The sequence below is a fragment of the Amphiura filiformis genome, chromosome 19 (assembly GCF_039555335.1).
Source record: "Amphiura filiformis chromosome 19, Afil_fr2py, whole genome shotgun sequence".
Taxonomy (NCBI): Eukaryota; Metazoa; Echinodermata; class Ophiuroidea; order Amphilepidida; family Amphiuridae; genus Amphiura; species Amphiura filiformis.
In genome coordinates, this window is record NC_092646.1 from 38,701,814 (window position 1) to 38,773,902 (window position 72,089).

Sequence of the window (72,089 nt, forward strand, 5' to 3'; positions counted from 1 at the left end):
ATAATCGCACTTGCCATGGAGTTATTGCATTTAGCTCGAGAGCCGATATCTTGACGAATGCATTGCACTCGGTTTATTATCCTCATCATATCTTCATACCCATGACGGACCAAATGAACAAATATTGCACTTTCATTTTGGTTTTCAACCCCACTTCCTTTATTTTTTTTAATCCTTAAAAGCATCATTGTTGGAAACATTTTATATAATCACTACACTATACGTCATTCATCACAAAACATCTATACGGTTTTACTAAGACAAAAGAGAACAACTTGCATTTTTTGCCTAAATTAGTTCACACGTTACGTAACATAGTTGTAGAACTATAAAGTCCAGTTGATATTGATATATAAGTTATGGTTGCACATTCATGTACTTCTTTTGAAAGTTCTAAACAAGGTATAGCCAGCAGCAAGTTGTAGATGGTATAGGCCTAAATATAAGAAAACGTTTAGGGTTGAAATCAGGTGAAAAATACATCGAATGAGCACGAAACTTCACATTTATGTTCAGAAAGGTGTCTTCTTAGCATGATTCGAAAGGAGTATGGAAATTCCAAAGGGAAGCTGGTGATTTAATTTGTAACTCGAGATCTAATTGTTCATTTTTTTTCCTTTTTACAGAGGGTATGATAGAGGTATTACTGGCAACTCTGCCAAATTACAGCTCATTAGGCCACGTTTTTCACCTGAAATTATTGACATGAATATTTTGTGCCATTCTTGAGCAGTGCTGAACTCAGCCACTGGCGATTAAACGCACTGTGGCGATGGACCAATTTTGACTCGCACTTACAGGAAAATGAAATAAGTTGTGTTGCTGTAATTTGCAAGATAGTTACAAAATATAATTGGCATTCACTTTCTCAATTTTTACAGAAAAATATTGAAAAATAAAAGAATGAGATCAATTTAGAAATGTCTGTGCAAGCAGTGCACAGTTGAGCTCCCTGCATGTCTATGGGAGCGTTCTAATCAAGTTGATGGTTCATTGGTCATCCCTACTAATATAATGAATGCAGCAATTAATATTGCCTATTGTTTTAATACACTCAAAGTATATGACGGATAATGTTCTCGTGCAAATGCATTCGTCAAGATAATCGCACTTGCCATGGAGTTATTGCATTTAGCTCTCGAGCCTATCGGCTCTCGAGCTAAATGCAATAACTCCATTATCTTGACGAATGCATTGCACTCAGTTCATTATCCTTATCATATCTTCATACCCATGACGGACCAAATGAACAAATATTGCACTTTCATTTTGGTTTTCAACTCCACTTCCTTTATTTTTTTTAATCCTTAAAAGCATCATTGTTGGAAACATTTTATATAATCACTACACTATACGTCATTCATCACAAAACATCTATACGGTTTTACTAAGACAAAAGAGAGCAACTTGCATTTTTTGCCTAAATTAGTTCACACGTTACGTAACATAGTTTCAAACATTTTTGTATATATACGTTCATAACATATAAACTATAGTCCAGCTGCAAACACCATATTTTAGGGGTTAGATGGTTTTGGCAGTTTTTGCTGATTATGGATCTTTGAGTGGTGTAGAAAAAGATTCTTTGGGATGTAAAATCGTCACCCTTGGGCAATCCGAGATATTCAAGATGGCTGCCACGTAACTCTGAAATAGCATTCAAATGGTGTTTTAGTGACAAAAGGTATCGTATCAAATAGTGTTTTGGACAGTTAAAGTTCGTTTTTTGGCTGATAAATGATCTTTGAGTGGTGTAGAATAAGATTCAAGGGGATGTATAATTGTCACCCTTGGGCAATCCGAGATATTCAAAATGGCCGACACGAAACTATGAAATAGCATTCAAATGGTATTTTAGTGACAAAAGGTATCATACCAAATATATAGTGTTTTGGGTAGTTAAAGTTTGTTTTTTTGATGATAAATGATCTTTGAGTGGTGTAAAATAAGATTCTAAGGGGTGTAAATTTGTCACCCTTGGGCAATTCGAGATATTCAAAATGGCCGACACGTAACTCTGAAATAACATTCAAATGATTTTTTTAGTGACAAAACAAATAACTATAGTGTTTTTTGTGCGCATTATCATGATTATTGGTAGTTTTGGCTCAATATGTAATACTATGCATTTGGATTATGAACTGACATGCTTCATTGATCCCAAATTGCCATGATGGCGTCCCGTGAGTCGTGAAATGTATACTCACTGTAATGGTTTGCATAACCAATCATACTCACGTTTCTTGTTATTTAACAACACAACTTCATTCTTAACCATTTGCATAACGTTTTACCTGTATTTCAGAACATTTTAGCAATAGAATACACCAATTGGATCGATTTAAAGATTATCACATGTGTATATATTGTCAGCTTGGTATGTCCTTCATTCAACACAAATACCTGAGAATTGTAGGTATAATTGTATGATACTCTTTGAAAATACACATTCAAGGAGTATGAAGATTCAATGATTATTATGACAAGGGAGTAATTTGAGTAGTAGCCTACTTTGATTAAATGGGACATTTCAACCATTTGGGCGATTTATGGAGTGACTTCTTTAAATCACATTCACCAGTGTTGAAATGAATCTGACAAAGTTATCGGTATAAGAAGAAGCTAGAAAAACCATCTGACGTGACATAAACAGGCTATTGCTAACAAGTTTTCCTGTTGAGACCATCATTTCCTCGTAGTCTCTATGCATACTGCGCACAAAACCTATCTTTACAATTTGAAAAGAGCCCATGCCTTTTAAAACAATAATTTTATTAAAGTAGTTATTTTAGATACAATATTTGTTTTTGCACATTTTGATACCTCTTTGGATCTGCTACGACTACGTTCCTCACACTTTGACTTCCAAGAACACTGTCTTTACTGTGGGGAAGTGTGTGAACTTCAAAAGATTCAAAGCATCCAGATAGATGGAAGCCTGCATATTTTATAAAGAGTATCTGATAGCAAAATGTGCGGATCGTGGTGATACCTGGGCAAATGAAATCAGAGGACGTTTAGAAACCTCTGTGAGTTATCTTCACGCGATGGGAGCTAGGCATCACAGAGACCCTGTGCCTCAAGGCTAGGAAGAACAGGTGATTAATTTTTGTTATCAATTGATTGAGTGTCCCAGGTTAAAGAAGAAACCAACCAAACAAACAAACAAACTGTATGACTAGGTTTCTTAGTGACAAAAACAATACACGCTGTGATGTTGCAGCATCTGAAGAAGATGCAACGGATGAAGTCCTAAAACATGCTGTAGATGTCCTATCTGGTAAAGAGTCGCATTTGGAATCCTGCTGAATTGTATCAGGAATGCTGCACACATTTGGAAATCACATTTACTCGTGCTGATTATAGGCGACTCAAAGAAACTTTGCCGGAGAGCTTCTATTTTTTATTACAAGGTTATTCTAGGTAGTAGCATCCGAAGAGTAACCAAACAGGTAGTACGAGAGTGCGCAGCCATTCGCATTGATAAATCACACTTCAATATCCTTATCGACAAGTTGCATAATCAGTGTCTGACACGCTACAAAATTTCCTCGTCAAAGTTGAAGTTCTTGTCAGCTTTACTGATTGGCAACATCGTTACGAGTCTTGTGCAAAAGCGAGCAACGGATCTTCAAGTGGCATTGGGTGTCTTTCAGAGATTCAAAGATGATTATAAACCAACTTACATGTTGCTTTAATGATCGGTCCTACACTTCAAGAATTTTGGCTGCAGTTGCAGGCGCTGTTGTATAGTCGTCAAGGAATAACGCTCAGGAAGGATTGTTGATACAAGTTGGGCTGATAATTTGATACAGATGTCAGTTCAGATATCACCAAATGAGAAACTGTTAACCCTAGGCTGTCACTCAACACACTCCCTTGCAAAAAGTCTTTACTACCTTTCGTTTCGGTGGTGGCCATCTTGAAATTTTTAATGCGATTGTGAAGAAGTAAAATGTCAAACTGGATCTGCTTAATTCTAGAGTCTACATTAATTATTGTAAGAAACAAAATATGGCAAAAAAGCTTTACCTTGAAACTAATGGTTTTTACTTATGATGTTACACAGCGCCCATTTTAAATTTCTTGAATTGTGAGAGTGTCAAATTTAAAACGGTACATAATTTATATTTAAAGCATCCAAAAGGCAAATAATTTACACAAACTTCTTTAAGTTATTATTTATTTTGGTACCACTAGTGAATAACAGAGCTTTTTTTATTATCCACAGCGGCCATCTTGCATATTTCTAATTGCCCAAGGGTCACTATTTTACATCCCCCAAAATCTTATTTTGTACCACTCAAAGAGTAATAATCAGCAAAGAAAAGTATTTTAACTGGCAAAACCATCTAACCTTGCTCTGCCACCAGACTACTACTCCGATGTGACTCCCCTTCCCTAACCACATATCCATTCGGTTTCAAATGTGATGTGATCAAGCAAAATCAGTCGGAAGTCGATGTAGTCAAACAAAGGAAATAGTTTCTTCTCTTTCCTATTGTTTTGGAAACCCTTCAACTGCTCAAATCATTGGAAACATTTGCCCAATTTCAATGGCAAAATGTAGCTTTGCAAATGCTTTATACATCAATGTAGAAATTTTTTTAAATTGAATAAGCCCGATACCCCAGTGTAATTCCCTGTACGCCCATTCCCTATTACTTGGTGATTCCAATCACGCAACAAGCCAATCTGATTCCAGAGTTTCCAGTCGTTTTACTTAATTCATGGCCACCATGGCCCAGGTCATCAGGATCAGCATGAACCTGTTGAAAACAAAACAAGCATTAGGGTAGAGGTAGGGAATTGGAGACCGTTAAACTCATTTGCATAATTTACATAAACATGCACAATGACGCACACCACAGGTTTTAGTATAACAAAATGGTGAACATAAATTGATTGATTAATGAGATAATGAGGATTAATGACGTCATCATCAAAGGTCTCTCATTACCTACACGTGTTTGTTAAAAGAGACCTTTGACCTTGATCTCATTAATAAATTAATGTTTGGTCATCATTGTGTTACCAGATATAGAGTAGAATGTCCTGAAGAGGATATACAAAACCTTTTAAAGGCATACATTGGAATAACAGATGTGGAAATAGGAGTATAAACTGACCAGTAGATACAAGTTGTAGTCCTACTGTATATGGCATATTGGATGGCCTAGGGGAAAGTTAACCCATACGGTATTTGCAAGACTAACCTTGCCTTCAAGGTGAAACAAACCTACTCATTTTACCCTCTGGCCATGGGCTGGCCTGGTATCAGATCTTACCCAGGGAAAGATGACATTCCAATGTATGCCTTTAAGTGTGTGCTGTTTAAATTCTCACATGCGCACTAAAGCGGCCAGCAGCAGGTCATTTGACTATCCTGAGCACAATTATAGATGACGCTACAGCCATCATATTTGTGTCCCAATTACCTACACACATTATTCATCTGACATTGTTTATTGTGGCATTTTATCACCCATACCACTACACACAATGACCATTTAGTGTTTTGTGTGGCCAGCACACTTCCATAACCTCTTATTAAAACTGCCTTTACAGACCACCCCTTCACAGGACCGCGACACTCCGGCACTTGTTGGAAGACATCTAGTACAGCAGACAGTACATGTACAATTTGATTTTCTCATTTATAATTAGGATTACGTCATTGCCAGAATGCCAGAGCTTGTTTCATTTGTTCATTAGAATGATTGACGGACGGTGGGCGGACTTATACTCTTTGTTTTGTGAGCGGTACAAAATGTGATTCTCCTATAAATTATAGGTCAAGGTAGGTCAATTCGGACCGTCTCTTCCCTAGACCTCTATGTAGGACTCTATGGTATCTTCTCATTACACGATCGTAGTAAGACTTGGCCGGCGACGACGCTTGCGAACTGCTGTATAGCATGGTATAGGCAGTTTGTGTCTTATCTCATTATAAATATTATAAAATCTCTGCCCTTCATTACTTGAACACACCCCCAACATTCCTTGTGTTTTTACATCAGAGCAAGATTCTAGGATGACAATTTCGTCCCTTGGTACATTATCAGAAAGTTCTCTCCAATAAATGACGACCTCTAGCTCTGATGCACTGCAAATGTTACAAGAGTATTGTTACAAACTATAGATGGCGCTACAGCAACATTGCAGCCCAGTGCAGCCAGTGAGGTCTGATTTTAGCTTAATGGTCTACTATTCCCTACGGTCTCCAATTACCTACACTTACCGTAACTGATGTCAAAAACAAATTTATGAAAAGGACAAAATGATTTATAGTGTGCTACCCCGTAAATACTCTCAAATACATGTAACAGACCTCTGCACTGATCTCTATGGTCCAAGACATTAAAACATTGAAGTGAATGTTTATCATGGACATAGTCAGTCATGTGTAGGCGAGATTAGTCATTGCTAACTAAAAATTATTTTATTAGGCGACGAAAAAAACAAAACCTGTTTAACAAGCATCCCACCGACCCAGATTTTGCATTTTGTGAGAATTATTTTTTTTGTAAATTTTGCCAAAATCATATAAAATCAGCCATTCTTTAGCCAAAATTGGTTCATTTTGACAGGAAATTTTTTGAATTTTTTTTTTCAAAAGATCTAACTCACATGTCATGTTTAGGGATTAAAAAACCCTTATTTTTTTGAGGAAAAAAAATAGTACTTAGGTAAAATGTTTAAAAAGGGGGTGTTCATGCATGTGCACAGTTTCATATTTGAATGTACCCCCCCACTTACGACAACAGAGCGTCCAATAATGGAGTATGGCCCAGTGAGGCCAATCACTTTATCTAGGATGTTAACTTCAGCTGTACCACTAGCTTCTGCAATCACATTACCAAGGTCACCAACATGCCTGATACAAAACAAAATAATGCAGTTTCATGATGGTTATCATATTTTACGGAAGATCATGGGTGTACAATATGAAAACACGTAGTTGTTAGAGTTTAAGATTTAGCTTGGGTTATCAGGTTTTATATAAACTTACGACTTTGTGTTATCAGTACTTTCTCCAAACAAGTTTTCATTGCACATATTATAAAGCACAATGGTAATCTTAAATTGATTCCGACAACTTCCCATTGGACGGGGGGGGGGGAGCATTTCCCCGCTCCCAATATTTTGTTTGCCCCCCACACACTTTTGAGGCAAACCCCCAAATTTTGCGCAAAATTTGCCGACCCCCCCCCCCCCACCCAAGTGTCGCCCGCTTTCACGTTCTCTATGATCAAAGTAGAGTCAACATTTGTTCTTATGTAATGCCGATTGACGGCGAGTAAAGTATCACGCCATGGCATTTATTGTGATATGTTTTGGCCGCAATGCGATTATAGGCAAAGACTGGAGATGCCCATGCCTAACACACAGAGGCTTAAATACATTCCATTTCCATAGACTTGGGGGGCAGTGACTTGGACAAGCACTGCTTACCCCTTTAGCCTCTCTGGTCAGGGTTACGACGAAGACTAAAGGCGGATCTAGCGAGCCAACATGAGTAGTTAGCATCGGTAGTGAAGGCGGATGAGTTACAACCTCCAAATTCAACGGTAGTCCACTGGCGGATGAACAGAGGAGAACGGAAATGGTGGTCATCCTTAGTGTACCCTGTAAAAGGCTACAGTGTAAGTCTAGAGGTTGAGGGTGATCATGTAGTTTGGTGTGCTAGGCTATCGGTCAGAAGGTTGTAAGATCATGAGCTTTCTCATTTATCCTCAATCCCACTCATTGTGGCCCTAAACGTGCAGACACCACAGTGGGTGCATAGTGGTGTGCCGTGGTTCGGAGAGTCACGTAAAATGATGGTCCTATGTACCAGAAGAGCAAATCTGGGTATGTAAATGTTGCAGGCCTTTTCGTAAAGAGCAGAGGATCAGACCGGGCCTGTTGTCTGTCACACTCATAATATATATAATATAATTCTTCTTCTTCTTCTTCTTCGGCCGCCGTCACTACTGACGATTGGCTACCATCTGGCTGCATCTCCTTATCTCCTTCTTCCAAGCCGTTCTGTTTTGAGCTAGACGCTTGGCTTGCACTAGGCTCATTCCTGTCCATTCTTTGATGTTGTCAAACCATTGTTTCTTCTGTCTTCCTCTCCTCCTTCTCCCTTCAACTTTTCCTTCTATTATCTGGCGTGTTAATGCACTGGCACTTCCTCTAAGGATGTGACCAAGGTAGGTTAGCTTTCTTGTCACCAAATATCCAAGCAGCTGTCTCTTCACACCAAGTTCCTCAAGGATGCTTCTGTTTGTTCTTCTCTCCTTCCAACTGATGTTTAGCATTCTTCTCCAGAACCACATTTCAGCAGCAAGCACTCGGTTCTCATCTGCTTTAGTCATAGTCCAGCCCTCCAGGCCATAAAGGAGTACACTCCATACCAGTATCTTGATCAGTTTCATTTTCAGTTCTGTTGGAAGATTTCGATCATTCCACAAATCCTGAAGTTCGATCATTCTTCCTTTGGCCATTCCAATCCTGGCTTTGATGTCAGCCGTGCAATTTGCATTTGATGTTTTTACCGAGCCCAGATACTTGAAGTGGTCGACCTGTTCTACTTCTTCTCCATCTATTGTGATGTTGTACTCTTTTTCTACTGCCTCTGCGACAAGAAGTTTTGTTTTCTTCACGTTGAGTTTGAGATTCATGTCTTTGCCAGTTTCATCTATTGCTGTTGCCAATTTTTCTATGTCCTCTACTGATGTTTCAAGGAGTGCGGTGTCGTCTGCATAACGAAGGTTTGAGATTGGTATGCCTCCTACTTTGATGCCATAAGTATCTACATCAGCATCCCTCATCGCTTTCTCTGTGTATGTCACGAAAAGATATGGTGACGCAATGCAACCCTGTTTCACACCTTTGGTCATGCTGAACTCATCTGTATTTTCACCATTCCACCTGATCTTTCCTCTCTGGTTTACATACAAGGATTGTAGCAGAGACACAGGATGTACTGGGAAGCCCATTTCTTCCATTGCAGCAAACAGTTTAACATGGCTGACTGAGTCAAATGCCTTCGAATAATCAATGAACATGACAAAGACTTCTTCACCTATTCCAAGTATCTTCTCCATCAGTATCTGAAGGCATACCAACATGTCTCTGGTTCCTCGTCCTTTCCTGTAAGCAGCTTGTTCTTCTGGTAGTTCTTGCTCCAGCTTTGCTTTCAGGCGAAGTATAATGATCATCAAGAGAACTTTGCTGGTATGGCTGATGTAGTTGGAACATTGCTTGGGGTCCCCAGACTTGAATAACATCACAAACTCCTGTTTTTTCAAGTCTTATGGCCATTCACAGCTTGTCCATATGCTTGTGCATAGTTGGTGTAAAGCTTCTAGTCCATAGCGTCCTGTGGATTTTATTACCTCGGCTGGTACTCCGTCAAGACCTGGTGATTTCCCAGTCTTGAGTTGGCTGACTGCATGCTCAACTTCAGATATGAGAGGTGGTGGCTCTACCTCTTCAACCGGTGTTTTTGGCATGGAAAGTGGTACTTCTTTATCTGGTTTTTCAAACAGTTTTCCACCATATTCTTTCAATCTGTTCATGATATCTTCCGATTCACTGAGGACTTTTCCTTCTATATCCTTGATGCATGCTTGCTGTGTTGGAGTAGACTTGGCTTTTACTGATCTGATCTGTTCAAACATTGCCTTGGATTTTCCGGTTGCATCAAAGTCTTTAATATGCTTACAATGTTCTTCAAGCCATGTTGTCTTATCTCTTCTGATCCTCCTCTGGATCTCAGCACGCAGTTCTTTATATCGCTGCTTCTGGGTTGGCGTGTTACTTTGTTTGCGCAACTTGCTCTTTTCCTCAGCTAGATCAAGTACTTATTGGCTAATCCATGGCTTCTTGGGAACTCTTTTGGCTCTACCAATTGTTTGCTCAGCTGTCTGTGTCAAGATGGTTTTGTATGTTACCCACAAGGATTCAGGTTTAGTTTCACTCAATATATTTTGGTTCATCGCTTCATTTCTGAATTGTTGTTCGGATTCATGCTTGAACTTGGCCTTGATGGTGGGGTCATTCAGCCTCTTAACATTCAGTTTGCCTGATCTTCTCTTTGGTTTGGTGCATGTTGGCTTCACTCGCATCTTTGCTGCTAGTAGTATGTGATCTGTATCACAGTCAGCCCCAGGGTATGTCTTTGCATCCAAGACACTCGATTTCCTAGGCCAAACTTTCCAATTCCACATTTCTTGTCCTCGCCTTCTCCAACCTTGGCGTTCATGTCACCCATAACCACATATACATCTCCTTTCTTAATCTTGTCCAAAACCGATTGCATCTGTTCATAGAACTCTTCAATGCTTGCATCATCGTGACTGGATGTTGGGGCATAAGCCTGCAGGATGGTTATTGGTTTGGGCTTAGCAAGAAGTCTTACAGTGATGCGTCGATCGGAGATGGGATTGTAGCTCGCAAATGCCTTGCATGCCGCTCCTTTCAAGATTATAGCAACTCCATTTTATTTCTTCCCACTAGGTTTTCCTGAGAACAAGATTTTGGTGTTTTTGTCTGGTTGAAAAGATCCTTCACCTTTCCATTTAGTCTCACTGAGGCCAAGAACATCTAGATGTAGTCTATCTGCCTCTTCAAGTAGCAGCTCCAGTTTTCCATCCTGATTCATAGTTCTTACATTCCATGTTCCTATTTGGAAGACCTTTCCCTTCTTCCCCAATGCTTGCATCATCGTGACTGGATGTTGGGGCATAAGCCTGCAGGATGGTTATTGGTTTGGGCTTAGCAAGAAGTCTTACAGTGATGCGTCGATCGGAGATGGGATTGTAGCTCGCAAATGCCTTGCATGCCGCTCCTTTCAAGATTATAGCAACTCCATTTTATTTCTTCCCACTAGGTTTTCCTGAGAACAAGATTTTGGTGTTTTTGTCTGGTTGAAAAGATCCTTCACCTTTCCATTTAGTCTCACTGAGGCCAAGAACATCTAGATGTAGTCTATCTGCCTCTTCAAGTAGCAGCTCCAGTTTTCCATCCTGATTCATAGTTCTTACATTCCATGTTCCTATTTGGAAGACCTTTCCCTTCTTCCCCATCAGGTTGACATGAGACCGATTGGTAATGCTGCCGTCAAGCGCTATCCTTTCCGTAGAATTTGGGGTAACGCCGTCATCATTCACACTCCTCTCAGGCTCAGCAACCTCTTCCTCAGTAGCATCTCGGATAGGTGCCCTAAGGGTCCCAACACCCATCTGTTTAACACGTATTCTTTCTGATCTGCGACTCATAATGGTATTCTCGGGAAGATATTAAGACAGTGGGCTCCCGTTACCTTCTGTCTCAGTGCTGTTCCGCTGACTGGGATTCCTGCGGATCTTGCCTTTGCTGGTGCTTTAAAAGCATCTCCTTCAGGTAATGTTGCCATGGCACTGTCATGTACAACTTGTGCTGGATGGTCGTTGGCTCTTTCAAGAGAGCTCATCCGTCCTTGTAGATAAAAACTTGCATTCATTTTCATCAGGGTGTCCAGCCACCCTCCTTTTGCTGGATAGCCGTTGGCTCTTTCAAGAGAGCTCCTCCGCTCTTGTAGATGGATCTTGTATTTATTTCAATCGGGGTGTCCAGCCACCCTCCTCACTGGATCCCATCTGGAAAACCAGTGGGGTTGACGGTTTAGTCGCCGTTGGCCCGACTTACTCCTACTTTACTCAAAAGATATAAAGATAAAGAGTTCAGCATTTAGTGCAGTTGCCACCCATACTAAATCATATGGGGATGCACCTGAGCCGCCACTGAGCGAGATCTGTGTGTATGTACCCATACAGTGGCATCGGTGAAGTCTTGATTTTTCCCAGGTCTCAGGTGCCTCTACCCTACAAGATGATAAAGACAACTAATATTCCTAGGGAACTAGATGCTGAGAAGGAGGAAGAACAAGTGAAAGGGGAAAATAAGCGAGCTAGGGAGGCAAAGAAAGCTAATGTCCTTATTCTGGTACAGGACAGGGGTAGTATGAATTTAAAAAGGAACGAACACATTAGCAGCTCCATTTGAATTTCATACACACACTGAAAAAGATTCAACCTGAATCTTCGACTGAGAGAGGGTTGGTTTCAAATGGAGCTGCTAATGTGTTCATTCCATTTGAAATTCAAACTCCTCCTGTGGAAGATATTTCCAAAATCTTCCACAAGGGTAGTGTGGATTCCAAATGGAATAACCATTTATGTACACATTTGTGTCTTATACACTCTACCTCCAAGAATAAAATACTAGATGCCACAGTGATGTGTTTTACCAAACACGAATATCTATGCCCGTGACCACACCTAACCCCCTTCTCCTATTCACAAACGAAAACTTGGTGAGCACCATGTGAAAGCACTTGTTTTAAGCTTTCATCATTGTACCAATTATGAACCCTGAGGGCGCTGTAGTTCTTGAGCTAGAGCTGTTTGAAATTTTTACACATATTGCTCACTGTAGCCCATGACCTTTGACCTCTGGGGTCGATGTTACTGCAGGAAATATCTAAGGGTCATGGGTCATCATTGTACCAAGCAAGAACCCTGAGGGCGCTATAGTTCTTGAGCTAAAGTGGTTTTTAAAATGTACACATATTTCCCCCTGTAGCCTTTGACCTCTGGGGTCTAGGCTACCATAAGTTACTTCTAGGGGTCATGGGCCATCATTATACTAAGTATGAACCCTGAGGGCGCTATAGTTTTTGGGCTAGAGATGCTTCAAATTTTACACATATTGCCCCATGTAGCCCATGACCTTTGACCTCTGGGGTCGGGGCTACTCTAGGAAATTTCTAGAGGTCATGGGCTATCATTGTACCTAGTATGGGCCCAGAGGCTACTTTGGTTCTTGAGCTAGAGGAGTGCAAAGGAAGCGTGAGAAGAAGAAGGAGGAGAAGGAGAAGTCGAAGACTAAACACAACAAATACAATATCTACGCCCCGTTACACGGGCATAGATAATAGGACAAAATACACAAGGAAAAATAATAAGGTGGGTATAGCACATATATAATTCAGAAAAACATTTGTTGGACATGCTTTTCCCGATACCTATTATTATTATGATTGGGAAATGTTATCAATCTAACTTAATTTTAAAGGCGAAGTCCCCATTACCACACACACAAAATGGTAATTTTAAAATTGCAGCCAAGGAGCGAATTTGATTTTTTTTAAATAGAAAACACCCGGGGGTGGGGTGGATGGGAGGAGGGGGCACTCACATACCATTCCGACAAAAATGAAAATCACTACCATTAACACCAACTTGAAGGCCTAAATGGCTAAATGGCTACCTTTTTTTGCAAAAAGCTTGATACCCATATGACCTCGGATGACCTTGATTATATTTTTTACATGTTCCCCTCATATGAAGGATTCAACCCACCAAGTTTAAGCATGATCGGACGAAGTTTGAAATTTGAACCATCCGTATAACCTTTGACCTCGGCTGACCTTCATTTTATTTCGCACATATATTTCCCTTGTATCAAGGATTCCGCCCACCAAGTTTGAGTCCGATCGGGCAAAGTTTGAAATTTGAACCCTCCGTGATGACCTTTGACCTTGGTTGACCTCGCACATGGCGCACATATATTCTCCTGGTATCAAGTATTCCAACCACCAAGTTTGAGCCCGATCGGACAAAGTTTAAAATCCACGACCTTGGCTTTGCCCTCCGATGACCTGAAAAACCACCTGAAGGACATGCTTTTCCCGATACCTATCCATATCCTAAATATCAGATTGATGTGTCGAGGCGCGGCGAAATGCATAACCGGACAGACAGACACACACACCCACAAACCCCACACCCACCCACCCCCACGTGTAATCGCCTCCAAACGTGGACGCTGTTGAGGACTATCCAAACGTGGTCGTCCGAATCCGTACTCCGTACCGAGGACGTTTTCCGCCATTTTGTTTGTGTATTTTTGTGTGTATGGCATAGGGTATGCAGTATGTCTTCATATTTGAAGGGGTGTGAACTTATGTTTGGACACGCCTCTATTATATTATATTATAATTTATAATGATACCCACACAGTTATCTGTCTGTACACAGATTATATTTTGATTGCAGTGACTGTTTCCTTTGTTAGCACATGTCAGTCATCTATGGTTACTGGACCATGTAAACCTGCCAAAAACGAGACAAACTGCTGGCCGTATGGAATTTAACCTAGCAACTGCGGACGTAATATCTAATATACCGATAGAGGTCGTATTTCTCAAATACATTTAACATTATACATGCAATTTTGCGGTCGTTTGCAGACCTTCAGAAACCGAGGATGGTCCCCCATTGCAGAGTGGTCCGCGGTTTGAATGTGCAGTATGAGTATGTATCCTCGTTTGCTGGCAAACACCCCCACACAACCCATGACGCACAAACGTCGCTCATTCTTTTAGTATAGGACATAATTAGCTGCAATATATGATGCCAACATTTTTGTAACACCCAGGCCTTGCCGTCTAGATTTCAATGGCGAGTGGTCAATTGCTCGCTACCGTGTTTGAACAAAATATTAAAAATATATAGTCAACAGTGTATCTAATCTTAATAAGTGCAATACAACGCTACACATGTCTCCTACGTATTCTATGACTTTCATGGAAATAGCTTGAATCGTTTTCGCGTGACATTGCTATTACTGAAAATGGACGAAAACTGCATGTGTGTAATTTACAGTGCAAAGGCATCATAACACATGGATGCTTTATCACCATCATCCAGCCGCACTGTGCAATATATTGGAGAAATCCTACATTCTTTTATAGGAAATACAACAAATTTGGCACAGATGTAGAGTGTAGAGCTTACAATGCTAAGTAATTCTTGATATGGGATTAAGTGAAACATTTCAATATAACATCAGATATTTAGGTTGAAAAACATATTTTCATGTGATTTTACCCCAATTTTTACCCAAAAATGTCATTATTACAGAGGATATAACATCCTCAAGGATCCTCCATAGTCAATTTTAATCTTCTTCGTCACGTAGCTGTGGGTTTGCCAATATACTGTGGACATAAATGCATGCTGTGACACTCACCGTCGTTTTATCTTTTCAGTTTCTGTTTCCGTATCCGTATCCGTTTTTGTAAGTCATTGTTATTCTGAAGTGGTAGTCTCCCAGGTGTGACCAATCTTTTATTCTAGCCTTTTGTTACTGAAAATTTGAAGCTCGTGAATTTCAGTTTTCGTTTTGGTAAGTTATATTGATTTTTTACATAAAACCTTGAGATGTGCGGTTGGGTGCTAATCTAGACAAAAGAAGAGTCTAAATTCTACGGTCCTAAATTCGCGGGAAATTGTACGGCTTCAATTGACTTGTGTTTGGTGTATATGCACTTACGCCTAGACGTAAGTGGATCGTAAAAATAGTCTTGCATTGAAATATATACTAACAATGTTGCCAAGTTAAAAGCAAAAGTCTCTCATATTGGCGATGAAACGAGCGTCTAAAATAGTCAAATATCTCCCAATGAGGCGCGTACAAGTGGTGATTTGGTAATCATGTTTTATATTGAAATGCAATACAAAAGAATTGCATTGGAGCAAAGATAATTTATTCTATTCATTCGTAACAATGGCAAGCTAATCTGATAATTGGTTGGGCCTATATGCAAGACTCGGGTTTATTTTAAATGTTTATTTTTGCAGAGCTTATTTTCAGTCATGGATCATACTGATAAATTTCGCAAGGGAGGGGGAGGGAGGGTAGGAGGGAATACTTGAGACTGAACAAGTGAGAGTGGGAGGGGGTGAGGAAGAAAGAGAGGAGAGGGAGAGACGGGAAGACTAGAAAGAGAAGAACTCGAGTGGTGAGAGAAGGGACCGGGGAGAGAGTGGGGAGACTGATCATTCGGAGGGGGGGAGGAGGAAGCAAAATAGGGTGATAGACGAGGGAAGGGCGACTCTGCGGCCCTGCACAGGTGTATTGTGGTGCGACATGCTCATAAGCGGACCTTTTGTGATTTAAAGGCTTATTTTCAACGTTTTTACAGAAAAAAGTGGACCGTTTCATTCGGATTGGCATTTTGTCATGTGAATCAATAACAGTGTCAAAGACTAGAGGGCGCTAGACCATAAAAAACACTGGTGTTAACACCCATGACACCGGTGATCCATAACCTTGTCTATCCAGCCTTTATTGACACAGGCATCCACGCCTATTGAAATAAGCTGATTGGTACTTCAAAGTTAACAATGAAGTCAGATTACATTAAACTTACTGAATCCCTTGCGTTTTCGTATCTGAACAATAGACTTACGGAAACTGAAAAGATAAAAAGACCCTAAGGACGAACCTTCTCTATACTTTTATGAAAAATCCATCTCTGCCGGCATTTCAAATGATGAAAATCACACACCGCAATAATTGGTTTCAAAACTGCCGCCAAAGAAAGAATAGTTTAAGGTCACTCAAGCGTAGCAAATCCTTTATTCCATACAAGGATTGCTTCGTAACATCATAAATAAACGATAGATATCGACGATTTAGTAGAGGTAAGAACAGGACACAAAAAATATACTGCATAACATTTTCCAAATAACTTTGTGCTGAACGGTTATTAATTTTACAGATTTTCAGAATAGGTTGCTTTGTCAAAACTTGGAATTCACCATTTTTACGCAATCCTCTCTAACTTCTACTAGAAACGTCCAATTCTTAAAATCTAAAAAAAATCTGAGAAAGCTAAATATTCGTAGAAGTTGAAATGCAAAACAATATGACCAATAAAAATATCTTTCATACCTAAAAAATTCCATCTTTCCCGGTATAAGTCATTTTGGGACACCCTGTATGTTACTCCGGCGGTTGTAATACGGTACGATCCTATGGCGTATGTGTGTGTGTGTGTGTCCTGCACGCCGCGTGCGTTTTCACCTACGAACGAGGACACTCACTTGACATTTCACTTATAAACTACAGACACACACAAAAACGAGGACATCCTCATTTTTTTAACGCTTGCAGAGGGCGCTATACAGCTCAAAATTGCATAGGGGGTAGGTCCGCCAATGCCGGTAATGTGTCGAAGTCCTCGGTTAGTCGATTAATTGTCAGGTTTTCACACGAATGTCCATGATTAGAATGCAAAAAGTCAAATGTATACTAGGTCCTCGGTTGTACAGTGAAAAGCTAGGTGTCCTCGTTTGGCGGTGTAAATGGGTAGGGGTGTGTACGTAGTATGTGTTATGAACATCGCATACGCGTTCGACTAATATTTTTATCGTAATAATAAAACGACGGTTCCGACGGTTTATTCAAAATCTCGGATTTTGACAAAACTACAGCACCTAAAGTCTTGATTTTTGCAGAGAATCTTTGTTTTCTAAAGTACATTACAATCGTGTAAAAACCTGAATTTAAAATATTTTTGAGGGCGTTCCCCTCAGCAAATGTTATAATATGGCTTTAACTTACGTATCAGGATTTAGCTATATATGTTTCATTTGGCAAAACAAGATAATATTTTTAGTGCTGTATTTTAAAGGAATAGTGTGTATAGACTGAATTTAGTACCGGCTGTTATTTCATGTTATTTGAATATCCGGTAGGCCTTCTTGAATCATGGATCATTTCCCAGCTGATTTGAAAGGTAAAGTACCATTTCTGGTTTCTGCTAGTTGGCAAGTCCTCATATTCCTGCAAGTACTGGTTTATCAGCTTGGCATGTATCGAATGAATAACCCTGGCGGGCGACCTACCTAATAGCATTCTCTGGTCCTCCATGAACATTATCATTCGGATAGAAATGGGGTCCAGCACTGGTGCACCCTGCAAAGCAAAATACAAGAACTAAGACTGGTTAACAAAGTTCTTTGTATCTGATCCAGAATGTTCACTTACTTGTGTACGTTTCAACAACACCTGTTGTCTTTATCAACACTTGATGGGTAGGGTCTGCTATTGGCAACCGACGCTAGAAGTAGTTCCAGCGTTGATCTTGGAGTTGCCAGTCTGTTTTCCTTCAAGAGATTTTCTTGACACCTGAGTCAGGAACTCATCAAAAATGTGAGAGAGTTGGTACTGTCCTTCATCTCTGTTCATGGTGGTGCCCCTCCTCTTTCTTATTTCTATAGCCTCCTTTATCCAGCGAGTGTATCTATTTTGCTCTGTGCCGATGACCTCAGCTTCCCCCATCCTATGACGTGATTCTTGTCAACGACATGATCAGTAATGGCCGACTTGTGTGTAGTTGTTATCCTTTCTACCTGCTCTGGTGGTTACCGTTTTGCTCACTTTCTCCGCCTCACTTTTATGTTCTTCAAGTCTCGTGCCAAACTTTCTGCCAGTTTCACCTATGTAGGACAATTCGCAGTTCATACAGGGAATCCTATATACTGCCTCAGTGGTGTTATTTGGATCGCGTTTATCTTTCGGGTGTACCAGTTGTTTTCTGAGAGTGTTGTGCGGTTTCATCGCAGTAGAAATGTTGTAATTTTTCATAACTCTAGATACTCTTTCTGTGACACCCTTTACATAAGGAAGCACAACCATGCCTTTACTCCTGGTTTTATCATCAGTCTTTTTGCTCACTTTCTTGGGCTTGACGCTTTGTATCTGGTCTTTGACCTTTTTAAAGGTCCAATCAGGATAGCCGCATGTTCCGAGGGCTTCTTGCACTTGCTTCTCTTCTTCCACTTTATCCTCCTCTTCTGTCACAACACTGTCTTTCCTGTTATACAATGTACGTATCACACCAAGCTTTTGATGCAGAGGGTGATGAGACTGATAGTTGAGGTACTGGTCTGTATGTGTTGGCTTGCGGTAGACCAGTAACTTTACGGTGCCGTCTTCTTTTTTCACAATCAACATATCCAGAAATGGAAGGCTGCCTTGAGATTCTTGCTCAAAGGTGAATTTTATTGAACCCGATTTGTCCACTTGGTTGATATGATCGGTAAGACGCTGGACACTGTCTTTGTTTATAACTTCCAACACGTCATCCGCATAACGCAACCATAGCTTATGCTGTTCCAGAGCCTCCATGAATATATTGGCTGCAATCGGTGATACAGGGCTGCCCATCGCAGTACCAAAAAGCTGGCGGTAAATCTTACCTTTGAATGTAAAATATGTGGTAGTTAGTATGAACTCAAGAAGTTCTACCACATCCTTACTGGTTAGCTTAAACCCTGTCTCTCTGTTGTAAAGACGCAATATGTTTTTATTCTCAAGTCTGCTTTGAATAATGTCTAATACTTGGTCGATAGGGGTGTTGGTGAACAAACTACGTCATGTGAGTTGAGAATGTCTTCTTTATCTATGACCACTTTATCTAGTTCCTCGTACGTCTTCTTGTCTCCAAGCATGGTAGTAACTTTCTCTTCATATTCAGCTTTGTCCAATACAACGGTCGATTTGCCTTTATCAGCAGGTAATATTATGATATCCTCCACTTTCTTCAAGTCTTTGATAGCTTTCCTTTCGTCTTTGGTGATGTTTTGTTCCGGTACTTTCGATGATTTCAGCGTGTTTGCTATTTGCTATTTTACCTCGAAGTTGGATTATATCGTCCTGCGGTAGGTGAGTGCACGCCAATTCGGTTGCTAACACAAATTCCTCCGCGCATATTTCTGGTGGCGAAATAGTAAAATTTAGACCCCCACCCCCGTAATACTACTACTACTAAAAATAATTGCCGACCGACCTACCCTATTTTTTATTAAATCGGAGACCGTATTACGGGGGTTGGGGCTAATTCGAGATCAGTTTTACAAAGATAAATCCCATTAAAAACATCGCTATAATCAGATTTATATATCGTACCATCTGGCAGTGCTCCACAAACAATACTGAATTTCTATAACAATGGTTAAAAAAATTGTGGGGGACATTTTCTTAGAGGGAGAGCTTATCAGGCATGCTTACCATTGGTGTTGTCCCCAAACTCATGGATGTGGAATCCATGTGGGCCCGGTGTCAGCCCAGATATTTGTCCAGTTATCAGTACACGCCATGTGTCCTATGGTATGATCAAGGAGAGATGTGAGAGCTGTGGTATTAAAGCCAAATAAAAAATAAACACTGTTTTTGCAGTGTACAGCTAAAACGCAAACCCATGAAATTTCAGTAGTGTTGGGTGAAATGCCATTTCGATACTATTCTGTACGCCATATAACTTAAGTTTGCCGTGAGCAATTGTTCGTGCAGTGAGAATAGAAATCCGTGCAGTGAGAATAAAAAATCAGTGCCTTAAAATATTTCTATACTAGTTTCTTTAAGAAATTAAAGAAGTTCCTCCGCAAAGTAAGACTGATCTAGTCGGGAAATCCTATTGTATAGTTTGTGGTGATCAGTCAAACATGCAATTGGCAGGGGAAATCAAGAACAACGCCTCTGGTAACGACCTTTCCTCCCAATTTTTTGGTCACCGTGGGGAAAAGCCACTGGACGAGAAAATCCGCAACAATCGTGGCGGCAGCTCCATATACCGACGAGAATTGTTCAGAATTGCCCTGTGCATCTTCTTTTTTAGACCGTTAAACACCATTGCAAAGCGATATGGAGAAAACCCAGCATTATTATATTACAATAGATACAATAGAGTCCCTGATCATCACTGATTTCTGCCTTTGGTGAATAATAGCCTATTATTAGAATGTTTGAATCTCGCGCGTATAGGCATAGGTCTATACAACAGGAAATGAGAAGAAAATTGAAATTTAGCAAAACAAATGTTTTCGCCCCTGACACACGGCCACAACACGTTCCGAGAATTCTATAAATATACAGGGTGTATCAAAATGATTGGTACCGAAGACTGTTCATTTTTTGCCGAATTTTTTTACTATTTTTGGTGCCAGTTTGGGGTTAATTGTTTAAATATTTGTAATTATAGTAGTTTTATCTTCTCTAAGAATTTTAGATCATAAAGATAGCACATTCTATTCAGAAGTTACATGATTCTAAAGGAAAGTAGGTGTTTTTACACTTTTCATCGTAACGCTGGATCAGTAGCGCACCATTTTCAAAGCTCTATTTTACTGCAAGTACCTTGTGAGCATGATATGTTGAAATTCATGGAAATGTTTAATATTTTCCTTGCCTATTTCTTCATTCATAATATATATTAATGTAATAATCAATATTTATTACTTGAGAGTAATATTATTGACTTGAATAATTTAGGTGGGGGGAAAGAAGTTTGTGTATCAACACCATCCAGGGCGGTAATTTAAATTGTATTTTTGAGATTACTATGTAGATAGTGTGGCAGAATGGCTATAGACTGTAGACAGTGTAGGTTAGTTTATAGACCTGGTAAAAGTTATTGGAATGGCTTAAGATAGTTAAGAATCACTGGTCGACACGAAGCGATGGAGAAGTGCAGAGAAGATTTAGGAGACAGTTTCGAAGAGCAAGGCGTAGGCCTACCCCATGCAAACATGCTATAACTTGCAATGCTTCCAAATTTGATATGAGCAGTTACAGAATGGACCCATCCCAGTTGTTAAGTTCTTTCAAGATAGGGCTTCACCTCACACTGCCAGAGTCGTAAGGCAGGGACTTCAGGAACTATCTTTCTTAAAGCATGTGTATAAAGCAATTTTATGTTATGTATACTGAGTTGAGATATTGAAGAGTATGTATGCAATAAATGGTTCAAGCAGTGAACCTATTCATCTTGTGTTGTGTAAGTCAAACCATGATTACGTTGATCTTCGTTTAAATGACAATAGCTCCCAGATGCATCAACCTATCAACTTCAGATTAATAGATCAATAAGTTAACACATGCCCTTTATATTTATAGTACAAAAACTATATTAATAAGCAATTTTATATTTTTGATATATTTTTGAAAATGTCACATAGCCCGGTACCAATCATTTTGATACACCCTGTACTCAGGTCAAGGAGTTCATGTAGATCGATGTTTAGAGCACGCAACTGTTATAAAATATTCCAAAAGTTAAAAAATCGAAAAATAAAAATAAAACTGATTATTACTGAAAACAAAATACTCTTTAATTTCATATTCAAAATTTTCAAAAGTACTCAAATTGCTTTTTCAAAATATGGAAAAAATGTAGGCCTAATAATTTATGTAATAGTTGCATACTCGCCCCCCCGATCCGAATAGGAAAAAAGTTGACAGTATTCTCCAATTAAATATACAAACCAAAAAAAAAGGAACATTTTTTGTATGAATTTGACCAGTTCTATATGAAAAACACAAGCTGGGAAAATGTAAAAAAGAAGAAGAAAAAAAAAATCATTTGAGAAGGCTTGGGTGGGGTTCGAACCCGGGATATACGCGTGATATGAAAAAAATATGTCAATGCGCGCTAACCGATTGCGCCACTAAGCCAAAGATAAATAATTGAGGTAAAACGACAAACTTAATGAAAAGAAGTCGAACGTTTATAAAACTTATTGATATCTCTCATCTGTGTTTTATTTGCATTATTAACAACAGAAATCAAACTTTATCCATATTTAAGCAAACAAAATACAAAAAAGGCAATTCAAATTCCCCCTTTTTAAGGGGGGGTACGGAAAAACACGCCGCCGCGAGGCGTTCTGAAATACATTTGTTATTGAAACAATGCGCCAAGTTTATGCACGATATATCATGTCCGACTGCCTTAGAATATTTCAACTTTATATATTTTCCTAAAAAATGTAATACAAATATTTGTGTGGAAATACACGAATATTATGCTCATATTTAAGCATTTTAAGGAACTATAATGACGTTGCACTACCGGTCCGTTGCCTCCATGTGATTTGAAACGACATCTGAGGGTGTCTGACTTGATTTAAATTAATTTGTCTGGTGTGATTTTCTATTTTTTTAAAGCAAGTTTCTTGGGGGGGGGGGGTGAATGACTTTAACTCAAGAGACAATTTTGTTAGTGTCTATTTTCTGTGATTCTTCAAAATGTATTAATCATCACAGCAACATACGGAGGGAATTTAACTTCAATAGGCCTATATCAACAAAGGCCTATATCAACAAAAATGACTATTGGACCCCTATCTACATGTGGGTCGCTAATTAGAGATAAATAACACTTGGCTTTTTCCAATATGATTTTCTAATGACCTTAATTTGGGGCAAAAATAGTGTAATGTTGCAAATTACCACAACATATCACTTTTGTTTGTGATATAATAGTGTAAAATGGAAAGGTTTTGCGTGTTTCGTGACCATCAGGAACATTTTCATCGCCGCTCACTGCTGATATGTATGGATGGCGGATACCTTCAAAATACGCCTAAGATTATACGCCTAACCTTAGACGTCTAAGATGCAATCTTAGACGTCTAAGAATTTCGCGGTAGACTTTAAATCAACGAATCACAGGACCAGAAATCCCAAACAACCATTCATCTTAGGCGTATTCAATATTGACCAATGAAATCTTAGACGCCTAAGATGTTACACGCCTAAGATTTATCTTAGACGTCCAAGATTGACCATTTGACCGTGACCAGTGATGGACGGTATCGCAAATTCGATGAAAACATACGACGGACGCTTTGGGTTAGAGAATATTTCGAACAGTGGCTGGGTGTTTTGTTTTTAAAGAACTCATTTTCTCTCCATAGCCATGGGCGTCTTTCCCAGAGGGAAAGGGGTGATGGGGTGGGTGGGGGGGTACATGTTCTCCCTCTATCAGCACAATGGCCAATTGTTTTGTTCTTTTCAGCCACTTTTTGACAATTCAGGCTGATTCTCTGTCCACATTTCAAGCTGGATTGGCGCCAATATCCATAGTAATGGAGGGTTATAATTTTCCCAAGACTCTCCCCCAGCATTGTCACTTTTTTAGAGCATGTTATGGTTATTTAAAAGGTGCCCTGTAAAAAAAATTGCTTGTGTCCCTTTTCGACCTGCCGAAATTGCTTGCAGACTTCCACCCACCCTGTTTTATAAAAAAAAAGTCCCCGACGCCAATTTGACCATCCAACATGCCACAGAAGCGGGGAGGGGGGTGTAATATTGGCTAGACGCTGTAGATGATGTTGAAGGCTGTGTTGGTCGTGTTATTTCGTCAACCTGCTCTACAACCTGGTACAAAATGGGTCGGCGATGGTAGTAGTCTTCCAAGGTGATTTTAGGTGACTAAAATATCAATCTTAGACGTGTAAGAATTCTTACGCGTGTAAAATCTTAGGCGTCTAAGATTTCATTGGTCAATAATTGAATACGCCTAAGATGATTGGATGTTTGGAATTGCTGGTCCTGTGATTCGTTGACTTAAGTCTACCGCGAAATTCTTAGACGCCTAAGATTGCATCTTAGACGCCTAAGAATGCATCTTAGACGTCTAAGATTGCATCTTAGACGTCTAAGGTTAAGCGTATTATCTTAGGCGTATTTTGAAGGTATCCGCCATCTATAGATATGCCACCGGGGACACCAATAAAAATAAAACAAGTGCGCAGCCTATACGGCATGCAGACCTGGTAACGGGGCAGCTTGATAATCCCTCTGGCTCAATATCTGGACTTTTTATAATCCAAATTTACAATAATTATGGCCAAATTAATGTGAAAAAGGCTAAAAGCGCGGCTTTCCTCAACATACTCAAGGAAACCTATAAAGACCATATAATTTATTTATTTGAAATAAGTGCCGTAACCCATAGGGGCTGGGGTGGGGGCGTCGCCCCCATCCTAAAATGGCCAAAAAAGTCCCCGTTTTTAACCCAAAAGGTCCCATTTGCGAGCGTAGTGAGCGACAATCTTTTTTCTTTTGGTCAAAAAAGGTCCAAATTTTGGAAAATAAGTCCACTTTTTCAAAATCCGCCCAGTCCAAAAAGGTCCAAATTTTGAAAAAAGTCAACCTTTTCAAAATCAGCTCAGCACCCCCCCACGAAATCATGGTTACGGGCCTGTTTGCGATATATTAGTAGAGAGGAGTCCAGATCAGTGAAGAAACCACTGCTTAAAGGTCCATAACCCGATCGACAACATCACCCCCCGATTTTTGTCATTGTTAATGAGTTTTTGGTATCACAAAATAGATCGTATTTTTATCAGTACTATCCTGAAATTTGACGCTCCAAGTCGATGTATTTCCGGAGAAATCGGAGAATTCACACAAAAATAGCTTCCTTGCTGGCTACCAATTTCTTGAATTTTGGACAGGCTTATCGTAAATAATTATAGTCTCCTCAACAGCTAGTTTGGTTTCGCATCATTCATCTATACTATTAAAGAGGAACTTGCCGATAATCGATACTTTGAAGAGGAACTGATCGATACTTTGAAGAGGAACTTGCCGATAATCGATATACTTGGGATCGATTCATCGGTATCATCTCAAACAAAATATTTTTTCATTATAGATTTTTGAAAGTCTATTTTATTTTTCATTTGAGCATAATCTAGCAGTTGATGTTATTGTTGCAAACTGTGCGCACAGTAATAAAACAATAATTTGTTTAAAATATTTTGTTTTTCTGATGACTTGCAGTTAATGTTAGATTTCTATTTGTGTGGCTATAGTGTAAATGATGATGACGACGACGATGATGATGATGATGGTGATGATGATGGTGATAATGATGATGGTTTAGATGATGATGATGATGATGATGATGTTGTTTTTTGTTGTTGTTGTTGTTGTTGTTGTTGTTGATGATGATGATGATGATGATGATGATGATGATGATGATGATGATGATGATGATGATGATGATGATGGATAATACAACTGATGTCAGATGATTATTAGAGTCGTGATGGTGACGATGATGGCAGTGATGATGGATTTAATTTAGTATGAAATTCTCAACCCCCCTCCCGCACCCACCAGTCAATGTTGTTTTGATACTGAGACAGGAACAGACAATTGATCTAGTATTGGCTCCAACATTGCTTGGGGGGGGGGAGGTTGCAAGCAATATGAAACATTAATGTTTGCCACTCATGTTACTTGTAATGTTTAAACAAAGAGCACGTTTCTATGGTATCACTCACAGCATGGAAATAGTAGACATGCTCACAATGTTTATTGAAGAGATAAGATATGCACAATCTTAGTTTGCGAGAAGATAAGAGGTCAAACGTTTCCATGTTAAAAATAGAATTACATGCTAGGCATGTTTGTTCCTCTTTGTCGTTTGTGTATTAATTATGATCATCATCATCATCATCATCATCATCATCATCATCGTCATCATCATCATCATCATCATCATCATCATCATCATCATCATCGTCATCATTATCATCATCGTCGTCGTCGTCGTCATCATCATCATCATATCATCATCATCATCACCATCATCATTACCTGACTACTAGCCACAACTGAAACCCATACCAAGGAAAATAAAATATCAATTTTGCTGCAAACCCTCAGAGAAAATTAATATACAAATATTTAAAATCGTGTTTTATTACAACGTATCTAATAGTAATAGGAATATACACACAACCATGACAACTGCTAAATTAAGCTGAAATGAAGAAAACATAGACTATAAAAAAGTCTAAAATGAAAATAAATGTTGTTTAATAACAGTTTGCATATCTGAAGTCAGCAGATTGCATACTAAGCTAGCTGAATATTAAGTATGGTTTCATGCTTATCAAAAGGCTTATCACACCATGCCCAGCTAGTATAATTTCATACTTATAGCAGAAGACATCATTGACCAAACACATTGTAAAATATTATTTAGATCAAAAAAAATCTGAAATCTATTCTGTAGAAGTAAATACTAAGGAAAAATAAAATAACGGGATCAAAATAAAAAAAAAGCATGTAGTATTCGAACCCCTGCGGTTAACTTTTCCCGTTTAAATGGTACGCGCTCTACCAATTGAGCTATTTAATGATACTCGATTTCTTTGGGATAATTTAGACCATATCAATGTATGAGTTTTACGGTATGCAGACACAATAAAGATTTTAATACTATGTCTCTATAATGTTTACTGGCTTGCATACCGTGCAATTTTCTATTTATGTCAAGTTTTGGAATCTAATTTGTGAAGAACAGGTCTGAATACCGTGGTTCTCTATTCAATAAGCCAATTATTATTGCATGAAACAAGTGGATTAGTTTTTAACACTTTTTATTCGTTTATAATGAATCTATAGTACAAAGGTGCACGTAGAATAACAACACCTCAATAGCTCAGTGGATAAGGAGACTGACAGTTAACGGAAGGGCGTGGGTTCAATTCCCGGCAATTTTTTTTTCCATTTGTTTTGTTTTAATTTGCTTTTGCCTATGAATAGGCCTCGTCGTCCGAGTCGTGGGTTCAGCCGCGTAACATGGGGCGCGCTTCGCGCGTCCTAAGTTGCGTAGCTGCCTCGTTGTCCGAGGAAATGAGCCAGTTCTAGGTAAAGACAATGTACGTGTGCATGGAGTTCGATAATGAACGATAAACCAAATCATATCTATTCAAATTCTTGAGACATCGCTAATTAAAATCTATACTCTCACAGATTTCTTTATTGATCATAATTATTTTTGTTAAAATTTGAACCGACGTAGGTGTCATCTGAGATTTTAAAAAGGGATAAGGTGCAGATTTTTAAAGTAAAAAAACAGGCGACAATGGGACTCGAACTCTAGATCTCGTGATCACAAAGCATTAACAAAACCACTATACACTGTAGGAGGGCCGTTGTTAGTTGTGCAGATTTATTTATAATAAGTATAACGCTAACGGTCGACACAATCAGTTTAAAAAAAGAAATGAATGTAATTTTCTTTCTTTAAATTTTGTCGACCGTGGAGAAGTTAATGAATCCAAATTCCAAATTTATTTTTACAACCCTAAATACATTGCCAACAAATATATTCGGAGTAAACCGATAAAATTATGTCTATTTGATACGTTTCAGTTAAGTTTTCTATCACGCCACGGACCATACGTACATTGAATAACTTAATATACATTATAAATCGATTAACTGTTCAGAGAGTTCCTCGTGTCGCAGCGGTAGAGGCTGTGACTTGTGAACTATAATAGGTTATAATGATAGCCATGAGTTCGAATCTTCTGTAGTGCTATTTTTAATAATATTACTTTTCCTATCCTCTTCTGTACGATATGTTTAAAAGCTTTTTACCTCAACTTCTTTCTTTCTTTCTTTCTTTCTTTCTTTCTTTCTTTCTTTCTTTCTTTCTTTCTTTCTTTCTTTCTTTCTTTCTTTCTTTCTTTCATTCTTTCTTGTTCATATTGTCAATTTACACTTCTTCTGAATTGTGTAGTTATCCAAATTTCTTTATACACACCTTGCTCCTAGCGAGTGTGGCTCCATACTTACATGTTAGCAATATTCCAAATTGGCCGATGTTTTTGCCCCCAAGCACTAAGTATGATATCATACTTATCGAAAGGACGATACACACACAATTCCCCCAGTAAGTATGTTTTCATGCTAAACAAATACGTCTTGATACTTATAGCAGAAAACATACTTGGCTCATGCCTATATTAAATCATACTTATAACAGTTTGCATATCTGAAGTCAGCAGATTGCATACTAAGCTAGCTGAATATTAAGTATGGTTTCATGCTTATCAAAAGGCTTATCACACCATGCCCAGCTAGTATAATTTCATACTTATAGCAGAAGACATCATTGAAAAATTGAAATTTAGCAAAACAAATGTTTTCGCCCCTGACACACGGCCACAACACGTTCCGAGAATTCTATAAATATACAGGGTGTATCAAAATGATTGGTACCGAAGACTGTTCATTTTTTGCCGAATTTTTTTACTGTTTTTGGTGCCAGTTTGGGGTTAATTGTTTAAATATTTGTAATTATAGTAGTTTTATCTTCTCTAAGAATTTTAGATCATAAAGATAGCACATTCTATTCAGAAGTTACATGATTCTAAAGGAAAGTAGGTGTTTTTACACTTTTCATCGTAACGCTGGATCAGTAGCGCACCATTTTCAAAGCTCTATTTTACTGCAAGTACCTTGTGAGCATGATATGTTGAAATTCATGGAAATGTTTAATATTTTCCTTGCCTATTTCTTCATTCATAATATATATTAATGTAATAATCAATATTTATTACTTGAGAGTAATATTATTGACTTGAATAATTTAGGTGGGGGGAAAGAAGTTTGTGTATCAACACCATCCAGGGCGGTAATTTAAATTGTATTTTTGAGATTACTATGTAGATAGTGTGGCAGAATGGCTATAGACTGTAGACAGTGTAGGTTAGTTTATAGACCTGGTAAAAGTTATTGGAATGGCTTAAGATAGTTAAGAATCACTGGTCGACACGAAGCGATGGAGAAGTGCAGAGAAGATTTAGGAGACAGTTTCGAAGAGCAAGGCGTAGGCCTACCCCATGCAAACATGCTATAACTTGCAATGCTTCCAAATTTGATATGGGCAGTTACAGAATGGACCCATCCCAGTTGTTAAGTTCTTTCAAGATAGGGCTTCACCTCACACTGCCAGAGTCGTAAGGCAGGGACTTCAGGAACTATCTTTCTTAAAGCATGTGTATAAAGCAATTTTATGTTATGTATACTGAGTTGAGATATTGAAGAGTATGTATGCAATAAATGGTTCAAGCAGTGAACCTATTCATCTTGTGTTGTGTAAGTCAAACCATGATTACGTTGATCTTCGTTTAAATGACAATAGCTCCCAGATGCATCAACCTATCAACTTCAGATTAATAGATCAATAAGTTAACACATGCCCCTTTATATTTATAGTACAAAAACTATATTAATAAGCAATTTTATATTTTTGATATATTTTTGAAAATGTCACATAGCCCGGTACCAATCATTTTGATACACCCTGTACTCAGGTCAAGGAGTTCATGTAGATCGATGTTTAGAGCACGCAACTGTTATAAAATATTCCAAAAAGTTAAAAAATCGAAAAATAAAAATAAAACTGATTATTACTGAAAACAAAATACTCTTTAATTTCATATTCAAAATTTTCAAAAGTACTCAAATTGCTTTTTCAAAATCTGGAAAAAATGTAGGCCTAATAATTTATGTAATAGTTGCATACTCGCCCCCCCGATCCGAATAGGAAAAAAGTTGACAGTATTCTCCAATTAAATATACAAACCAAAAAAAAGGAACATTTTTGTATGAATTTGACCAGTTCTATATGATTCAAAAACACAAGCTGGGAAAATGTAAAAAAGAAGAAGAAAAAAAAATCATTTGAGAAGGCTTGGGTGGGGTTCGAACCCGGGATATACGCGTGATATGAAAAAAATACGTCAATGCGCGCTAACCGATTGCGCCACTAAGCCAAAGATAAATAATTGAGGTAAAACGACAAACTTAATGAAAAAGAAGTCGAACGTTTATAAAACTTATTGATATCTCTCATCTGTGTTTTATTTGCATTATTAACAACAGAAATCAAACTTTATCCATATTTAAGCAAACAAAATACAAAAAAAGGCAATTCAAATTCCCCTTTTTTAAGGGGGGGGAGAAAACAAAAAAACACGCCGCCGCGAGGCGTTCTGAAATACATTTGTTATTGAAACAATGCGCCAAGTTTATGCACGATATATCATGTCCGACTGCCTTAGAATATTTCAACTTTTATATATTTTCCTAAAAAAATGTAATACAAATATTTGTGTGGAAATACACGAATATTATGCTCATATTTAAGCATTTTAAGGAACTATAATGACGTTGCACTACCGGTCCGTTGCCTCCATGTGATTTGAAACGACATCTGAGGGTGTCTGACTTGATTTAAATTAATTTGTCTGGTGTGATTTTCTATTTTTTTTAAAGCAAGTTTCTTGGGGGGTGAATGACTTTAACTCAAGAGACAATTTTGTTAGTGTCTATTTTCTGTGATTCTTCAAAATGTATTAATCATCACAGCAACATACGGAGGAATTTAACTTCAATAGGCCTATATCAACAAAGGCCTATATCAACAAAAATGACTATTGGACCCCTATCTACATGTGGGTCGCTAATTAGAGATAAATAACACTTGGCTTTTTCCAATATGATTTTCTAATGACCTTAATTTGGGGCAAAAATAGTGTAATGTTGCAAATTACCACAACATATCACTTTTGTTTGTGATATAATAGTGTAAAATGGAAAGGTTTTGCGTGTTTCGTGACCATCAGGAACATTTTCATCGCCGCTCACTGCTGATATGTATGGATGGCGGATACCTTCAAAATACGCCTAAGATTATACGCCTAACCTTAGACGTCTAAGATGCAATCTTAGACGTCTAAGAATTTCGCGGTAGACTTTAAATCAACGAATCACAGGACCAGAAATCCCAAACAACCATTCATCTTAGGCGTATTCAATATTGACCAATGAAATCTTAGACGCCTAAGATGTTACACGCCTAAGATTTATCTTAGACGTCCAAGATTGACCATTTGACCGTGACCAGTGATGGACGGTATCGCAAATTCGATGAAAACATACGACGGACGCTTTGGGTTAGAGAATATTTCGAACAGTGGCTGGGTGTTTTGTTTTTAAAGAACTCATTTTCTCTCCATAGCCATGGGCGTCTTTCCCAGAGGGAAAGGGGTGATGGGGTGGGTGGGGGGGGGGGGACATGTTTTCCCTCTATCAGCACAATGGCCAATTGTTTTGTTCTTTTCAGCCACTTTTTGACAATTCAGGCTGATTCTCTGTCCACATTTCAAGCTGGATTGGCGCCAATATCCATAGTAATGGAGGGTTATAATTTTCCCCAAGACTCTCCCCCAGCATTGTCACTTTTTTAGAGCATGTTATGGTTATTTAAAAGGTGCCCTGTAAAAAAAATTGCTTGTGTCCCTTTTCGACCTGCCGAAATTGCTTGCAGACTTCCACCCACCCTGTTTTATAAAAAAAAAAGTCCCCGACGCCAATTTGACCATCCAACATGCCACAGAAGCGGGGGAGGGGGGGTGTAATATTGGCTAGACGCTGTAGATGATGTTGAAGGCTGTGTTGGTCGTGTTATTTCGTCAACCTGCTCTACAACCTGGTACAAAATGGGTCGGCGATGGTAGTAGTCTTCCAAGGTGATTTTAGGTGACTAAAATATCAATCTTAGACGTGTAAGAATTCTTACGCGTGTAAAATCTTAGGCGTCTAAGATTTCATTGGTCAATAATTGAATACGCCTAAGATGATTGGATGTTTGGAATTGCTGGTCCTGTGATTCGTTGACTTAAGTCTACCGCGAAATTCTTAGACGCCTAAGATTGCATCTTAGACGCCTAAGAATGCATCTTAGACGTCTAAGATTGCATCTTAGACGTCTAAGGTTAAGCGTATTATCTTAGGCGTATTTTGAAGGTATCCGCCATCTATAGATATGCCACCGGGGACACCAATAAAAATAAAACAAGTGCGCAGCCTATACGGCATGCAGACCTGGTAACGGGGCAGCTTGATAATCCCTCTGGCTCAATATCTGGACTTTTTATAATCCAAATTTACAATAATTATGGCCAAATTAATGTGAAAAAGGCTAAAAGCGCGGCTTTCCTCAACATACTCAAGGAAACCTATAAAGACCATATAATTTATTTATTTGAAATAAGTGCCGTAACCCATAGGGGCTGGGGTGGGGGCGTCGCCCCCATCCTAAAATGGCCAAAAAAGTCCCCGTTTTTAACCCAAAAGGTCCCATTTGCGAGCGTAGTGAGCGACAATCTTTTTTCTTTTGGTCAAAAAAGGTCCAAATTTTGGAAAATAAGTCCACTTTTTCAAAATCCGCCCAGTCCAAAAAGGTCCAAATTTTGAAAAAAGTCAACCTTTTCAAAATCAGCTCAGCACCCCCCCCCCCCCACGAAATCATGGTTACGGGCCTGTTTGCGATATATTAGTAGAGAGGAGTCCAGATCAGTGAAGAAACCACTGCTTAAAGGTCCATAACCCGATCGACAACATCACCCCCCCCCCGATTTTTGTCATTGTTAATGAGTTTTTGGTATCACAAAATAGATCGTATTTTTATCAGTACTATCCTGAAATTTGACGCTCCAAGTCGATGTATTTCCGGAGAAATCGGAGAATTCACACAAAAATAGCTTCCTTGCTGGCTACCAATTTCTTGAATTTTGGACAGGCTTATCGTAAATAATTATAGTCTCCTCAACAGCTAGTTTGGTTTCGCATCATTCATCTATACTATTAAAGAGGAACTTGCCGATAATCGATACTTTGAAGAGGAACTGATCGATACTTTGAAGAGGAACTTGCCGATAATCGATATACTTGGGATCGATTCATCGGTATCATCTCAAACAAAATATTTTTTCATTATAGATTTTTGAAAGTCTATTTTATTTTTCATTTTGAGCATAATCTAGCAGTTGATGTTATTGTTGCAAACTGTGCGCACAGTAATAAAACAATAATTTGTTTAAAATATTTTGTTTTTCTGATGACTTGCAGTTAATGTTAGATTTCTATTTGTGTGGCTATAGTGTAAATGATGATGACGACGACGATGATGATGATGATGGTGATGATGATGGTGATAATGATGATGGTTTAGATGATGATGATGATGGTGATGATGTTGTTTGTGTTGTTGTTGTTGTTGTTGTTGTTGATGATGATGATGATGATGATGATGATGATGATGATGATGATGATGATGATGATGATGATGATGATGATGATGGATAATACAACTGATGTCAGATGATTATTAGAGTCGTGATGGTGACGATGATGGCAGTGATGATGGATTTAATTTAGTATGAAATTCTCAACCCCCCTCCCGCACCCACCAGTCAATGTTGTTTTGATACTGAGACAGGAACAGACAATTGGTCTAGTATTGGCTCCAACATTGCTTGGGGGGGGGGGAGGTTGCAAGCAATATGAAACATTAATGTTTGCCACTCATGTTACTTGTAATGTTTAAACAAAGAGCACGTTTCTATGGTTTAACTCACAGCATGGAAATAGTAGACATGCTCACAATGTTTATTGAAGAGATAAGATATGCACAATCTTAGTTTGCGAGAAGATAAGAGGTCAAACGTTTCCATGTTAAAATAGAATTACATGCTAGGCATGTTTGTTCCTCTTGTCGTTTGTGTATTAATTATGATCATCATCATCATCATCATCATCATCATCATCATCGTCATCATCATCATCATCATCATCATCATCATCATCATCATCGTCATCATTATCATCATCGTCGTCGTCGTCGTCATCATCATCATCATATCATCATCATCATCACCATCATCATTACCTGACTACTAGCCACAACTGAAACCCATACCAAGGAAAATAAAATATCAATTTTGCTGCAAACCCTCAGAGAAAATTAATATACAAATATTTAAAATCGTGTTTTATTACAACGTATCTAATAGTAATAGGAATATACACACAACCATGACAACTGCTAAATTAAGCTGAAATGAAGAAAACATAGACTATAAAAAAGTCTAAAATGAAAATAAATGTTGTTTAATAACAGTTTGCATATCTGAAGTCAGCAGATTGCATACTAAGCTAGCTGAATATTAAGTATGGTTTCATGCTTATCAAAAGGCTTATCACACCATGCCCAGCTAGTATAATTTCATACTTATAGCAGAAGACATCATTGACCAAACACATTGTAAAATATTATTTCGATCAACAAAAATCTGAAATCTATTCTGTAGAAGTAAATACTAAGGAAAAATAAAATAACGGGATCAAAATAAAAAAAAGCATGTAGTATTCGAACCCCTGCGGTTAACTTTTCCCGTTTAAATGGTACGCGCTCTACCAATTGAGCTATTTAATGATACTCGATTTCTTTGGGATAATTTAGACCATATCAATGTATGAGTTTTACGGTATGCAGACACAATAAAGATTTTAATACTATGTCTCTATAATGTTTACTGGCTTGCATACCGTGCAATTTTCTATTTATGTCAAGTTTTGGAATCTAATTTGTGAAGAACAGGTCTGAATACCGTGGTTCTCTATTCAATAAGCCAATTATTATTGCATGAAACAAGTGGATTAGTTTTTAACACTTTTTATTCGTTTATAATGAATCTATAGTACAAAGGTGCACGTAGAATAACAACACCTCAATAGCTCAGTGGATAAGGAGACTGACAGTTAACGGAAGGGCGTGGGTTCAATTCCCGGCAATTTTTTTTCCATTTGTTTTGTTTTAATTTGCTTTTGCCTATGAATAGGCCTCGTCGTCCGAGTCGTGGGTTCAGCCGCGTAACATGGGGCGCGCTTCGCGCGTCCTAAGCCGCGTAGCTGCCTCGTTGTCCGAGGAAATGAGCCAGTTCTAGGTAAAGACAATGTACGTGTGCATGGAGTTCGATAATGAACGATAAACCAAATCATATCTATTCAAATTCTTGAGACATCGCTAATTAAAATCTATACTCTCACAGATTTCTTTATTGATCATAATTATTTTTGTTAAAATTTGAACCGACGTAGGTGTCATCTGAGATTTTAAAAAGGGATAAGGTGCAGATTTTTAAAGTAAAAAACAGGCGACAATGGGACTCGAACTCTAGATCTCGTGATCACAAAGCATTAACAAAACCACTATACACTGTAGGAGGGCCGTTGTTAGTTGTGCAGATTTATTTATAATAAGTATAACGCTAACGGTCGACACAATCAGTTTAAAAAGAAATGAATGTAATTTTCTTTCTTTAAATTTTGTCGACCGTGGAGAAGTTAATGAATCCAAATTCCAAATTTATTTTTACAACCCTAAATACATTGCCAACAAATATATTCGGAGTAAACCGATAAAATTATGTCTATTTGATACGTTTCAGTTAAGTTTTCTATCACGCCACGGACCATACGTACATTGAATAACTTAATATACATTATAAATCGATTAACTGTTCAGAGAGTTCCTCGTGTCGCAGCGGTAGAGGCTGTGACTTGTGAACTATAATAGGTTATAATGATAGCCATGAGTTCGAATCTTCTGTAGTGCTATTTTTAATAATATTACTTTTCCTATCCTCTTCTGTACGATATGTTTAAAAGCTTTTTTACCTCAACTTTCTTTCTTTCTTTCTTTCTTTCTTTCTTTCTTTCTTTCTTTCTTTCTTTCTTTCTTTCTTTCTTTCTTTCTTTCTTTCATTCTTTCTTGTTCATATTGTCAATTTACACTTCTTCTGAATTGTGTAGTTATCCAAATTTCTTTATACACACCTTGCTCCTAGCGAGTGTGGCTCCATACTTACATGTTAGCAATATTCCAAATTGGCCGATGTTTTTGCCCCCAAGCACTAAGTATGATATCATACTTATCGAAAGGACGATACACACACAATTCCCCCAGTAAGTATGTTTTCATGCTAAACAAATACGTCTTGATACTTATAGCAGAAAACATACTTGGCTCATGCCTATATTAAATCATACTTATAACAGTTTGCATATCTGAAGTCAGCAGATTGCATACTAAGCTAGCTGAATATTAAGTATGGTTTCATGCTTATCAAAAGGCTTATCACACCATGCCCAGCTAGTATAATTTCATACTTATAGCAGAAGACATCATTGACCAAACACATTGTAAAATTTATTTCGATCAACAAAAATCTGAAATCTATTCTGTAGAAGTAAATACTAAGGAAAAATAAAATAACGGGATCAAAATAAAAAAAAAAGCATGCAGTATTCGAACCCCTGCGGTTAACTTTTCCCGTTTAAATGGTACGCGCTCTACCAATTGAGCTATTTAATGATACTCGATTTCTTTGGGATAATTTAGACCATATCAATGTATGAGTTTTACGGTATGCAGACACAATAAAGATTTTAATACTATGTCTCTATAATGTTTACTGGCGTGCATACCGTGCAATTTTCTATTTATGTCAAGTTTTGGAATCTAATTTGTGAAGAACAGGTCTGAACACCGTGGTTCTCTATTCAATAAGTTAATTATTATTGCATGAAACAAGTGGATTAGTTTTTAACACTTTTTATTCGTTTATAATGAATCTATAGTACAAAGGTGCACGTAGAATAACAACACCTCAATAGCTCAGTGGATAAGGAGACTGACAGTTAACGGAAGGGCGTGGGTTCAATTCCCGGCAATTTTTTTTCCATTTGTTTTGTTTTAATTTGCTTTTGCCTATGAATAGGCCTCGTTGTCCGAGTCGTGGGTTCAGCCGCGTAACATGGGGCGCGCTTCGCGCGTCCTAAGCCGCGTAGCTGCCTCGTTGTCCGAGGAAATGAGCCAATTCTAGGTAAAGACAATGTACGTGTGCATGGAGTTCGATAATGAACGATAAACCAAATCATATCTATTCAAATTCTTGAGACATCGCTAATTAAAATCTATACTCTCACAGATTTCTTTATTGATCATAATTATTTTTGTTAAAATTTGAACCGACGTAGGTGTCATCTGAGATTTAAAAAGGGATAAGGTGCAGATTTTTAAGTAAAAAACAGGCGACAATGGGACTCGAACTCTAGATCTCGTGATCACAAAGCATTAACAAAACCACTATACACTGTAGGAGGGCCGTTGTTAGTTGTGCAGATTTATTTATAATAAGTATAACGCTAACGGTCGACACAATCAGTTTAAAAAGAAATGAATGTAATTTTCTTTCTTTAAATTTTGTCGACCGTGGAGAAGTTAATGAATCCAAATTCCAAATTTATTTTAACAACCCTAAATACATTGCCAACAAATATATTCGGAGTAAACCGATAAAATTATGTCTATTTGATACGTTTCAGTTAAGTTTTCTATCACGCCACGGACCATACGTACATTGAATAACTTAATATACATTATAAATCGATTAACTGTTCAGAGAGTTCCTCGTGTCGCAGCGGTAGAGGCTGTGACTTGTGAACTATAATAGGTTATAATGATAGCCATGAGTTCGAATCTTCTGTAGTGCTATTTTTAATAATATTACTTTTCCTATCCTCTTCTGTACGATATGTTTAAAAGCTTTTTTACCTCAACTTCTTTTTCTTTCTTTCTTTCTTTCTTTCTTTCTTTCTTTCTTTCTTTCTTTCATTCTTTCTTGTTCATATTGTCAATTTACACTTCTTCTGAATTGTGTAGTTATCCAAATTTCTTTATACACATCTTGCTCCTAGCGAGTGTGGCTCCATACTTACATGTTAGCAATATTCCAAATTGGCCGATGTTTTTGCCCCCAAGCACTAAGTATGATATCATACTTATCGAAAGGACGATACACACACAATTCCCTAGTAAGTATGTTTTCATGCTAAACAAATACGTCTTCATACTTATAGCAGAAAACATACTTGGCTCATGCCTATATTAAATCATACTTACAGTTTGCATATCTGAAGTCAGCTGATTACATACTAAGCTAGCTGAATATTAAGCATGTTTTCATACTTATCAAAAAGCTTATCACCTAACCCTAGTTTTTCATACTTATAGCAGAAGACATCATTGACCAAACACATTGTAAAATATTATTTCGATCAACAAAAATCTGTAGAAGTAAATACTAAGGAAAAATAAGATATCGGGATAAAAAAAAAGGAGCATGTAGGATTCGAACTCGTGCGGTCAACCTTTCCCGTTTAATTGGTACGCGCTCTACCAATTGAGCTATCTAATGTTACTTGTTTTGTTTGGGATAATTTAGACCATATCAATGTACGAGTTTTACGGTATGCAGACACAATAAAGATTTTAATACTATGTCTCTATACTGTTTACTGGCTTGCATACCGTGCATTTTTCTATTTATGTCAAGTTTTGGAATCTAATTTGTGAAGAACAGGTCTGAATACCGTGGTTCAATAAGCCAATTATTATTGCATAAAACAAGTAGATTAGTTTTAAACACTTTTTATTCGTTTATAATGAATCTATAGTACAAAGGGGCACGTAAAATTACAACACCTCAATAGCTCAGTGGATAAGGAGACTGACAGTTAACGGAAGGGCGTGGGTTCAATTCCCGTCATTTTTTTCATTTGCTTTGTTTTAATTTGCTTTTACCTACGAATAAAAACATTTGAATGCTACGTTTTGGTACTGAACATTAACTTAATTTTATACATGTATATATATTTTTCAAACAAAACCGCTGCTTCGCGTCCTCGTTGGGTTCAGCAGCCGGAGGCGAGCTTCACGCGCCCTAGGCCGCGCCGCTTCGCGGCCTCGTTGTCCGAGTCGTGGGTTCAGCCGCGTAACATGGGGCGCGCTTCGCGCGTCCTAAGCCGCGTAGCTGCCTCGTTGTCCGAGGAAATGAGCCAGTTCTAGGTAAAGACAATGTACGTGTGCAGGGAGTTCGATAATGAACGATAAACCAAATCATATCTCTTCAAATTCTTAACAAAACCACTACACTGTAAGGAGGGCCGTTGTTAGTCGTGCAAATTTATTTATAATAAGTATAACGCTAACGGTCGACACAATCAGTTTAAAAAGAAATCAATGTAATTTTCTTTCTTTAAATTTTGTCGACCGTGGGGAAGTTAATGAATCAAAATTCCAAATTTATTTTTTACAACCCTAAATACATTGCTAACTAATATATTCGGAGTAAACCGATGAAATTATGTCTGTTTGATACGTTTCAGTTAAGTTTTCTATCACGCCGCCACGGACCATACGTACATTGAATAACTTAATATACATTATAAATCAATTGACTGTTCAGAGAGTTCCTCGTGTTGCAGCGGTAGAGGCTGTGACTTGTGAACTAAAGGTTATAATGATAGCCATGAGTTCGAATCTTCTGTAGCGCTATCTTTTAATAATATTACTTTTCCTATCCTCTTCTGTACGATATGTTTAAAAGCTTTTTTACCTCAACTTCTTTCTTTCTGTCTTTCTTTCTTTCTTTCTTTCTTTCTTTCTTTCTTTCTTTCTTTCTTTCTTTCTTTCTTTCTTTCTTTCTTTCTTTCTTTCTTTCTGAGATTTAAAATAGCTCAATTGGTAGAGCGCGTACCAATTAAACGGAAAACGAATACTACATGCTACCTTTTTTATTTTGATCCCGATATTTTATTTTTCCTTAGTATTTACTTCTACAGAATAAATTTCAGATTTTTGTTGATCGAAATAATATTTTACAATGTGTTTGGTCAATGATGTCTTCTGCTATAAGTATGAAAAACTAGGGTTAGGTGATAAGCCTTTTGATAAGTATGAAAACATGCTTAATATTCAGCTAGCTTAGTATGTAATCTGCTGACTTCAGATATGCAAACTGTAATAACAACATTTATTTTCATTTTAGACTTTTTTATAGTCTATATTTTCTTCATTTCTGCTTAATTTAGCAGTTGATGTTGTTGTTGCAAACTGTGCGCACAGTAATAAAACAATAATTTGTTTAAAATATTTTGTTTTTCTGATGACTTGCAGTTAATTCTATTTGTGTGGCTATATTGTAAATGATGATGACGACGATGATGATGATGATGATGATGGTGATGATGATGGTGATGATGATGATGATGGTTTAGAGATGATGATGATGATTATGATGATGTTGTTGTTGTTGTTGTTGTTGTTGTTGTTGATGATGATGATGATGATGATGATGATGATGATGATGATGATGATGGATAATACAACTGATATCAGATGATTATTAGAGTCGTGATGGTGACGATGATGGCAGTGATGAGGGATTTAATTTAGTATGAAATTCTCACCCCCCCCCCCCCGCACCCACCAGTCAATGTTGTTTTGATACTGAGACAGGAACGGACAATTGGTCTAGTATTGGCTCCAACATTGCTTGGGGGGGGGGGGTTGCAAGCAATATGAAACATTAATGTTTGCCACTCATGTTACTTGCAATGTTTAAACAAAGAGTACGTTTCTATAGTATCAGTCACAGCTGCTTACTTCTCATGTATATGTTTTTGCTTAACACGTGTGCTATGACCCACAAAATACATCATCTCCAAATACACAGTTCAGTGACCTCGAGGCCTCCATTCAACAAGAAAGTTAACCTGCTGTTATAGAGGATGAGGCCCACGTGCCAAGGCCAAATCGACTTTTACAATGTTTATTGAAGAGATAAGATATGCATAATCTCAGTTTGCGAGTAGATAAGAGGTCAAATTCCTCTTTTTCGTTTGTGTATTAATCATCATCATCATCATCATCATCATCATCATCATCATCATCGTCATCGTCATCATTATCATCTTTGATTTGATTTGATTTGTTCATCATCATCATCATCATCATCATCATCATCATCATCATCATCGTCATCGTCATCATTATCATCATCATCGTCGTCGTCGTCATCATCATTATATCATCATCATTACCTGACTATCAGCCACAAACCCATACCAAGGAAAATAAAATATCAATTTTGCTGCAAGCCCTCAGAGAAAAGTAATATACAAATGTTTAAAATCATGTTTTATTACAACGTATCTAATAGTAATAGGAATTTGCACACAACCATGACAACTGCTAAATCAAGCTGAAATGAAGAAAATATAGACTATAAAAAAGTCTAAAATGAAAATAAATGTTGTTCCTGTATGTTAGTCAAAAATTGGCATTTTTGAAAGCGTCAACTTAGTATCAAAACGCAAAAAATACAAAACAAATCTTATGTTCCTAGTAACGTTAGTCTGCATTCTTTCAGATGCAAAAGACTAGAAACTCATATCTGGTGTACACCTAAAGTTATTAGGGGTCAAAATTTGCCGATTTTAAGCGCCATTTGTGGCTGAACCACTCTAGGGGGCCCTACAATTCTGTAGGGGGTCTAGAAATGTCTCTTTTTTTTAATTTCTCATAGACATTGGTACATGGTTAATCCATTCTGAACATAATTAGTACCTATAAGTGCACTGTGACATTATCATGGGTCCTTCAAAATCAAACATAATTTGATTGAACAGCACGAAGTGCTGATTTTGACCCCCCTGAAATTCCAACAAAATTCAAAAATCAATATTTTTTGGCATTAGGCATTTTAGACACAGCCAGTGAGTGACCACGTTCAACAAGAGGGTCACAACTGATTCAATTAAGAAGAAAATGCCCATCAAAGAGAGCACTTTGTCATTTAGCCCACTTAAATTCCCAAATTTGGTCAAGATCGCCAAACTTTGACGGCCTGCCATTCGCAAACGAAATGGAATTTGAAATTTTTTCTTGTGACCTCACCTAGGGATCCATGACAGGTACCCCTGAGCCAAAGGAGAGCAAAATCCTAGAGGGTGGGTGTACACTCAGTCTGCTTTGGCATGGACTGACCCTAAAGGTAAATACTAAATTGAACACTTTCAACGCTAAACTAACCACATAGACACTTAATGATGAGCACATCAAATCATTTTGGTATTAAACGTATAATACAGGGTTATAAAATAAAGATGGATTCTTAAACACCCTGTTTATGGACTGAACATCTAGTGTTTTAAGTTGAGCACTATTATACATTTATATAGTTCATGAAGAGTGTGTTTAATCTTTTGTAATGAATTTGTTTTTATGCAATTTGCCGACAACTTATGCACCTTTGCATCACTTAAGTTGCAAAATTCTTATCACATTCACATTGAGAGAACTTTACGCTACTGTGCGACAAGTTAAAAGATGGTAGGGATACGAGTGCATTTCATTCAACATTTAATAAAGAGGTTCTGTGCAGTTTTATGGAGTTTTTAAAAATGACAATTCAATTAAATGGAATGACATTTTAAATAAAACCTATTATCTTTCTAAGTAAATCAAAAGGATTTTAATATTATTATTACATTTTACAGATATTAATTTGTGCAATTGTAGGCACATGTGCACATTTTATTCATTTTTGCAGAATTTGTATTCGTTTTTGCATATCAATACCATCAATACCATAAACTTAATGACATTTATGATCCTAGTGTGTACTATCATGGAGCTGCAGGTAATTAAAAATAATGACAAGTCAATTAAATGAATTAGTGAAATACATTAGTGAACCAGACATAATCAATTTTCAACTTTAAGTGTATATCATTAGATTGATAAACTTTACTTCGAGGACTGTTAATGTCAAAATATCATTTTTAATATAATTTGTTATAAAATTTGTATTATATCACAAATTTCAAAAATTCAAAACTATTTTATATCAGCGAAGGCTACTCCTCGTATTCAGAATGCAATTTGGTATGTCTGAGTGATGTGCTCTCAGCTCTCAACGTCAAGAATGAGTCAGTAAAATGCGTGATTTTAACGCGTGATTTGTAAAAGTTTACAGAACTCGAGGGGAGACAACCCTCTGCCAGCAACCCCTTCCCATCAATCTTGTCTCCACTAGCTGATCTTTTAGATTTTACGTTTGCTAACGTGTAGTGACTTTTTTCTTCTAAAAACGTCAGAGCGGCCGCTCTGGGTTGACTTGAATTCAACTCCCAGTGATGCTGCCGTTTGGGCAAATCGGTGGAGTGATCGATATATCGGCTTGCCGATAGCGTTTCTGGTGCTACTGCGCAGTGAAGCAAAATCATCGTCAGAGCGGCAAAGCGTCAAGTAGCCAGTAGTTTTCTTGTGGGGACATTTTGACCATTTTTTTGGCCATTTTGAAAAAAAAAAATTTTTTAAATTTTCAAAAAAAATTTCAAAAAAAATTTCAAAAAAATTTTCAAAAAATTTCAAAAAAAATTTTCAAAAAAATTTCAAAAAAATTGTCAAAAAAATTTTCAAAAAAATTTTCAAAAAAATTTAAAAAAAAAATTTCAAAAAAAAAAATTAAAAATCAAAAAATAGAAAAAAAAATTTAAAAAAAAAAAAAATTTAAAAAAAAATTTAAAAAAAAAAATTTCAAAAAAATTTTCAAAAAAAAAATTTAAAAAAAATTTTCAAAAAAAAATTTAAAACAAAAATTAAAAAAAAAATTTTAAAAAATTTCCAAAATTAAAATTAAAAAAAAAATTAAGAACAATTTGGGAAAAAAATCATGAGGACGTGGCTAATTGCCACAGATGAATATGAATGAGTCGATTACGCAACGAAATGCGTCAAAGCGTTGTAGATTGCGTCAAAATGCGTAAATTGCGTCATAAATTGCGTCGAATGCGCAACGAAATGCGTTAATCTACAACGCTTTGACGCATTTCGTTGCGCTAATCGATGCAATTAGTTACGCTTTGACGCAATTTACGACGCAATGATGCATTTTGTGACGCGATTCGTTACGCTTTGATGCATTTCGTTGCGTAATCGACGCAATTAGTTACGCTTTGACGCATTTCACGACGCAATGACGCATTTTTGACGCGATTCGTTACGCTTTGACGCATTTTGTCACGCAATCGACGCATTTTGACGCATTTGTCCAATTTGTTGTATATTTGGCGGTGATGGGAGGGGAGAGGAGAACCGGTTTAAACCGGTTTATCCGGTTCTATATCACGAGTCCCCTTGACTAGTAAATACCCCTCAAAATTCCTGTTTGTTCTTAATCCTACTCATTGACTCATTTCGTTGCTCATTCCCTGCTCATTTTACCCATTGACTCATTTCACTCATTGACTCATTCCACAGCTCATTGATTCGTTTCACCGCTATTGGCTCATTTCCCTGCTCATTTACTCATTTAAATGCTCATTTACTCATTGACATGCTCATTTGCTCATTTCACCGCTCATTGACTCATTTCCCTGATCATTTACTCATTTACACGCTCATTGACTCAATGACATGCTCATTTCACCGCTCATTTACTCATTTACACGCTCATTTTCTCATTTCCATGCTCATTTGCTCATTACCCTGCTCATTCCAATGCTCATTTGCTCATTTCACCGCTCATCTGCTCATTTCCATGCTCATTTGCTCATTTCAATGCTCATTTGCTCATTTTCCTGCTCATTTGCTCATTTCAATGCTCATCTGCTCATTTCCATGCTCATTTGCTCATTTCACTGCTCATCTGCTCATTTCCATGCTCATTTGCTCATTTTCCTGCTCATTGACTCCTTTCACCGTCCCTAAATATTAACATCCCTAAATATTAACGTCCCTTATTTACATTCGCTCATTCATATTCATCTGTGGCAATTAGCCACGTCCTTTTTTTTTCCCAAATTGTTTATAATTTTTTGAAATTTTTTTTTTTAATTTGTAATTTTTGAGTAAAATTTTTTGAATTTTTTTTTTTTTGAATTTTTTTGAAATTTTTTTGAAAATTTTTTTTGAAATTTTTTGAAATTTTGTTTTTGAAATTTTTTTTGAAAATTTTTTTGAAAATTTTTTTAATGGCAATTTTTTCTCGATTCAAAATGGCGGCATTTCCGGTTGACCTTTTCAAAATGGCGGTATTTCCGGTTGACCTTTTCAAAATGGCGGTATTTCCGGTCGACCATTTGAAAATGGCGGCACTTCCGGTTGAGGGAGCGCACCACCATTAAACGCGCCCATTGAAATACACGGTAAAAGGCCTACATTTGGATCTCGTTTTGGCACCTGAATTACGTATTTCAACTATAAAGCTTGGTATCAAATTAAAGCTGATCATATGTAGAATATTATTCTGTTAACGGAATATATTGCTAACCACCGACTTTTTTGTTATTTTGACGCAAAGAAAAATTGGGGAAAGCCAGCCCTAAAAAATCACTCAATTTTGGAAACCGGACGTTGTTCAAATTCGCGCCAGAACTTCAACTCTGAAATAAAAATTTGGGAATTTTTCTCAAATTTGGTCATGTATACACTTGTCGGAAGCAAATGAGCTGAAAATGGGCAAGATTTGACTATACATTTAGAAAATAAAGCCGCAACAAACTCAAATAAGCGGTGGACTATTTTAACCGAATTTCACTGGTACATAAATCGTGGAGTGATTTGGTGGTGCGCCCTCTTGACCTTTGACCACTTCCGGTTGACCTTTGACCTCGTGACCCGGAACCGGAAGTAGACGTCTCTAAAGGCAATATTACTACTATGGATTTATAACATGTTACAACATTAACAACAAATCTGGGCCAGTGGATTTGCCCTTGGGCCAGCTGGAAACCTTCCCAGCTGATTATTGCTCCTTATGATATGTCTACTCATGTGTATGACGTGACCAGACTGGGTATAGACGAATCCAATGGCAGCCATTAGCTGGGTCCCCGTCAGCTCTATCTCACCTAAAATGTGAAATGATGCGGCCTTGGTTGGTATTTTAAACTGCATTCTATCACCCGTGTTACACGTTTAAGCGGTTTAATCCACCCAATTGGGCACTCACAACACCAGTTTGGTGCATGCGGGGACCCAATAATGGCCGACCAAATCCTGACCATGACTTGGCTCGTTGGATTCGTCTATATACAGAATGTACGCTGGTACGCTGTCGTCAAAGATTTTACGACAATAGCCAGAATTGACCTATTCACATTGTCAGTGTAAATAAATAGGTGAAGAACTCTTTGTAATAAACTTTAATACTGTTTTTCAGGTGGCTTCTTTTTAATTGGAAATAAACATAGGAGCACATATTTACAAAGAATATATCTCTCGTTATACAGGTAAAAAGCATGTCAAAAAGTATTTCAGAAAAAAAAGGTCACCTTATGGAAACACCCTTTTTATAGGCCTACTTACCGTATGTTCAAAATGCACCGTGCCTGTCACTACGCCATCCCCCTTGAGGACACAAACACTCTTTACAGCTACGGTAGGTTTAGTGATATACATCATAATGATATACATCATGATAGCTCTGAAACTCATTTTGATAGTGGCTGCTTTGGAAAGAAGCAAAGCAGGTTGATTAGGGAGGAATGAATATCCTGTCGAATGCAAACCCTTGCTGTGTAGACGTTCGCTGTTCGTGCTTGTTGAGAAAAATAACGTTGTCAAGATAGGACATCCGGGCCCTACCAAGGGTTGGCACTAAATTCACGGTTTTTGTTTTAGCTACGCAAACCTTGGCAAATTTGGTTGGCTTCCTGTCAACAAATTGAGGCGAGTTATCGATCGGTTATGAATAATACACATTCGGTCCATGTGATTGAGGTCACCACATAAAGGTGTCGTAAGTTTAGTGAATCGTACCTGTTGAAGAGAGTTTAACCCAGCAAACACAAAACGTTTCCAAAACGTTTTGAATTGGTTTTTATTTGGTTTTGGTTTTTTAAAACGTTAAATACACGTTTCCAAAACGTTTTGATAAACATCGAGTTATCTGATGGCAGAATAGTTCGACCAAAACGTTATAAAAACGTTCTAATAACGTAGACCCATTGTAGACAAAATACTCACGAAAAAAGCAATTCAAATCACAATGTTCATAGATCGTTCCATTCGACTGGGGTTCCACTATATAACCAATTAGCTGGATATTAAATAATTATTTAATATTTATTATAATAAGTAGGCTATCGAATCAACAAGAGACTTGCATTTTATTTTTCTGTAATTTATTTAGGCCTACTGTACGTTATTTGCATGAATGATGACAGATATGAGTAAAAAACGTAAGCAAATTAAATTAAAGTAAAAAGTACCGGTAAATTTACATTGCTTTATTTTATATATCAACTTTCAAAAGATGTAACCATGGTAACGCACGGTCTCGATTTCGTAAAATAATGAACCGGCAGTTAGTCTCGAGTCCCAGACGGCTTGTGCTCCTCGTTACTCAAGGAGCACAAGCCGGCTGGGACTAAGACTACCCACCGGTTAGTGCGGTTTGTGTGTTTCGAAATACTAGTAACAAATTGTAACCGTTTTGACCATGCATCAACGGATATATCAGTGATTCTCAATTGCTGACTGTTTACGGTGGAATTTAATAGGCCTAGCTAACCTTTAATCATGTTTATAGATCAAAAGATAAACGTGTATAGGCCTTTGATTTTGTAGACAAGTTGCAGCTATGTTTTGGGCGAAACATTTGCGTTTTTAATGGAATTACTGACATATGATTTTAGTCTGCACTGATGGCGAGCAATGGTGACTACTACACAGTACTATAGTACTAGTATCCTTGATCTCAGTGACCTTATACTTGACTAGCCTATACGTGGTTACTGCTCAACTACTATATATTAGCTGTTCAAATTTGATTCTGGTGTGGAGAAAGCGATACAATTCTACATGTATTTTTGTTGTATTTAATGATAAGTGTTCCGGCTCCAAGAGTAAAGTATAACAGCATTAGGTCTACTCATTTAGGTAAGTTTTCATTTTCAGTTTTAATTGAGGCCCTTTTATTTCTTAATTCTGTAAATTTTAATAGCATGACATGGTATAAATGTGCCATTTGTTTCTGATTATAATCATATATAATATTCACGCTATAGTTGCCCATTGCAAGTCTCTTGTTGGTTTATATACTGCGCCAAAAAGTATCCTTACACTTGGAAGAAAAATAGATAGCGCATCTATTAAATAAATAAATTTACCCAAATATGGTTTAGTTTTAATTCACATGTTCAGTTCAGTTCAGTGAGTTGTAGAATTGATTTTTTCCAAGTGTAAGGATACTTTTATAATTTTAGCGCAGAATACATTTACATTAATGTATTTTAATATCACATTTAATATCCTAGCTAAGGTTGGCTTTCAGATTTTGGTTATCCGAATCATGCTTCCAGCTGCCGGCAAGAATAATCGATGCAACAGGACTGGACTGGGACACTGAACATGTCTTGATGTCGAAGACATTGGGGACATGGAGTTATACATTATCTCATGGTGTACATCTTTTACTTTCATGGTTAATGTATTTCTTCATGGTTTCATGTCTTATATACTACACAAGAGATCGAAGTGTTAACGTCATAACCATGATAACTTGGACTACCAAAGTGATGCGGTTTATTAGCATTTGGAAAACGGTCTGATAACGTTTTCAAAACGTGTCATGCAAACGTTATTGAAACGTATTTAGAACTACGTTTTAAAAACGCAATATTGAAACGGTTTTAAACAAAAGTGAAACGTAATATTAACGTGAAAAAAACGTAATCAAAACGTTTTATGCAAACGTTATTGAAACGTATTCAAAACTCCACACATTTACGTTTTTAAAACGCAATATTGAAACGTTTCTTAAACCAAAGTGAAACGATTTTTTAACGTTTTAAAAACGTATTTTGGCTAGCTGGGAAACGCCCTCAATCGCGGTCACGACGGGCAGAACTTGGGTGCTACTATGATCCCATCAGGCAGCACTCAGCAGTGATAGTTTTTTCCAAGAAAATCTAATTTGATAAGGGAATGTCTTTTTGCTATAGTAATGTCGAAATTAGGACTTGCTGTCAATAATACGAAGGAAATGACAGGTACGTATAAGATATGAAATACAAGTGAGTGTTTGAAGTCACAAAACAGTGTGATATACATCACGTGACCTGCATTATGACGCCGTATTTTATATGTTTGTTCACATTTATGTCCTCCTCATTGTTCTGTTAAAATTATCAATCTTCACTTATCAGATATAATGGTATTTTGCTCCCGGGATGAATTATTGATTTTATAAGTGTTATGTGGCCCAAAATAATCCATAATATTTATTAAAAGTTATGCATTTTGTCATCAGCTATTAGTTTTCACTTGTTTTGATATTTATATCTATTGGTTTGTTCATGAAATGTTCTGGAAACTCATCTGGAAAATGCTAATGATAGTAATATACAATCATACATTTAATGGAACCTAAAGAATGATTATGATTTCCCCAGAATTCTCTAGAACAGTAATGAAGGCCACAGTAATAAGCGCTGGCGCTATGCCAATAAGCAGGGTACAGCACAATACACAGGTAAATGATTTTGATTGGTTTGTGTTGAAGTAATGTGTTATTTTTAGAAATGATGTATAGACAGGATCTTGGACATTGCCGGATCTTGGATTAAGAACTGAGACCATCAAAGGAATCTCATCAGATCTTCAGCTAATCAAGATCACCAGGCTTAGATACGCAATTTAGTAAAAATATATATGTGTAATATTTCTAAGTTTAATTATTGTATGATTCTGTATTATTATTTGATTGACAGCCATACTGCACTAATTAATAGATAATAAACAGTGTGTTTGCGTGTTTGCTATTGAGTGAATTCGGAAGCAGGTGATTTTGGCCTGGGTCATAGCACACCACCACATTGGGTTCGTATATTTTAATGCACTCGGTGTTTCTACCGTCCCGACTCAAACGATTCTAGAAGTTGTTCTCACAAGCCCCGCCTACTTTCCCTGCCTTCTCGGCAACCCGGAAGTAACTTTTTCCATTGGTTTGTGTGGTGCAAAATGAGGAAAATACCAATATTTGGCAACGAATTACAGGAATTCCAGTCATAGATCTCGACTGAAAATGGATACATTAGGTAAGTAACACTTTCATTTATGTCATATCAAAAATTGTTGGAGATCTATGACCAGTTTGGTAGATAATCGAGTTGAAATGTGGGCATGTTTTTGGCATGGTCTAGGTGGGAATAACAGGTTCGTACATGTAAACTCAATGGGAATCTCTTACGACTAGGCTAAAATACAACAATATTTTGTAAATTTTCCTCGTAAAGAAAAGATCGGTCAAGGAAACCTATATGAATATGTTGTCAATACTTCACTTGACCCAAATATATGATTTATTTTTGTAATGAGAGAATCGCACATGGAATTTTAGAGGATTTTGATAGCAGTTCCCGCACCGTAGAAAAGCTGCTCTGTCATGAGCCGGAAATTCCATCATGAGCCTAGATCCTGATTTGTTTTGCCAATTGAAGCTTCTAATGTTGGCTGAATGTTTTTGATGATATCATGAAAGTCAATCTGTGACAAGATGTAATTTTGCTACGGAAAGTGCTATGACAAAACGATTTTCAGTTTTGGCTTTCTTTATAATCAAGGAGTTTAATTTGATATAAAATGATGCAGTGTTTGATGGGAAAATTTGACTGAATACACCTTTCAGGGGGGATGTAATTTTCTTCGGCAGGGGGTCATGAATATGTCGGTGACTGAAGTCAATTTTTATGACCCCCTCCATCGCGGATCGCGGGCTAAAATTTTACGACCCCTATCGTGGGTCAAAAATTTTAGGACCCCCCTTCTGTCAAAATTTTAGAGCGGAGTACACGAAACGCGTTAAAATTTTTGACCATAAGCGTAAAGAAGGCGCACGGAGAGCGCAAAAATCTTGCATTGTATAAAGATTGTGTGCATATTTTAAAAAAAAAAAAAAGTGTAAGAAAAGTTACACCAGTCGCCAGCCCTTAATAATTCTATAACCCCCCTATTTTGATTGCTACAAAATTATAACCCCCTATTTTTGGTCTTAAAATTCTATGACCCCCCCAGTATATTCATGACCCCCCTTCTGAAGAAAATGATAGCCCCTTATACCTATAAGGGCTCAGCTGTGCAATAATTATGAGCCCTGGAAGGAGGGTAAAATTGGGGGGCAAGCAAGCGATCCGAGGGGGGGGGCAAGCAATATTTGGCACACATTCATGGGGTGCCTTTTAAATAAAATGCTCTAAAAAGGCTTAGGAAAACAGTATGGAAACGCTGAAATATGCAAATTTTCATGCTCGCTGTGCTCGCAACATATCTAGACCTTTTAAGGTTTGCAAATTGGGATCCCAAAAATTTGGCATGTGTTGGGGCAAAGATTTTTGGCAGGCCAAAAGAGGGAGGAAAGCGATTATTTTGCAGGCTGAGAGGGGGGCAAGCTATTTTTGGTGGGTCGTTCGGACATTTTATTACCCCCGATAATTATTGCACAGCCCCTAATATGGCACATAAATGAACCCTGTGGTGTGCAACCGATGGTGGAGGGGGGATTGGGGGCACCAGTGGCAAAACTACACTTTCATCAAGGGAACAGCTAGCTGGGGTAAATCTGCCACCACCGCCAAGGGGGGCTGGGGAATACAGATGCATGTGCTCATTTGGGGGAAGTGGGTGGGCAAGGATTTCAAACCAAGCCGCTGTAACAGCCCCATGCAGGGGATTGTGCCACTGTCCCAGCTTTACCCTGACAAATTTTCTAAAATCCTCTTTTTCTTTTTCAGGCCTACTAAAAGGTCAGAGCTACACTGTACAAGTAACAACCAACTGCCAGACACCATTAACCAATGCCACTGTGAGCCATTTCATGTCACATTTTGCAGCGGAGGCAGATGGAAGTCATGGAACAAATGAAATATTAATAAAATTCCCTTAAAAGGGAAAGCCAGCCTCAATGTAGAAGAGGTCTTGTAATTAGTTTTGGTCAATGTGAAAGGCATTTTTAGGATCACGCTTACATCTACATGACAGTCCACCAAACCATCAACGATGAGAACATGCACACTGAAACAGCAGAAAACATTAATTCCTAATCTCATGTCAACTCTTTTAATTCATTACATGTACTCCAAATTCTGGTCTGTTTGTTTTGTTGTTGTTGTTGTCGTTGGGTTTTTTGTCTTTTCAGCTTTTTACCCACGATATCTCAATTTCCAATTTTGTAATACCAGAACTTACGAACTCAATATCTTCGCTTAGGAATGTCCGATTTCACTGCTTTCGATATATACACTGCCGGTTTGAGTTAACTTACATGTACATTTTATTTTAAAATAACTTAATTAATTCGCAATGTATAGTTTAAGCCTACTATATTATAATAGATAGTGGCCAGCACATTTATAAAGGACTGGTTACTCACTACAATCTTCACTCTTAAACTGTGTTTTTCTGAATGTGCTGATCATGTTGATTGCTAGTCGGAAACTCCTGCGAAGCTATGGACATGGCATCTTACATACTCCATTGTATAACAGTCTGCCTAGTGCCTTGTGTGTTTTCTCTTCAATCATTTTGTTGAATGTAATTTTATGAATCAAATAGTTATGTGTCATTTTATTTATAATAAAGAAGTTATTAAATTAATAAAGTAAGACAATTTATTTATAAGTGCATGTCAAATGGGGTACATTGTTCAATACTATATGCATAAATTATGCCCATATTATAGCTAGGCCCTAAAAACTTTATTTTGCATCGGATTTTTCCGTTGAAAAGACAAAACTGATGTTTATGATAGCAACCATTTCATCAATAACATTTTGAGTCATTTTTATCCATAAAACGACACAGGATATGATAGATAACTACTTTCACATCAATATGGTCCATATGATCACAGATTGTTGAGAATCTGTGATATGATCCGGGGATATGATGAAGATTTTGATTCTATAGATCTGTTATCAACATGATATCACGCTGTTCAGTGGTCAAGGAGTAAGGACCCCGGTCAAGGACACTGATATGACATCATAGGTGATGTCAGATTTTCTTCTGCTGACCATATGATGCTATATATATTAACTATTATTGTTACATTTAGGCCTTTAAACTTTTAAAGTCATAATTAATTAGTTCAAACATAACTTTGGTAATACTCACTCGTTTTCGTTCGTTGAAACGGCAAAACATACTTACTTTTCCTAACAAATCGAATTAAAATATTTTTTTAAAAATTTAACCACAAAAAGTAAAAAAAAAATCATTCCAATACCACTAAAATATAATCTCTTGAGTAAACTGACCCCAAACCTGAACAGGTACCAGCCCCGAATGGGCTGGCGAAAAGGACTGAAATAATGACCGGATTCAGAAACGCACTAATTGAAGAACAATACTTGTGTTGAAAGTCGGGACTCATAAATTAGGTGTAACAGAATGTGTGAAAATTTATTAAGATCTATTAGAAATATTCAATCCAATAGATTAGAATTCAATCTAATTCAATTTTAATATATGGGATTAAAATTGCTTAGATTGATTTTTAAAATCAAATTAGATGTATTCAAATTAGATTTTTAAAAATCCATCCAAATGTTTTTTAGATTAAAAATCAAATAAGATTGAATTCTAGATTGAATATTTCTAATAGATTAGATCCAATTTTGGATTTGTCCCAGATCACAATCACTTAGAGGGAATATGCTGAATTGTATTATAAAAATAAAGACTGCACAAAAAGTAACGCAGCTGTTATAAATACGCCTGTAGCGTTTGAACTAATAATTGTGTTCACAATATTTCAACATAGAAAGAAGGATGATTTATTTACGCGCATTTTGATACCCCATTAGTCCAATCTCGTTCAATAATAACAACACAGCAGTGTTTTTAAAGAAAAATACCCGAATTGAAAGTTGCGGTTATTTGTATTGATATGAAGTCATTGATTGAAACCATTGATTGCTGTAAATGGCAACTTTTAAATTTGTGGTTTTTCTTTAAAAGCACTATGTACTGTGTTATCAGTATTGAACGACATTTCACAAATGGGGTATCAAAATGAGCGTAAATAAATCATCCTTCTTTCTATGTAGAAATATTGTGGAAACGATTACTAGTTCTGAACTTATAGGCATATTTCAGCTGTGTTACTTTTTGTGCAGACTTTTATTGGATATCTTCCATCACACAATAGAGGATACATGTAGTAAAAAAATCCCCATCATTTATTATCTATTAAGTAGGTGTGTTCAACTGTTTTGGTTTGTTGGACTTCCTTCTTCATACTTTTTTAATGAAAAAATAGTGCTTTTATTTTTTCACTTCCTTACAGATCTCAAAATAAATTAAAACAATGATCAAAGCTACATATTCACCATGCATTTTTGTTTATTTCATGAACTCTTGTCTTTCTAATAATTATGTACCAGAGAAATAGGTGTAAAAATACATTTAGTAATGAAGTATGAGATAATGAGTGCAAAAAGACCATTTATTTACAGTCTATTGGCAGCCACTAGTCTTTTGAGAAGGCTTTTGTTCAGACCTTCATTTGGGGGGACCTTTGTCAAGGCCATTTGGCACCACTTGTCAAGAGGAATGAAGAACACCTTGAAGTTAACAAAGATCTGGGGCACAAAGGCCAAAACTGAAAAACTGCAGGCAATGGCCCTGACTGAAATTCGAGTCCAGCTTGTGTGTTAATATGGTGCCTTCACAAAAGACTACATTGTAGCATTGACTGACATCGGCTAGTCTTTCCTGAAGGCTTTGGGTGTGAATGCATTGATGCACAGTCACAGCTTTCATGAAAGAAACAGTGTCTGCCAATAATAAACTATGAACACTTACACTCCTTTAAAAGCATTTATAAGTCAAGGGTTTACATGTAGGACCTTCTTTTATTTTAGTTTTATGTTAAGGGTTTACATGTAGGGTCTTCTTTTATTTATTTAATAAATAACAGACATTAACGAGGCCTTATCTGCAATAGCTGCCAAGTGTCATATTTTAGATAAATTATCAAAATGTCTATGGGGCAGCTATTGCAGTTAGGCCTTCTGGTCCTAAACCCTTGATTAGTGGACTGGATACTCATCATATTTACGGGGATGAAGGTAAACCAGTAGCAGCTACTAAACAATTTGGTCTACAATTACTCTATCCTGCATCCGCTAATCCTAAAGTGCGCTAGTCATAAATGTCACTAGTCCAAGAAAAAAATGGTCGCTAGTCCTAATGGCTGCAGATTTTCCATTGCTAAGGTCTTGTAAACCTTATTTATTTTTGGACTTGTGAACCATTTCCTATTTTTTCGGACTAGCGATCCATATTTTTGGACTAGGGAACCTTGGCTATACATTGGTTCCCCTCAAGTTCAGTAGTGATGTAGGTGCATATTTTAGTGGGCGCCGTATTGAATCGTAGCGATAGTTAATTGTGTAGCAAAAAAGGGTGGTTCGTGTGGCGCAGCCATGAAAAGACATTGACGTCACTGCTGAATTTGAGGCAAACCAAAGAAAAGTGCCTAGAACATTTCCAATAATTCCATGCAACTTTTACAGCCTGTAAGGAACTATGCATTACGATTACATCACATGATGTCAGAGTCATTTGTTGAGGTCCTTATTATTTTAATAATTGAGCAAACATTTACTAGTTAGTTTATGCACCACATAAATTACTATGCAAGTATTTAAGTTCTCATCAAATGTTCACCCTCCAGAAAAGATTTTCTTCAAAAATTTAATTGTTGACATAATGTTGGGAAAGTTTTCAATGCATGCAGTGATAGCCCTACTACGGCCTTTTGACTGTGGTGGTCCAAAACCATGCTATATCGTAAAACCTGGCTATATCCAGAGAACTGCTAAACCCAGACTGCTAATTCCCCCCTTTTGGGTGGAGCGGTTAGTGGGTTTTAGCAGTTCTCGGATATAGTGTGTTTAAAAAGCCCTATAGTACGGCTAGCGAAAGTGATGCGACAGATAACAGATGCCAGCTGTTGACTTCAAACCATCATCCTCTTTGTCTTTCACGAAACCAGTATCCTCAGTAGTACTGCTGCACCTGGAAATTGGAATAAAATAAAATAATAGCCAATGATTAATTATTACACATTATTATCAGGATTATGGTATCTAGGTTGTTTGTGTGTTTTATAGTACTACACCCTGCCCAATTTTGTGTTTATTTGTGCATTTTTCTCAAAATTATAGGGCATTGGGGACAAGTAAGATATGTATATTATAGGGGCAAGGACTACAACTACTGCACTGGAAATTTTATATCAGCACAGACAACAGTTGTGGAGTTACAGTCAAAAATGAGGGAAAACCAATATTTGATCAAAAATCAATAACTACTTGCTTTGAGTTGCTGAATTTTCAGTACAGTAGTTGGGAGTCCTTGCCCCTATACATATCTTACTTGTCACCAATGTGCTATAATTTTTGCAAAAAATGCAAAAAATAAGCACAAAATTGGCCAGGGTGTAGTACTCCCTTAAAGCCTTAATGTACTATCTTTTTAAATTTTTAGATTTTCCTTCCAAAATGATAAATTATTGTAGCAGAGTCATGATATGCTATTTCAATAGGTGTGAGGTCAAAGGTCATAAAGTCAAAAGTAGTCACTTGCAATCATTTTGCAATTTTAATTTTTTTTTATGAACTGTGAGAGCGGAGACAGATTTAAAGCACTAATCTGTAATTTACTAAGTCTACTAGTCGTGCATAGTTTCATGGGCATAGCCATCTTTTTTAGTAAGGAGGGCAAAATAAAACTTAGGCGGTACACAAAAAATCTCTGCATTGCAAAAACAGTTGCATCATACAATTATACATAGAGAGGTTGTATGTCTTTGAGCTTCTAAAAAGGCTTTATTGGGACGTAGTACGCAAAAATTTCGTATTTTACACTATTTTCGGTCATGATCAGGTTAATTTCGGTAGAAAAGGGTTCCTTGTCCCTTTTCTTTTCTTTTGCCCTTCTGATTTTCTCTTTTATTTTTTGTCAGAGGGCACTTTCATTTCATATATACCTGTCGTACCTGAGAATTAAATATAGGAACACATATGAATAAGGTATTGGCATTTTGTGTGGTGTGCTGCACCCCTTGGCTACAACTTTGTAAATGAAATTACTTACATCCTCCTCAATAAGGAAAGCTGTGCTGTTCGGGTTGCAGGTGCTTTGCTTCAGCGCAGTGTTTATAGTTCAGATTTTTGGAAGATATGCCTTGCAGAATGGACCTTTCGTGTGCCAGTTTCTGGAAAGACAATACAGTATGACATTGTAATTAAAGCCATTGTAACATTTGCTAAGGGGAAAGCCCTGAATATTTTTCAAAATTCTGTTTTTACACGATTGCTTTGTAAACATATAGTAGGCCTACATACTCTGCAAAAATCAAGACTTTATGTTTGCTCACTTGCTGTGGGTTGGGATTGAGACTGAAGATGAAGTCAAAATCATATTTTCCTATAGACGAATCAAATTTCACGCATTCCTGCACCTTAATGGCGGCCATAGCCACGACGGGGACCAAACTATCTCACCTAAAATGTGAAATGATGCGCCCTTGAAGGATATTTTAAACTGCATTCTACCACCCGTGTTACACGCAGACAAAAGAATGATGACAGTTTACAACACAAAAGAATCTCACATCAAATTTTAAGCGGGTTTAATCCACCCAATTGGGCACTCACAACACCTGTTTGGTGCATGCAGGGACCCTAATAAGGCCAAATAAAAAAAATAAACATGTTTCACGCCCCTCCCGCTTCCTTTTTTGAGGTTTCTTCAAATATATTTTTATTTTTTGCAATTCGGTTATAACTTTTCAAAATATATGTCTAGGAAGTTAGGATGCTTTCTATAGCCTTGTTAAGATACAAGAAACACGTTAGGAAGGTTTTGTGATCATTTGAGGGGTGTAACTCTCCTCCTTTTTCCAGGCATTATTGTATACGCTAAAACACTGAGCTCTAAGTATGGCTATTTACACCAATTTTGTGATAAAAAATAGAAAATAAAAAGACCCCTCTTCCTCCTTTTTTTCGAAAACCCGGACGTGAAACATGTTTTTATTTTACTTGGCCTAATGGCCGACCAAATCCTGACCATGACTTGGCTCGTTGGATTCGTCTATACTATAGCTTAATCCTCACTGCCAGTTAAAATTAATGTTGTGTCGTTTAGTTTTACTTGTCCATTAAAAAAATTAATGAGTTATAAAAAGAAACTCACCTTGCAGAGTCGAGGTACAAACAACACACCCAACATACTCAGCCAGGAGAACGGTATACACATACACGACATACACTGTATTGCAATGATCATGAATGTACAGTCATGACAGTGCATGAACAACAGATCTGTGTGATGCAGTGGTGAATGGGACAAATCTCGTCATGTTTTCGTGTAGTCCGAGGTGCTCTGACGATAACACTCCGATCGCCAGGCAATCTACGTGTAGTAGGCCAGTGGGACAACGAAAACGCTACGTGAACGAGCTAGTTTTCGTGGTATATTCGATGTCCGTGGCCTTAAACTGTCCTTATCCATCATGTCATTTGCTTCTCTAAATATTCAGTGAATTGAATACTAATATTACTATTGCAAACTAGTCCAAGCACGTCGCTAAAATGAGGCAAATAATTCGATTTTCGCAACTGGATACTTCTGTCAGTGTTATGACTGTCGCAAAAACAGCTGATCGAGGTCAGAGGTGAAATCTGTCAATCAAACTACTTTCGCGCATGCGCAAATGGCACACCTGAACTTAGGGAAATATTTTGCCGAAGGCATTGAGGTGGTGTGGGGTCATAGTGACCATAACAGAAGTAGGTAAAGAAAACCACACAATAGTGACACAATAAAAGTGTTTAGAGTAAAGCACAAATGAACCAAAAACGTTTGTCTGAGTTCACACTTACAGTGGTGTGTCTGGGATTGGACCAACCTGCAGTATTTTAAGATTGGTGGCTGGTTTACTTAGTTAATTGTCATGTGCATACTCGATTGTTTATCTTGGTTAGTTAACTAGGGGCAAAAACAACAACAACATAATTTATTTTTTATGTTATTGTAGGCCTCTCCAGCTTTCCTTTTGGAATATAATGTGTCCGTCATCAGTATTCCCATTTACGGGGCGATTAATTGCATTTACTTCACATCTTTCTGTGAAAATTCAATTTTTTAATAGATGGATGGTGATGCAGCAGAAATTGACATTACTAGATTTAGCTAGATTTCATCCAACCCGCCACTTTTAGATGCTAAGGGGGGATAGGCAGTTACAAGATGACCACAGATAGTGTGTTTATTTTATTTATCAAGACTGATTTCAATACAATTTTATCCTGTTTAGGGGTTAAGGTGTATCGGTGGTGGAGGGGGGGGGGTCGTCAAATTTATATTGCCAAAATAGGGTTGTCGCAATTTTATTGGACGCAGACATTTTGTAAATTTGCCCCCTTCCGAAGAAAAAAATTGCCCCTAAAAATTCACGTACAAACATTCACGTTTATACACACACAATAAATGAAACAGTTACATTTATTGTATAACGAAATAGTATACTATGGAATTGAAAGCCAATCTCTAACCGTTATTTAATTGCGCATTTAACCCACTATAGAATTCGAGTCAAGCTCTGTCTGCTAACGTCATTAGCGCCCTTTAGCAAAGTCACAACGTCATTTTAATAACAATGCGCTATTTTCATAAGAATATGGACACATGCTAATTAGCTATTGCCCCATCCTGATACCTTTATCCATGGCCCTACTCTGCCGTGCTTGACCGAGATTTAAACGGTACATGAACACGATGGACCACGGCCTTTTGTGCCTTAGTAAATTAGTTATTGTGTTAAGCCATAGAAGCTGAGTTCATGGGTTACACGGCATCATCAGACTGAATCATTGTCATTTACAACTGCACAAGTTACATGTATTAGACCAGGTTAAAAATGAACAAGGTACCACATGTTGAAGGAGAAATTATCACATAAAGTTGGTTTTTTTAAACTTCCGTGGTCCGGGTACGCGCTGGTGAATTGCGATCGCGTAGAAGTGACAAGGTCGCCTACTACGCGCCGCGCCGAAGACCAATGGGTCAGCCGCCTTGTTGTCAAGTGCGTTGATCAGCCAATCAGCGTTATTGTTTATTGCTTTTACATTTACGCTCATGTACGCGATACGCACAGGCACGACCACGGAAGTTTAAAAAAAAACCTGAAGTTTTCAAGACCAGTTTTCATGGGAAACAAGAATTTATGAGGTAAAAAGCCTGTACCCTGAGAACTTACCTGTGAGGGCGCTTTTTTTCAAAATGACTGCCAAAATCAGTGAAAAGCAAGTATACGGTTAAAATAGTCCCATAAGAGATATAATTGACTAGATTTTGTATGAAAGTATTGGATAACTAAGTAAAGGTATTAATATGAAGGTACCGGGAGGTCACAGTTGGGGCGCTTTTCAAAATGGCGGCCAAAATCCAATATAATACGTTTAGAATTATGAGGTATAATTGACCAGATTTTGGTTTAGTATTGATGGCAGTAGTGTAAAGTCTTGAGTATTGATTGGAAATTCCCTCATGTGAAATTCAGATTCAGATTCAGATTCAGATTAAATGTATTTCAAATTCGTGGCCCGAAGGCCAAATTACATGAAATATTACATTTGCATTGTTTACATTAACATGATTAAAAGACATAAAAGACATATAAAATATACATAAAAACACCATCAAATTACTCAAAGAAATTAATTGCACTTGTTGAGGCAAAATCTCACACTCATACAGCTCACACACACCTGCATCTCCACCCCACCTTACATACACCCACACCCAAACTATCAGCCCTCCATATACACACCCCACACACACCACAGATGCACTATGAAATGAATATGACATCATTTTGGAAATCCCCCAGGAAGTGTTGTAATGTGAAAGGCTAATGTTTATAGATGAGTTGACATGTGTTTACATTTGATACGCTCTCTATTGGTCCGAGATCAAAACTGCCAGGCAAAAGCACTATAGTTTATATGGAAGAAGTTGATTTTGTTTTTCATTAGATTTGGCTTCAAAGCAAATAGTACTAAAAACTTGTTTACAAATGCATCAACATAATATCACACAAAACTTCATAGGGGTATTGAAAAGATTTATATCGTCTACCATAGACACTCCTGTGTTATTTTGCCTGGCTTGAAACAAAAGAGGGCGGTCTGAATGTAAACATGTGACATCATAGGTCAACTCATGAATAATTAGGTTTGGGAGTTTCCAGATTACATCATTATGTTGTGAAAGTGTGAATGAAGTAATGGGCTATTAATATAATAAAACATTTTGGTGATTAATATATAAGAAAATGTACATGATTTTGACAGATATTACGTATTACAGTATTATTGCGGGTTAGTTATTGTGCTTGCAGTCCATATGCCTTCAAAGAAAGGTACTTGCGAACCAGATAATCTTATGTAGTCAATGTACTATTATCCAAAAATGATGGAGAAGATCTAGAATACGTCAAAGTGCGTACCTCTTTCAAGAAAGGAAATTAATCTTCTGTCGACTTGCTGAAGTCTGGTATAAGAATCAACACATCTGTCGATGTAAGTGAAAACAGTGGGATGCAAGGCGGGCCTATTTTCCATTAGGAATTGTGTGAGAGGTGAAAAGAGCACCATTTTGGAGATTGTCATCTAGCTGTGCGAGGATTTTATACGCAAAGAATATAAAAGTCTTCAATGGCTGCTGAGTAAGTAATATTTCCGAATTTATTTATTTGATTGATCAAAAAGTGCATGTATTTATGAACATCGACAAAATCATTGTTAAATGTTACTTTACTTTTCATTACAGATTCAGATATTGTTAACTTAATCAAACTGTGTGTTCGATTCGTAACACAATATTATTTATGTTTCGCATATATTTTTATGTCACATTCATCAATAGGTTCTGGCTTTTCACAACTTTTCACAATTATATATTTGTAATGATTTATGTAAAAAAATACACAAAATTTCCTCTTTAAAACTGTCCTGAATTGGTAAACCAATCACCCATGTTGAATTACACTGGAGAGATCCATTTAATCCACGATTGTCACATGATGGTATTCTTATTCTGCAAGATAAAATTTAAAGAAAGAGGATGAAAAAATCATTTTTAAAGTATCCAAGTGTATAGATACAAATATGCAAAAGAATTGTTAATGAGATACCGTAAAACCTCGTCTACAAGCATTATAGTGTTTTTGATGAAAGCTTAATTAAAGCTTAAAACGAAACAAGCGTACTAATACAATAGATTGGTATTCTTATTCTTTAAGATAAAATTTAAAGAAAGAGGAAGGGAAGTCATTCTTTAAAATGTCCAAGTTTTAGATACTCGTCTTTTATGTAAACAGAATTGTTAATGAGAAAACTACGGCAATTCCGGGTACTTTAATAGTTATGTTCATATGTATGCTAACAAGTAATACAATAAATTATTCACGCATATTGCAAACAACGAAGCATTTTATTTCTTGTGTACCGCCATACGATATTGCATACTTCTAATACAAATGAATAAGGAAAATTGTGTTAAATACAAAAATAACAATGTTTAATTTGATAGTCCTGTTTGATAAGTTAACAAAACAAGTTTTTGCTAAAACTATGCGCATAATTATAAATTATGACACACTTACTTTTACCATTTTGATTATTTAGTCCCGACTGGTGAATTCCAAATGCACACTCGTAAAAACCTAGTGCAAAGAAAGTAATGCCACATAAATTAATGAAGTTATTTATTTAATGATTTATTTATATAATGGTAAGTTCATTACAAAAACCTGGTCAAATCTATAACTGGCCGTCGAGGACAAAATGTGAAACTTTTACAATCACCTTAGGTGATATCAGAGTTTGGGTTAGGTTAACTCTGTCACCTGAGGTGATATAATCCATTATCAAATTGTAGAGCAATACCAGGAGAAGGCACTGTCTAATTAGCACGTGTCCAATTGTTATTAAAATAATGTAGAGCTTGACTCGAATACTCTGTTGGGTTAGATGCGCAGCGAAATAGCTGTTAAATGATATGCTTTCCATGCTATAGCATTTCGTTAAAAATAAATGTTCAAAACTGTTCAATTTAGTGTGTATAAACATTGAAGATTGCACGTGACTTTTAAGTGCCGAGCTCGGGTAAAATCTAGCTAAATCTGGTGGTGTCAAAATCTGCTGCATCACCTAATCTGCCTGATAGAATTTTATCATAAAAATATTGAATTCTAACATATAGATTTGTAGCAAACCGCGATTTATCAGCATTTAAAAGAGATATGTTATTTAACAATTAATAAACAATCAATGATACAATTAAATACATATAAACCAGCAGCGAATCTTAATATGCTGGTCCACACAATTTCTCGGCCATGCCACTGTAACACTGTAACCTTTGACCTGAGTCAGACAATAAATGGTTCATTGGTGATTTTACTCTGACACTGTAGTCAATATTGTGTGATTTTCTTTACCTACTTATAAAATCAATTATTCATACCGGCAGTTAAAGGGCATATCTGTTGCAAAAACAAGTTTAACCCCATTCGAAGAGAATAATTATTACGTTACAAGTTGACACTCGTTGCATTTTTTTATTCGTATAACCCTAACCCCTAACCCTAATCGCTGACTGAAAATGGTAATGACTTGCAACTAACATTCATATATTACTCGGACAACATCTTATCATTGGTACCCTAATATTATGAGGACAGTGAAAATGGCTCCTTTTTTGAGAAAATAAGTCGTTTCAAAAACCAACTTTAAGCGGAGAGTTCCTTCGAACGAGACAGATTTGACCTAGGAACTACATTGATGTCATGATATGTATATTGCCAGTTTTGAGAGAATGGGCTGTCAACACTGTCAATGCACAGAATGTATAATGTTGCTTGTATCAGAAAAAAATCCGAATCAAGAATTACAAATTTAATGTTTTTTACACATATGGATAAAATCAGATAGCTTCTTTATTATATATTAGTAAATTATGATAGTACAATTCATATGTATAACAATTTGATGAGAAATACTTGGACTAAAAAATATAAACAAATATTTTCACCGCACGATCAGAATTTGAGCATGACATATCAATATTGTATTCATTATGCAAATAACCAATTTCCATGGCCCGGGAACTAACCTTTTATTTTGTCTTCCCAAATTCTCGTGTACAAGGTCGCTCTTTACATACATCAATGAACATCAAAAAAGGTCTCCGAGAGCTAACGTGTATGTAAAGCTCGTGAACATACGATAGTCTCGTATAGTCTCCTACAGCCAGGTTGGTTCAACTGCCTGCGGAGGCGATTGCTGTTCACATAATGTACGTCATCAGCCTGCTACATTGGAAATCAATTTCGCTCAAACGCTGAAAAGGGCCGTACGAGCCAGCATTTTGCCAACACAATTTGTCTTTTTTTTTCAGGAGAAATACAAATAAAATTGCAACGAGTGTCAACTTGCAACGTAATAATTATTTTCTTCGAACAGAGTTAAACTTGTTTTTGCAATAGATATGCATTCAGTATTTAATTGCATTCAATAGAGGGCACTATACTAAATTGTGATATATTCACAATTGTACGAGTGTGGTATAAGTAAGACGGAATACCAGGTTGTGTAAGATTTATATGAGTTAACCTACTTACAAGTTGCATCATTCACGTATGAATTCGGATCAGCACAATTGCAATGGTTCCGTCTCGCTCTGTTTATAGTTTTCACGGGTGTTGCTTCTGTATTGTGTATCTCAAAATCCATGGTAACCAAAACCAACAAAAAGATGAGAAACGTGATTTTCATGGTTGAAGTCAAGCTTGCTGTCATTATACCTAAACTTTTATTACATGTCAGTAGGTCTTAAGGAACAACATTGATGATGTCAGCTACGAATTTATCTATGACTGTAATCGGATTCGACGATTAGCTTTGTTTGCTTGATGCCTATGTCTAAATACCCCGGGGGCACTCTATCAGGAATGAATGCGGGTACGGTGCATGGAGGGTAAGCCATGGGCATTTCATACGGTGACTCCATTTGAAATTACACATATGTGGGAGATTAAGGTCATGTCTTCCATAGGGGGTGTATGAATTTCAACAAAAGCAGAGAGTTCAGGATTTAAGGTGGGCAATAGGTAAAAATGAAGCGACAGCAGTGACTACTTGCACCTGTTCTTGTCCCCCTACTACAGAGCTTTTTTAAGATCCATGAGTAACTATTACTTGACTACCGTATTACTTGTCTTTTTGGTATACTATACAACTTTGAACATTTTCTACAAATTGTGCGCAGGCCACTGAGTTGTTTGCGTCTTTGCAACGAAAATATTTCACTGATGATCGGCAACCTTATCTGATAGTGTTATAGGCACAAAGAGATATCAGCTGATAGATAAACAATGCCCAGGGATACTCAAATACTCTTTGGGTATAAGCAATTGAATACATGAATTCAAAACCCACGCAAGTCCATGGGAGGTGATTTTGAGAAAAAAACATGTGTATAATTTTAATTCCTTCAGTTAGATTGACCTGGTCAATATGGTAAGTTTTACGTGCAAATGAGTGGATTAAACTGTATTAGGTATGACGATTAGCATTTCAGGGACTTCGTGGTTCATTTTAAATGCTGGACATGGGTGGTTTTTTGAATCATATACAAAAACAACAATGTTGGAATGAGATTACCACTAGTAAGATAATACAAAATAAAGCACACAAGTCATGTATGTATAATGTTGATAAGCATACTGCCATGTAATATAAACCACACACTTTCCTTGATTAAACCCATTTTTTTCAAAAGTCACTCTCCAGCAATGAATGTGTTACAAATGGACTTTTATACATACTGGATTTCAATCAATGTGTTACAATACTCAAATCATGGACTTGGGTGGTTCTTTCATACATGCTATTTCTCACATGCTCAATAGACACAGATGATGAATTTGAGTTGTTCTTTCATACACATGACAGGCCTATGTATAGCAACAATTTCCCATGCTTAACTCAATTTGGCCAAAGTATGGACTTGGGTGGGTTTTGCATTCATATATTCAATTGCGTATTGGAGAGAACTCAAGTTCATGTATCCTTGTTACCGTAGGGGTACTGCATATGCACTACGTACGGGTCCAAATGCCGACCATCATATAAAACTGTTTTGAACTTTCATATTGAAAATATACATGACGTTTTTCAAAAAAACCTAAAAATGGCGGTCTTTTCGGAAACTATTCAATACGAAAGATCAAAATTTTCACACGATTGGTGGCTTTTCATCCCAGCTAGGCCTACATACATTTTAAGTGCGTATCATTAGATTTATAAAGTTTACTTCGAGGACTTTTACTTCAAGGACTTTTTGATATTTAAAAATGTCAAAAAATGACTTCGTAGTCCATGTTACATAATAAGCTCTGTACTGGTCTATGACAAAGTTACATCTAATGTGAAATCAGTAATATAATTAAAATGTGTGCAGGGGGAAGTGGAAAAAATCATCACCTCTTTTCAAGACTCCTTGGTCTTTCTCATCGCAATCTAATTCGTAGTCTCGGGACCAGAGTGCATGTGGTTATAGTTTGTCAACTGAGTGTTAAGACCGGCTGTGAAGGAGAATAGTCAATTCGCCCAGCTCAATCATAACTACTTCCCTTTTGAGTGACGGTCAAACAATCAAAATCCTATTGTTAAAGGGGACAATAACCTTGTATCTCTATAGAATAATTGGAGGTCAACCAACAAGTAACAATGAGAGGACAAATCAAATCAAATTTTAAAGTTAAAATTCAAATTTTAAAGTCAAATTGTAAATTTAAAGTTAAAGTTAAAATTAAACTCAACTATTTTTAACTGTTGTGATTTGGTAGATCACAGCATCTTGCGAAAGGTAGTGAGCTTTGGCAAAATTGCATTGATCATTTCATAGCGAGTTTGTAGAAGAATTCAAATATCACAAATATACTTTTGTAGGTCCTGTGGTTCTTGAGTTATGTTGTAAAGAGGACTGAAACAACAACACTTTTGCAAAACGTACATAACTCATTAACAACAATACATTAAGCAGGTTTTCAAAGTATATGATTTGTAGAATGAACTTATGCAAAACATCAAAGTGTTATTTTTCAATAATATATTGATTTAGACAATGAAAATCGATTTTTTGGGTCAATTTGATCTTTATCCTTTCTATCTATAGACGAATCCATCGAGTCAAGTGATGGCCCGAATTCAGTCAGCCTGGTGTTGTTACTGCACAATTGGGTGGATTAAATCCGCTTAAAAATCGATGTTGAATTGTATTGTGTAGTACACTTTCATCTTTCTTTTGTCTACGTGTAACACGGGTGATGGAATGCAGTTTAATATCCCCGCCAAGGCCACATCATTTCACATTTTAGGTGGGATAATTCAAGGAGGGTCCCAGCTATAGCTGCCATTGAGGTGTAGGAATGCGTGAAAATGGATTCGTCTATACAACTAGATACAAAAAGTACTGTATTAGGTTCCCTGTATGTACTAATAATGACTGAAGGATCGAAGGTATGTGCAAGTAGCGATATGCTTGCCCTGCCCTAGCATAGATGTATGCTACGAACTCTTCAAATTGTGTACCCTGGAGGTTCTGATCGTATTCTTGCATGGGACACCTATAAATAAGTAATTATGAGTCATTGAACATTCATTTCCAGGAGTGCTATTGTTGGAGCTCCTTTATTCTTCGACTTGATTATCTCATGTTTTAATGCCGGGGGTTAATAAAATTGAATTAACACGGACGCACAGCAACCAACAGCGTGAAGATTTATTGGTAGAATTTTAAACCGGTACACACAACTATTTTGTTCACTTATGTGAGCTTTCGACACGACGACTCTGTGTCTTTTTCAAACTGATGGAAACTGGTTATTGATCTGGATTGTCACATGACGAGCTGGCGATGTCATGCGACAGAACAGGTTCGTAAACCGGTGGTAGCTGGTGGCGGCCTTTGTCCTTGTTGAGAGTACTGGGGTGGCGTCTGATGTTGATGGCTTCCCTTACACCTCGGTTGAACCAGTTGGAGTCCTGATCCAGCACTTTCACGTCCTTCCACGCGATGGTGTGTTTCGTGGCCTTGGCGTGTTGAGAAACTGGGGAAGAGCGTGAAGATTGTTCGTGTATGCCAATGCCAGTGCGTAATGCGTATATTAACGAGAAGTGAATCAAATCTCCAAATAAACCATAGTAATTGGTGGATTGGTGTATAGCCACGTGCAGTCCGCCCGGGCAGTCCGGGTACTTGTATTGTGTATGTATATAGGCCCATGTGAAGACCTGAGCCCAAGAAGGCCGTAAGTCCACTTGGCCCCTCAACATGTATACACTTAAGTTGCGTATAGTTTGGTAATGTTTTTACATGTTCATGGGCCAAAACAAATTTCACAACCTTTCATGATGTTTTCACCCTGGAACATGTATTAAACATTATAAAACCCTAAGAAACTATACGGAACTTTAGTGTATACACACTCATAGAAATTGTTCGTTCGCATTACTCAGTAAGTTGATGTAAGTCGTTGCGTCAACTTTCCGAGTAATGCCAACGTGTACAATTTTGAGTAACGCTGACTCGATATCATTATGTTGGTCGCACTCATTTGCACTTACTTTATTGAGTTGTTACAACTCAGAAAATGAAACTAGGTTAGCATAATTTTCTAGAGGTGTGCTATAGTATACAAAATTTTGCACTGATTACAAAAATAAATATTTGAATACTGCTAATTGTGCAGAAAATGATCCAATTACGTGAATTAAGTAACAAAGTACCAAATTGGAATAACTCAAAACAATACCAGTAACTTAATATGAACAAGTTACATCAACTTACATGTTGAGTTACAATAACTTAACTAATTGGTTCTTTGAACCTTGTTTATTTTTATAAGTTCCCTGAACTTGAATTCAGAAGTTGGAATTACTTAAAAAGTTGACGCAACGACTTACAGCAACTTTTTAAGTAATGCCAACAAAGTTGATTAGTTGACGGAACTTTTGAGCTTTTTCAGCATTTTTAAGTTCGGATAACTAAAATGAATTTTGTTTTGGCAACTTTCACACTATTTTTGAGTTGTCCAAACTTACTCCTTTTGAATTGCGCCAACAAGGCGAACAAGTCATTTCTATGAGTGCATGTTGCACGGGAGCACGGTGGCCTAGCGGAACGGGCACTGACTCATAATCGGAAGGTTGCGGGTTCGAGCCCCGGCGACGCCATCATGTTGTGCCTTTGAGTAAGGCACTTAATCTTGATTACTCCTCTCCACCCAGGTGTTTAAATGGGTACCGGCATTCTTAAATGCTGGGAAGGTAACAGACTCGCTGTAGAGGAGGTGTAGCGACCCCCCCTATAGCAACATTACAATGTAGGAGTCTGGCCCAATCGCCAATGAAAGAGAGATGGGCACTCCGATCACTGTTTATACAGGATCGTCTCCTTTACCTTTTACTTACTTATACATGTTGAGGGGCCAAGTTGACTTACGGTCTTCTTGCGCTCGGGTCTTTATGTATTTCCATATTTGTGTGTTTAGAACACGCAAATATCAACAATTTAGCCCTATAATACACATTAATGTTTTAAAGCAGATAACATTCCAAAATATGGTATGTTTTCTGTCTTTGCTTGTCACGTGATATAAAGTTGGATTATATGTTCAAATAAGTTTCAAGATGGCTGCCATCAAGTCAGGTTGTTAAGCGTTGTAAGCTTCTAGAAGTAGCCGATACTGTATGATGTTAGCGGCGCGGCGTGGGTCGATCCCCACCTCAGCCGATCTTTAGTTACTTTTTTTTTTTTTAATTTCATATTAGGGAAATGTGGCTGGGAGAATCTATATATGGCTTAGGGAGGTGTGGTTATCTATGATGTTACGAAGCAATCCTTCTATAGAATAAAGGATTTGTTACGCTTGAGTGACCTTATACTATTCTTTTTTTGCAGCAGTTTTGAACATAGTTATTTCGGTGCGTCAGTTTCACACTTGAAATGCAGGCAGAGATGGATTTGTCATAAAAGTATAGAGAGGGTTCGTTCCTAGGGTCGCAGCATGTATTTATGTCCACGGTATATTGGCAAACCCACAGCTACGTAACGGAGAATATTGAATTTCCAGCAACTTGGGAGAACAATGCCAGCACCTTGGGAGAACAATGCCAGTGCATTGAAAGGTCAACCCAGGTTAAATAAGAATGAAATAAATAAATAAATAAATATTAAACAGTGGTAAAATTGTTGAGAATGTGGACTATTTTGCCCTTAAGGGATCGGATAGCAACGTTTGCACTCTATTTATTGTGGGACACGAGAGCACATCAGACATATCGAGGGTTCTTGGGGAAGTTATATCCTCTGTAATAATGACATTTTTGGGTAAAAATTGTGGTAAAATCACATAAAAAGTATGTTTTTCAACCTAAATATAACAAGAATTATTCAGCGTTGTAAGTTCTACACTGTGCCAAATTTGGTGTATTTCCTGTAAAAGAATGTAGGATTTTCCCAATATATTGCAGAGTAGGGCTGGACGATGATGATAAAGCATCTCATGTGTTGTGATCCCTTTGTGCTGAAAATTTTACAAATTTACAAATTAGTAAATATCCATGTCACTCCAGAACGAATTTCCATGAAAGCCACAGAATACGAGCCCCCTTGGACCCGGGCCCGGGGTACGCACCCCTCTCCTTTGTCGGTGGCACTGGGCGATGCTGACGAATGTTATTCTTAAAAATTATTATTTAAAAAAAAAATATTAAAAAAAGTATCTCTTTGTCCCGAACAAAAGGTACCTCGCGATGAATAGCGTGTCGGTAAATCAAATCGACACAAAGGAACAATGCGTTACGTAATCTATTGACACTCTATGTTTATAAAAGCCTTTTGCTCCAAGCAATCTTCTATGGCTGCAGCTTTGATGATAAAATATAATATAATCCATAGCAACACCTGTGTGAATCAAGTCTTTTTTTATCTATTGACCTCAAACAAAGGATTATAATTAATAGCATCCCTGACCTGATGTAATAGCGTCCCTAATGCAACACAATATTAGTGATGGGACTGCCCTACTGATATGCTTGAGCGATCACTACACTGTTCAAAAGCACGGGCCCTGAACACAACATGAATAGTCTGGTGCTAATCTACAGGCTGTATCAAAATGGTACCCGTCAGTTTTTAGTGTTTATTGACAAGCCTGCTTCTTCAATATGCAACATTGGATCCAGGGTCGGATTTACCAGATGGACCAGGGCCCAGGGTCCCCAAATTGTTTGGGCCCAAAAATATCCCTATGCAATGTGCATCTTCTATGTTAGCCGAAAAACACCATGTTTTGGGCAAAAATAGCAAAATTAGATTAAATTCGAGCTAAAATAGTCTAAAATTGAAATTTTTTCGCGCGCTAAAATCTAAAAACTTAGCCACATGAGTGCACATGCCTTCCTCACGGTGCTTTTGGGGCCTCCAAATTTTGGCCTGGCCCAGGACCCCCCAAAAGCAAATCCGGCCCTGATTGGATCCTTTTGAAATGTCCAGGATTTACGACCTTTCACAACATTCATCTTAATAAGGTAGTTCATGTGTTTCATTTTGATATGGGAGTCCTGTTCTCATCTCCTCCCTCCTCACTTTCTGGGATTTGTCAGACATTTTGTTATTTTTTAGATTTTTCAAAAATCTTTAGACTTTGGAATACTTTAGGAAAACTTTATACATATAGTTTATTAGAGAACAAGTATCACTTCTT

General features: G+C 37.3%; 1 protein-coding gene across 1 annotated transcript; it reads right to left on the minus strand.

The window, feature by feature from the left end:
- Positions 1-3,378: 3,378 nt before the first annotated feature.
- LOC140141269 (superoxide dismutase [Cu-Zn]-like) lies at positions 3,379-46,798 on the minus strand. The gene is made up of 5 exons (XM_072163078.1): positions 46,544-46,798; positions 19,897-19,990; positions 17,730-17,799; positions 6,760-6,877; positions 3,379-4,769 (listed from the first exon to the last, which is right to left on the minus strand). Exons 1-5 carry the CDS (start codon positions 46,670-46,672, stop codon positions 4,662-4,664), a joined length of 519 nt encoding a protein of 172 aa, XP_072019179.1. The 5' UTR covers positions 46,673-46,798; the 3' UTR covers positions 3,379-4,661.
- Between the last annotated feature and the right edge of the window lie 25,291 nt (positions 46,799-72,089).

Excerpts from the sequence above, each read along its gene's own strand:
- LOC140141269 (XM_072163078.1), bottom strand. The coding sequence starts at position 46,672 with ATGAGTTTCAGAGCTATCATGATGTATATCATTATGATGTATATCACT. Across the intron at positions 19,991-46,543 it reads CGGTGCATTTTGAACATACG|GACACATGGCGTGTACTGAT; the intron begins GTAAGTAGGCCT and ends ATCATACCATAG. Across the intron at positions 6,878-17,729 it reads GGACCAGAGAATGCTATTAG|GCATGTTGGTGACCTTGGTA; the intron begins GTAGGTCGCCCG and ends GTTTTGTATCAG.